The sequence below is a fragment of the Bos mutus genome, chromosome 10 (assembly GCF_027580195.1).
Source record: "Bos mutus isolate GX-2022 chromosome 10, NWIPB_WYAK_1.1, whole genome shotgun sequence".
Lineage (NCBI taxonomy): Eukaryota > Metazoa > Chordata > Mammalia > Artiodactyla > Bovidae > Bos > Bos mutus.
Window position 1 is genome coordinate 20,785,386 of NC_091626.1, and position 68,491 is coordinate 20,853,876.

Sequence of the window (68,491 nt, forward strand, 5' to 3'; positions counted from 1 at the left end):
ATTTAAAGCATACAAACACGTGCTCCTCAGTGTGAGGCACGGTACCTCAGTGTGCACCCAAATCTAAGTCAGCCCTAATGACAGCCTGTTATCCCCTCTCCTTCCCATCCCACCCCGGGAAAAACTTAGGTTCTTTTTCTCAGCTCCACTGGATGATGTTGAAGGCCCAACCCCATAGCATAACCCCCAGGACCACCCCTCTTTCCAACACCAAGCTGCTCCCTTCAAGCCACCATAGGAAACAAATGAGCTTAGGAGGGATGAGGGGTACCAGATGATGCCAGACTTTGCCAAGCATAGATCCCTTCAACAGAATCTGAAGTTCTTGTCCTCTCCCACAGGGGAAAAATGGATATCCAGGCCCCATTTGCCCATGTTCAGAGGATTCACAGTCCCTGAAGGCCCATCCTTGGGTCTTTTAGTCCATAGACTTTGGGTTAAAAATCCCTGCTCTGTAGAGAACCCAACCCCACAGAGAGTGCGGGAAAAGAAACAGAAACAAAGTCTCAAACACCCTTTCCCTTCTGGCAAGCCAAAACCGGGAGCAGGGAGAGGCAGGAGTGGCCACACAGGGAAAGACAGCATATTGAACATTCTAGAATCATGATCTGATGAGCAGGGGAAGCTTTGTGTCCCAACAGCTGTGGCCAGACAGAGGTAATGCAGTGTCTGGACCCTGGCCATTCTTACCCTCTCTCCCACCATGGGGATCTCTGGCCCCATCCTGACCCCTGGTGGCTGCCAATGGGATGAGGCGAGAGAGCTTCCCAAGCTCCCCCCTGCCCCGTGGGGGTTGGAAGGGGAAGCAACATTGGAAGATGAACTTCCAAGCCTACAGGCCCCTGCTGGGGTCCCCAGGAGATATCAGCATGTTTCTCAGGGTGCTTCAGGCGGTTGACTCAACTACAGTGCCTTCTCAGTCTAAGCCTGGCAATCAAACAAATGTACATGAAAAAAAACATTTTTCACCTGTCAAGTTGGCCAAAGGTGTGTGTGTGTGTGTGTGTGAGAGAGAGAGAGAGAGAGAGAGAGAGACTGAAAGAGGAAATAGACAAAACAGGCTCTATCTTGAAAGCAGGACTCCATCTTGGGCCAGACCGTGGACTTTGAGCTATATGCCCAGTATCTATGGAAACAACACACAAACTGGAAAACCAGGCCCCAGGGCTCTTCCCTAGACTCTCCTTAGCCTAAAAAAATATGCTAATTATCTGTGTAACTGATTAGAATCATATATTCTATTATACTTATTGGAGTATAACCACAGGCCTATTGATAATTGCCCACTGTTAACTACCTAGGCTTAAGGCATATGAATCACCGGGTTAACTTTGATTGTATCTTTGTTCAGATTAGTTTCAGGGAATTTGGGGAGGTGGGTTTGGGCACGTACACTTAGGGTATATAAGGTTTTCACAAAAACTGGCTGGGGTCCTTGGCTAAGAGGAGACTCTGCCTTGGGCCCACCGCTGTAATAAACTGCACTCCACTATCTGCACTGTCTTTCTGAGTGAGTTTGTTTCCCGGAACGCGTGGCTACAACATGACAAATACATGAAGGCAATCAGACCAGCATTCTCATGCACAACTGGTGAGAGTACAAATTTGTGCAACCTTTCTAGAAGTGATTCTAGCCAAATAAATCCAAAATCTTACCAAGTGTTTCTATCTTCTGGTCCAGTAATTCTGGGAAATTCAAGAAATCAACAGACTGAAATAACATGATGCCTGGGTTTTGAAATAAATAGAAGAGAAAACAAGATTAGCCAAAAGTGGTAACTGTTGAAGTTGGGGGATGGGCATATAGGAGTTTTCTATTCTATTTTTTGTTTATCTTGGTATAGGCTTGAAATTTTCTGTGATAAAACTTTATATGTATTTTTGGCCACACCATGCAACTTGCAGAATCTTAGTTCCCAGACCAAGGATTGAACCCAAGCCACTGCAGTGAAAGCACCAAGTCCTAACCACTGGACTGCCAGGGAATTCTCAAAACATTTTTTAAGAAAAGCATCAGAAATGCAAGGATTTGTATAAAAGGTGTTAATCTGGGGGAATTGCCTGGTGGGCCAGTGGTTAGGAGTCTGCATTTTCAATGTCAACAGAGTGGGTTCAAATCTTGATTAGGGAGCAAGAATCCCACAAGCCTTGTGGCATGGTCAAAAGAAAAAAAATTGATGTTAATATTTAATAATAAAAACTATAAATAGCATAAATGTGCTATGCTAGAATGGTTCAACAATTTATGTTGCATCCAAACAGTGAAATATTACGCAGTCATTAAAAATTCAAGGATGTTTGAATGATATGAAAAATTGCTCACAGTGTAATGCAAAGCAAATAAGTTGGATACAAAATTGTTTATGCAGTATTTAAATAATTATGTTAAATAAAAAATGCATAGAGGAGAAGACAGTATGAAAACATTAATACACTTGATTGCTAGTCATGCAATGACTATGGGTGATTTTTACTCTTGATACTGTGCTTTTGTATTTCTACATGTTTAACTTTAATAAATAGGCCCCCAAAATTGCATTTGTTAAAATAATACTCTTGAGAGTCTGACAGATATTCAACTCCAACGGCTGCCACATATTAGCTGTGCAACACTGAGCAAGTTAACCTCTGGGTCTCAGATTCCTCACCTATAAAACTGGCATAATGCCACCTATTTTTCAAGCCCCATTTACTGGGCATTTACTATGTACGAGGCACTAGACCAAGTGGTTTTGCCTCGCTGTATAATCACATGTGCTACTCATACATGATCATTTCAATCCTCACAACAAGCTGAAGTGTAGGTTACAGTGTTCCCATTTTAGAAATACACAAACTGCAGCTCGGAAAAGTTAAGGACTGTGCTCCGCTTTACCCAGCTAGCCGGCAGTAGAGTCAGGGTTCAGACGGAGGCCTGTCCGTCTTTGCCAGCCCAGTTCTTGGCCTCCTGTCTGGGCTGCTCAAAGTTAGTTTTGTTATGAGGATTGAATGAAGTAACACAGGTGGAAGACCACCCACAGTGGGGCTCCGAGTCCAGAGCTGCTTCATATACTATTGGTTCCCTTTTCTACGACCCTCCAGGCCTTAGGAAATTGTGGCAGAACAAACCATCGCAACCTCCAAAGGAAAAAAAAAGGCATCTTGACCCTAAAAGGAGGGTTATAGGACCTGTAGAGACAGACCAGAGAGGGGCTGGAAAACTGCCTTTCAGGGCAATATGAGGGGCTAGGACTGTGCGTGCCCCGCAGTTTCCAGGGTAGTCCTGCCAGGGACTTCATCAGAGGATACCTTGATTTGCAGCTAAGAATTCAGTACTGAGTCACCCTGCCAATAAGCATTGCTCCCCACTTTTCACTTACCCTGCCACCATTCCTCCCTAAAACACAGGGCACAAGTATCCCCAGACCCATAGTTTTGTTTTTCTCTTCTTGTTTCCTACCCTTTTTTTTTTTTTTTTTTTTGGAGAAAAGGGGGATCTTAGGGTCTGAATAGTACCGTGTGCTGTGTGGAGAAGGAAGGCCTTGGTATCTAGGGGTGAGTGTTGCAATGCAGTTGAGCCTATTCCACAACTCCTGGATTCATCTTCAATGCTCTTTCCCTAGGGAGCCAGCGAAAGTTAGGCTCTTCTCTATTTCTACCCCTAGTTCATGGTAACATGAACTACTCTAGAACTGCTTGTTCGTTGTCTGTCTTCTCTACTAGATAATAAGCTCCATGAGGGCAGGCACCACACTGTTCACCACTGAATCTGTCTCCCCTGCAACATGCCTGATACATCGTAAACTATGTACATGTCTCTCCATTCAGCAAGAAAGAAAGCGAAGAGAGAGGGGAAGGGAGGGCCTCTCCATCGGCAGCCTTGTCCCAAGTAGACCCACAGTTGCCCCATTCCGTGCTAAGCTCTTAGATGTGGTCCCAACCCTGAAGGCTTAACATGTTTCTCCAACCTCATATCCACCTTTAGAAAAACAACGTGCAAGAGAAATTTCCTTTTATTCCAAACTTCATGCTCTTTTACCTCAGTACTCAAAATGGATCTCCTGAGTTTAAGGGCAGATTCCAAGTACAAGGGATTCCTGGGAGGAATTATTCCTGGGAGGCTCAAAAGGCGTCTCTGTCTGTCCTAATCCTAGTTCTGCCACCTCTGCTGTGTGACCTTGGGTAAGTGATCTCCCCTCAAACCCTGGCTGGGCCTTGTTCTCGTCTCTGTAAAATGATAGGGTAGACCAGAACTTGTATGAAAATGAAAGCACTTGAGAGAATTCCCTGGCAGTCCAGTAGTTAGGACTCAGCGCTCTCGCTGCTGGGGCCCTGGGTTCAATCCCTGGTCCAGGATATAAGATCCTGAAAGCAGCCAAAAAAAAAAGAAGAAAAGCATTCATTTGCAGTTGACTCTCTACCCTGTTGTGGGTAACTGGACAGCATTCTCCTTCCTAATGCTTAGGGGCAGGGTAGATTCAGTGTCTGAGTAAGCTGAGGAGAGGAAAGATGTGCCTACTTCTGTCTGTAAACAGGAAGACCCAGGCTGTGTGGCCCCTCTGGTCAGAGAGCCTCAGGGAGCAGTGGAAGGCTGAAGGGGACCTTGCCACAATAAAGCACCCCCCAAAAAAAACACGTCATTGCCTCTAGGTTTGCAAAAGAGAAGACTCCAAACACCCAGGTTCTTCGTGGCACCACCCAAGCAAGACCCCTGTTCCCTATTTAAAAACAATGCACCCCCTCATGCCTGCCCTTCCCCTCCCTGGGAAGAACCCAGGGAGAAACAGTGGAGGGGGTGGAGGATTGTGCAGCCAGGCCTCCTGGCAGGGCCCCATTTCAAGCTCGCTCAGAAGGCGCAGGTGCAGAGCCTCTCGGTCCACTGCAGCGGTTTCTTAGGGAGGACAGTGGACTTGGTGGACACAGGCGTCCAGGCCCAAAGGCTTCCTGACTTCAGTCCAAGCAGCTGGCAGGTTCATCCTTCTCTCCAGGGCTCCACAAACACCACTTCCGGCCCTCCAGCCCCTGCTTGGGCTCCTCCTGCCTAGATGTCTCCCCAGGCCCGCCCTCCCCGTGCAGAGCTTTCTCCTTCCCTCACAACCCTTATTTCACTCTCTCAGTCTCCATATCTATTTCTTCTCCCTCCTTCTCCTCCTCCCCTGCCTCTCTTCTGCTTGCCATCCCTCACCAGCCCCGGAATGGGTCTCCCTCCCCTTCTCCTTCTCCGACAGAATCTCCCCCCGCCTTAGCTCTCATCCCTGCACCTCTTTCTTTGTATTCTTCTCGCCCTCTCCCGGCCCCGCCAGCATCTCTCCTCCCCCGGCTGGCTTCGGCCTCCCCCAGCCTCCCCATCTTCAGCTCAGTCTCCTCCCCCTGGCTCCTCTCCCCTCCCCTCAGCCTCACCCCACTCCCGGCCTGCACCCCAAGGTTTCTTTTCACCCTGTGGGGCTCGGTGCCTCTCTTCGTCCACTCTACTGGCCTCCTCCCTCAGCGCAGGTAGAGCAGGCACCCATCCTTTCCTGCCCCGCCCCCAACGCTAACACCGCCGCTGCCTCTTCAGCCCGGTCTCCTCCTCTCCCCACCCTCTCCTCTCTTCTCTCTGCCCCTTTAAATCTGCCTGGCCCAGCCTCCCCCGCGATGCTGGGAGGGAGCAAACATTGATTTGTGCTGGGATGGAATCAGAATTTTGATTTTTTTTCCCCTCTCCCAACCATAAGAAGAAAATAATAAAAACACCCCCTCTTGATAGCCCCCTCTTTCTTCCCATCCAGCTCCCAGCTCCTCTTCCTTATCTCCATCCAAGGCAGATTTTTTTTTCCCTACACTGTTCTCATCTCCCCCTACCCCTGCCACTACCTCGCGCCCCCTCCCTCCACCGCCTGCTCCTCCAGCTGGGGAGAGAGGGGACTCTCTCCTGCGGCTCCCCCACCTTGGCTCTTTGGGTTGGAGCAGTCTCTCCGGAAGGGGAGGGGGCTTGGCTTGTCTGGGCGAGGTGGGAGTGGAGGTCTCCGGTCATGGATGCTGTGCCTGGGAGGCAGCCTGAGCCCCAGCCCACATGGTGAGTAACCTGCCTCCTCCCTTCTGCCTGTCTACCATCCCTACCCTTGCCTTTCCCCTGCAGAGCCTCCCCCAGCCCCATCCTCTCCCCCACCAAACCCTCTACCCACCTTGCTCCGATCTCCCCCGTACATTTTCAACCACCCCCACCCTTGCCAGGGAAGCCAAAGAACCGGGGCAGAGAGGTCCTGACAGCAGGCAGGGAAGCGGGTGGCCTACGATTCTGCCCAGCCCCCGTCTAAGGACCCCCGCCTACTGCCATCCACACTCGATACTTTGGGGTTCCAGGTTGGAAAAGTGGGACTCCCGCTAGGGGTGAGGACCCCAAACCCTGGGAGCGGCCCTTTATAAGAAAAGAGGGGTGGGGGAGCGCTGTGCCTCCAAAGCTTAGGAGCTGCTGGAAGATGCTGCCGAAGGGTGGGGGGTTGGGGGGCGGTGCTGGTGCCCCGGAGCCACTGGGCCAGGGAGCGGCGGGCAAAGAGGAGGGGCCTCCCTCGCCACTTCCCCCCCTCTTTCTCCGCAGCCACTCAGGATGAGGGTCCGGCCCTGCCAGCCCGCGCTGGGGCCCCCCCGCCCGGCCCCGGTCTAACTGCCCCCGCCCCCAGGCCTCGCCCGGCTCCCAGGCCCCCAGCCGGCTTCTCCAGCCCCAGGATGCGCTGAGCCACCGGGGGGCTGAGGCCGCGCCAACTACATGCATGTCCCCCGGGGGCAAGTTCGACTTTGACGACGGGGGCTGCTACGTGGGGGGCTGGGAGGCGGGGCGGGCACATGGCTACGGCGTGTGCACGGGGCCCGGCGCCCAGGGCGAATACAGCGGCTGCTGGGCGCACGGCTTCGAGTCACTGGGCGTCTTCACGGGGCCCGGCGGACACAGCTACCAGGGCCACTGGCAGCAGGGCAAGCGCGAAGGGCTGGGCGTGGAGCGCAAGAGCCGCTGGACGTACCGCGGCGAGTGGCTGGGCGGGCTGAAGGGGCGCAGCGGCGTGTGGGAGAGCGTGTCCGGCCTGCGCTACGCCGGGCTCTGGAAGGACGGCTTCCAGGACGGCTACGGCACCGAGACCTACTCCGACGGAGGTGCGGGGCCCTGCCCACTGTCTGTCTGCTCGTCCGCGTGCGCCTCCCCGCTGGCCTGCCCCGCTAATGCTTTCCCCAGCCAGACGCCCCTGTGCTCCACTGTCGTCCTACACTCCTTCCCCATCGATAAGCGCCCCTGCGCCCATATTTCTGCCCTCTCCCCCCATCATCACACACGCCTCATTTGCCTGTTCCCTGCCTGTTTTTTCCTCTCCCCCATCTGCCTGCCCTCTCCCCTTCCTTGTATGCCTGACCCTCACATCCCGCCTCTCTGACCCTCACCACCCCGTCTGCCAGTCCCCCCCATTCCCCCCCTCCACCTGCCTGACCCTTACGCCTCTGCTCTGCCTGTCCCTTCACATCTCCTCGGCCAGCTTGCCCTGAGAGTTCTCTTTGCCTGCCATGTGTCATCTATACAGCCCGTCGCCCTGCCCCTCACGCCTTCTGGACTGCCTGTCCTTCACACACCCCAGCCTGCCTGTCCCTTCCCCTTTCCCCTGTCTACTCTCACGCCCCTAATCCATGCATCTCCTGCTACCTGCAGAGTCTTCACTCGGCTCTTCCACACCTTGTGACCCAACCTGGCCAGTCCCCAGTTCCTAGTGCCCCTCCCCGACCTCCACGCCAACTGCCCCCACCTCTCCCACCCGACTCTGAGGCTTCCAGGGGCGCATGGGGCTGGGGGTGCAAGGAACGGCAGGTCCTGACTCTTTCTCCCGCTCCTACCCCGCCCCCGCAGGCACCTACCAGGGCCAGTGGCAGGCGGGGAAGCGCCACGGCTACGGGGTGCGCCAGAGTGTGCCCTACCATCAGGCGGCGCTGCTGCGCTCGCCCCGCCGCACCTCCCTGGACTCCGGCCACAGTGACCCCCCGACGCCGCCCCCGCCCCTGCCCCTGCCCGGCGACGAAGGAGGCAGCCCGGCCTCTGGCTCCCGGGGAGGCTTCGTGCTGGCCGGGCCCGGGGACGGTGACGGCGCGTCCTCCCGAAAGCGCACCCCCGCGGCCGGCGGGTTCTTCCGCCGCTCGCTACTGCTCAGCGGGCTCCGGGCGGGCGGGCGCCGAAGCTCCTTGGGCAGCAAGCGGGGCTCCCTGCGCAGCGAGGTGAGCAGCGAGGTGGGCAGCACGGGACCCCCGGGCTCCGAGGCCAGCGGGCCCCCGGCCCCAGCGCCGCCTGCCCTCATCGAGGGCTCGGCCACTGAGGTGTATGCGGGTGAATGGCGCGCCGACCGGCGCAGCGGCTACGGCGTGAGCCAGCGCTCCAACGGGCTACGCTACGAGGGCGAGTGGCTGGGCAACCGGCGGCACGGCTACGGGCGCACCACCCGCCCCGACGGCTCCCGCGAGGAGGGCAAGTACAAGCGCAACCGGCTAGTGCACGGGGGGCGCGTGCGCAGCCTCCTCCCTCTGGCCCTTCGCCGGGGCAAAGTCAAGGAGAAGGTGGACAGGGCGGTCGAGGGTGCTCGTCGAGCCGTGAGCGCTGCCCGCCAGCGCCAGGAGATCGCCGCTGCCAGGTGGGCACCCACTGCAGAGCCCGAAGCTGGGTTAAGGGGAGAATGTACGCCGTGGATACGGAAGGGTTGGGGGGGCGGTGGGCGTTGCTTAAAGGGGGACCAAGACCCAAGGCCTAGGACCTGGCAGTTGTAGCCCTGGGAATTTGTTGTGTTTATATCTGAGGCTACAGGTGGACTTAGGTGTAACTGTGGGTGGCTGGGTATTTGAGGGAAGCCCTGTTAGACTATAAGTGTGTCTCAGTGTCTTTTGTAGGGAGTGTGTCATTGTTGTGTGTGGGAGTAGCAATGAGCGCTGCCTTGTGCCGGCCCAGGAAACCTCTTGGAACTCAGACATGTTCCTAGTCTTCCTCATCTTGTAGCTGATCCAGCCTCCAGGACTCTGCTGCTGGGAGCAACAGCCCCAGGCAGAGAGACAAGAGGTGTACATTCCTAACCACATCCAAGCCAGCCCACAGTCTGATAACATTTCAGCCTTAGGCCTGGGGAAGGTCTAGTTTGTACAGCTGATCTGGAAAGTGAAAGTCGCTCAGTTGTGTCCGACTCTTTGTGAGCCCATGACTATACAGTCTATGGAATTCTCCAGGCCAGAATACTGGAGTGGGTAGTCTTTCCCTTCTCCGGGTGATCTTCCCAACCCAGGGATTGAACCCAGGTCTCCCACATTGCTGGCGGATTCTTTACTAGCTGAGCCACAAGGGAAGCCCAAGAACATTGGAGTGGGTAGCTTATCCCTTCTCCAGCGCATCTTCCCGAACCAGGAATCGAACCAGTGTCTCCTGCATTGCAGGCGGATTCTTTACCAACTGAGTTATCACGCAAGCCCACAGCTGATCTACCCACCTGAAAAAATAGTCCCTCTCAGCTCTGACTCCTCCGACTCCCTTAACCCAACTGATAAAGGTTGGAGGGAAGCAGACTTGCCTGTAAATGAAATTTTCTTTCTGTAAATCAGATTACATTTCATGCATCAGGAACCTCATTATCTCAAGCAGTGCAGTCCAGTAGGAATATAATGTAAGCCTAATACATAATTTTGAACCTTCTAGTAGCCATATGAAAAAAATAGGAAGAAAAAGATGAATTTAAATAATATATCTTATTTAAACCAATGTATCCAAAATATTATCATTTCAATCTAAAATAAGTATGAAATAATTAAGGAGAGATTTTTATATCACCCCCTTTTTTTTTCCTAAATCTTTGAAATCTAATATATATTTTGCATTTAGAGTACAACATTTAATTTGGACTAGCCTCATTTTAAGTGCTTAATTTTAAGTGCTTAATGGCTTGTGACTGAAGAAAGCCAAAAAATCTATTTGTAATGAGTTCATAAGCTCCTAATTATACAATTTACACATAGGAATTTTTAGATATTGTTTTTTCTTGAAAGGGGAGGGCACAGTTGAAGGATCTTGTTTGAAATTTGAGAGGGTTTCAGTGGATGAAAGTCAAGATATGTCCAAATATGCTTGGGTGTAAAGTGTGTGTGTGTGTGTGTGTGTGTGTGTGTGTGTGTGTGTGTGTGTGTGTGAGAATAGGTCATATCCAGAGTAGAGGCCTGAACCAGAGAATGTCTATGTCTATGTGTGGATATATGTGAGTTTCTGGATGGTTAGAGTCCAGGGCCTTGAGCCAGGGAAGGGGGAGGGCAGAGCACCAGGGAGCACTTTAGGCTGGATAGGGAGTGGGCATGTGCAGGAAAAACTGGTCTCAGTAGCCAGAAAGATCAGGCAGTAGGAGGAAGCTGGTTGATCTCCCCAGCAACAGGCCTGGAAAACTTGATTGGCTGCTGGTTGCCATGGAAACAGCAGAGCCTCAGCAGCAGGTGCACATAGACTACATCATTCAGGTAGCCTGAGCCTGGCCTGACTCCTGAACACAGACTGGATCTAGTGGCTAGGCTCTGACCAACCAAACCCTCCGAAGTGAAAAGCACAGACCCTTGTCAATGTTGCAGTTTCCTGGCCACCAACAGAACACAATGCAACCCCAAACTGTGATCCTAATCCCCTGTCTTAAACTCTGAGACCAGCTCAGTTTCAGACCAGGGCTAAGCATATAGATCCTGAAAGCTGTAAGACAGAAGAACAGGGAGGGGTATCTGAGATCCCTCCAAGCAGGTTCTAACAGTCCTTGACCGACCAGGTCTGAGGGGAGGAAGCTAACCACATCTCCCACAGTATATAAAAAGGAAGTAGACCTAAGATGATAGGGGACACCTTGACCCTCTCCATACCCTGATACCCAGACCACTTTCCTAGGCCAGATAAAACAAGCCTAGGCCCGAGGGAGTCATAGGTCTTGATACATTCAAGCCCATGGCAAGTATATCTGATTACGTTTACCTCTGGTCCTTCAGTCAAGATTACCTCTGCCTCTGATCCTACACCCCATCTTCAGTCAAGATTACAGAACTAATGCATTAATGAATAAGGCATCTATGAATAACAGCAGAGGGTAAAAGGGAGGGGAAAATTGAGGAAACATCTGACATCAGATGGAAAACTGAGAAATAAAAAAGAGGAAGGGATTGATAGTGCTTCAAGATTACCTGTAACTGAGGAGCAAGGCTGGGCTTCCCTGGTGGCTCAGATAGTAAAGAATCTGCCCGCAGTGCAGGAGACCTGGGTTCGATCCCTGGGTTGGGAAGACTCCCAGGAGGAGGAAATGGCTACCCAACCCAGTATTCTTGCTTGGGAAATCCCATGGACAGAGAAGCCTGGCGGGCCACAGTCCATGGGATCACACAGAGTTGGACACGACTGAACAACTAACACTCAAGGAGCAGGGCAGGGTTGAAGGCTGGTTGTGGAAGGGAGATTAAGCACTCACCCAGAAGGTATAATCACAATGGTGAGAAAGCATGCATGTTAGCAGGGAGAGGGAATAGGTAGTGGCAGAAAGGGGAGACCCACCCAGTTCCAGAGCTCAGAAAGGAGGAGATGGGGTGAGGGACAGTGACAGTGATCAGGGGCAGGGGAGAAGGATGTGATAACAGAAGTAGCTGAAGAAAAGATTTTAAATTCTCATAACACAGGAGGTATCAACACAGCAAAGTGGCATAGCTTCTGAGCACCAAGCAGGTGAGCTGCAGAGAGGTGCTAAGAGAGTGAGGCCTCATTTGTCATTGGGAGGAGCAGGACAGGAATGGAATTACAGGGCTGCAGGCAGCAGGGAGGGCCTGGCCCCTGCAGCTGGGGGAAGGGAAGTGTTACTATTGGGTGAAATGGTGGAGGGGTGCGAGAAGAACGGGAAGGTGTGATGACAGCAAACCCAGCCCAGGTATTGGAGAGGAAAGCAAAGGCCAGCTGCCCTGCCAGGCCGTGGAAGGGGAGCAGCTGGCAGAGTGTGAGCCAGCTTGAGGCTGCCAGAGGTGATCTCAGATCTGGGGGCTGTGACATGGGGGGTGGTGGGTTGGGAGGGAGATGGGTCAAGGGACTGGAGTAGGTCTATTAAGACCCTGTCCCCGGAACCCGACAGGGCAGCAGACGCCCTTCTCAAGGCAGTGGCAGCCAGCAGCGTTGCCGAGAAGGCTGTGGAGGCAGCTCGAATGGCCAAACTGATAGCCCAAGATCTGCAGCCAATGTTGGAAGCCCCAGGTAAGGTGTGGGTAGCCTGAGGCGGGGTCGGGGGTTGGCTTCCTGGGAGCTGGAGGGACCTGGGCTTGGAAAAGGGGGCAGTGAATCCCTGCAGGGGACTGGGGATGGGAAAAGCCAGGGTATGAGAGTCTAAGGGGACAGAGGGTGGGGACCAAGCCCAGTTGTTTGAGAACTAAAGTAGGCATTTGAAAAATAGAGTAATAAGGACTGGGGGTTGGAACCTGGCATTAAGAAGCTGTAAAGTTGGGGTACCAGAGTCCTGGGGGGTGACCAGACAGAGAGATAAAATCGTAGCTTTGGTAGCCCAAGGCTAGTTCAGCACATCTGATTCATAGTTGTCCCTACCCCAGGCCGCAGACCCAGACAGGACTCGGAAGGTTCTGACACCGAGCCCCTGGATGAGGACAGCCCTGGGGTATACGAGAATGGACTGACCCCCTCAGAGGGCTCCCCTGAACTGCCCAGCAGTCCTGCCTCCTCCCACCAACCCTGGCGACCCCCTACCTGCCGGAGCCCACTGCCTTCTGGAGGGGACCGGGGTCCCTTCTCCAGCCCCAAAGCTTGGCCTGAGGAGTGGGGGGGCCCGGGTGAGCAGGCAGAGGAACTAGCTGGCTATGAGGCTGAGGATGAGGCTGGGATGCAAGGGCCAGAGCCCAGAGATGGCTCCCCACTCCTTGGAGGCTGCAGCGACAGTTCTGGAAGTCTTCGAGAGGAGGAAGGGGAGGATGAAGAGCCCTTTCCCCAGCTGAGCACCCCAGGGGGCTCGGAGCCAGAACCTGCAGCTTTGCCAGTCCTGAGGGGCCTGTCCTCGAGGGGTCCTGAAGCCGGGTGCCTGGTGGAAGAGGCTGAGGAGGCTGCTGCAACGGAGAGGCCTGCCCAGCCGGTAAGAAACTCTCCCCCGCCACCAACCTTGTGCCTTCTGAGTCTCCCATCCTTTCTGGCCCTGCTACCCTCAAAGTTTGGCCTATCATCACTTCCAGGCCTCTCTCTGATCCCCTGTGGGGCTTTGATTTGCACTTAGCTTTCTTTTTGCCTACCCAGTCTTGGACTATATCCTGCCTCAAAAAAATAGAAATAGAGAATTTTCAAGCTGGGAGGAACCTCCAAGACCTTCACATTCCAACTCCTTCACTTGACACATGGAGAAACTGAGGCCCAGAGCAGTTACAGTAACTCACCAAGGTTACAAATGAATAATTATCAGTAGAGCCAGAACATCTTCCCGTGCTCTCCTTTCATATCACTTCCACCCCCACCCCCACCTCCACACTTTCTCTCTTTGGTGCCCAGGAATAAAAAAGGAAAAGCTTGTTCCCTCCCTACCCTGACTCTCCCTCCCTCTCCAGGGAAGAAGGGAAATAGGGAAGAAGGCAGAAAACTGGGAGGGTGGAGTTTCCCTAGAACCCTCTACTCTGATTGGACTCCAGGCCTTCTCCTGTTTCCTAGCAACCACATCCTCACCCCTTCATCCCTCTCTGCTTCACTGCAGTAAAGGCGCCTGCTGCCAACGTCTGCTACTAAGGCCAGGCACCTTCTGCCTGGGCCACGTGCTGCAGGGAGGGGAGAGGAGCGGGGGATGGGCTCACTTGAGGGAGCCAGAGGGAAGGCAGGGCTCTGCCTGGGAGTAGAGGGCTGTTTTGCAATCCAAAGCCAAAGTTGGAGATATCCCCGCTCTCCTCTGAGGAAGGGTGTCTGGGACCCTTCTGCTTTGCCACCTCAGCCAAGGCAGGAGGTGGGACTCGTAGTGCCTGGTCCTCAGGCACTGAGACTGCCTTTCCCCCATCTCTCTAGGGAGCTGCCAACCCGCTGGTGGTGGGAGCCGTGGCCCTCCTGGACCTCAGCCTGGCGTTCCTGTTCTCCCAGCTCCTCACCTGAGGCACCTGCCTGGCCTAGTTCCGGCTTTGGTCGCTGCCTCTTCACTCCTCTGACCTGCCTTTTTTCTCTTTCCTTCCCCCTGGTTGTTTTTTTCTCCTGTCTTTCTTTCTCTTCTCCCTTCTCTTTCTTTTCTGTCCCTCTCTGGTTTTATCTCTTGCTTTTTCTTTCCCTCTCTCCTTTTAGATTCTCTCATTCCCTCTGGCTCTGTCTCTGTCTTTCCCGCTCCCTTCCCTACCCAACCCTTCTCTCTCTAGATTGTTTACATACGAAGGGCTTTTCTCGCTCAGAGTCTCTTCTCTGAGACACACAATTCTAAGTCAGACCATTGCCCCCACACCCTCCCTGCCTTTTCTTTAGACCTGAACTTGGATGAGGGTGGGGGTTTGGTGTCCTGAGGAGTCTCCTGGAAGCTAAGTGGAAAGGAAGGAACATGGGGAAGGGGTACACTTGATACTGGAGAAGACCATCGACTGGGCAAGGCGCTGGCCGTGCTGCTAGGACTCCCCGACCCAAGGAGCCAGGTGTCCCTCTGAGGCCTAGTGACAAATCTGGAAGGGGTGCAGCCTCCATCTCTGACCTCGGAGGAGCCTATCTCACCTCCAAGCACTGAGCTAGGTTCTTACCAAACTCCATCCTTCCCTGAAGGAGATAAGGGAAATGAAAAGTAGAACAGCTCCCCAGCATCTTCTCCCTCTTTCTTTCCCCAACAGCCAGCCCCTCACCCAACCCCCTAGGGTGGCATGCCATGTCAAAAGCAATGTGTAAAGGAAAGATAATGCCCCATGCAGCCAAGCCCACCTGCTGACCTCTCCCACCTTTCTCTCTCCCCCTAAAAGTTTATTTGGTTGGTCTGGACTCACGTGTGGCCTTTGATTAAATTCCTAAGGGACCTGAAGAAGACATTTCTACTGCAGAGGGTTAGGGGCACCTGAGCAAGGACCCCACTCCCCAACTCTGGCAGTGGTGGCAGGGGAGGCAGCTCTGGAAAAGGAACCACACAAGAAAATAGGAACTCACAGGGCAGGAGAAGCTGGTCAGTAGTCTCTAAGTGGGTTAGATCCCTTCCTCCATCATATCAGAATCTTGTGAAATGGAAAAAAACAGGAAGGAGGGGATCGAGGAAGCCAATCTCTCACACACTTTCCAGGCAGAGCAGAGAGGTGAGAGCCAAACCCGGGTGAGAGGTGGGTAGAGAGCTCTGTTGGAGGTTGTGGCTGATCCCTGGTACTAGCTTTTCCCCTGGGGACAGGAAGCCCTAGGAAGAGGGGGCTTGAGGGTCCCCAGGGGATCTTTCCTCCCTCCCCTGCATGAGGCAGAGGCAAGCTGCCTGCCAACCCCCTCCCTCAAGGAATGGCCTTGCCTGGGAATGCCCACCACACACAAACTCTTTTTTTTCTAGTCAAACTCTGTTTACTCCTTGGCCTGCCTCCCTCCTTCCTCCCCTCTCAACCTTTACTTCTGATTTCTATTTCATGGAATTTGGGATTGACGTTAAACTACAACAGTGCCGCCAACACCAAGTCTTGCAGGAAAAAAAAAAACAAAGAAATTTAACCAAAAAAAATATATTAATAAAAAAGTTCAAAAAAAGGGGGGGGAATTGTCCTCTCCTTTGGGTGCGATGGATTCAAACCCAAGCTCTCAGAAGCTCTCCAGTGAAGGAGCCCTCTTGGGAAGTCCCAGGCCTGTTAGACAGTCTCGCCGCCTCGAAGTAGTTAAAAAGATCCTTCCCTTAAACTCTAAATCACAAAGGCCTGAGGTCAGAGGATTCAAGATTGCTCTGCAGGGCGGCCCAGGAGGGGCGGGGTCCCACAGTAGGGGCGGGGAGACGGAAGGATCAGACCAAGCCCGGACCTTCCTCGGGGCTTGGACCAGGAAGCGCTGGGGGGAGAGCCGCGGAGTTGAGACTGAAGCCAGGTGAGGCTGGCGTCCTGGTGTGGGGAAGCTGACACCGCCTGAGAAGGGGACCGGGGTCTCTGCGAAAGAAACAGCGCCGGGCTCTAGAAGGAAGGGAATAATTGAACTAGGGATGGGAAGCCAGGTGGAGACCCGCCTTTGGGGGAGAAATAGGCGGGGTTCCAGCGCAGGCTCGGTAGCGACGGGTGCGGGGGTGGGGCGAGGACGCATGCGTAATGGAGGTCTCGGGCGGGATTTGGTGACAGAAATCAGTTTTAGGGTGTCTTGGGACCCGGACCCTCAGGAATCTGGTTTATTGCAAGCCTGTGCAGAAAAGGCCGGATGCTTACTGCCAGAGGGTTAAGGCCCTCTCCGTTTCCGGGCTCTGCCCGCCAGGATGGTGGCGTCCTCGCTGAAGCTTCAGGATCTAATCCAGGAGATTCGTGGGGCCAAGACCCAGGCCCAGGAGCGGGAGGTGATCCAGAAAGAGTGCGCCCACATCCGGGCCTCCTTCCGCGATGGGGACCCTCTGCACAGCCACCGCCAGCTGGCCAAACTGCTCTACGTCCACATGTTAGGCTACCCCGCCCACTTTGGACAGGTACTGGGCGTGGACGCCTCCCGTCCGAGTTTGATGAGAGAAGCTAGTGGGGCACGGTAGCGAACACCCCCCTCACTTGTTTCTCGATTTCTTTATTCTGCGGAGTTGCTGGGCCCTCACAGGGTGTACCGCAGATCTCCTTGCCCTTACAACCCCAACTGGTCATCAGATGGACTGAACCCCTCATTCTCTGGCCAGCGCCATTCAAGGCCCCTGCTCTTCTCTCCCAATCTTCCGTTTCCTTGAAACTAAATCTCCTAAACCTCTATTCTTGTTGAACGGGGTTGGTCCTGGGGTATGCTGCCCCCACAGGTTAATCTGGTGTAAAGGAGAAAGAAAAGCCACGCTAGTGCCTCCGGTTTCACCCCTACCCCTTCCTGGTCTGCCCGCTTCCCTGTAGATGGAGTGCCTGAAACTGATCGCCTCCCCCAGGTTCACAGACAAGAGGGTGGGCTACCTGGGGGCCATGCTTCTACTGGATGAGAGGCAGGATGCCCACCTGCTCATTACCAACAGCATCAAGAAGTGAGAGGGTTCTGGGAAGCACTTGGAATCAGGGAGATGGGAGAGTGGGGAACTGGGAAATCCCAGGGGTTTGCCTGCTGTAGGTACTGGAGGACTGGACTTCTCAGAGGCTTGACTGACTGTCCTCCCCAAACTCTGCAGTGACCTGAGCCAGGGGATTGAGGCTGTCCAAGGCCTAGCCTTGTGCACACTGAGCGCCATGGGTTCTGCTGAGATGTGCCGGGACTTGGCCCCGGAGGTGGAGAAGCTGCTCCTGCAGCCCAGCCCCTATGTGCGCAAGAAGGTGAGACAGCAGGTTCTAGGCTCTTGCTCCTGCACAAACTGTCCTGTCTGCCACATGATAGAGGTGGGGGATTCCATCCTGGCAGACCCCCGCCCTCTCTGAGCCCCCTGACCTCTGCAGGCTGTTCTGACTGCAGTACACATGATCCGGAAGGTCCCTGAACTCTCTGACATCTTCCTCCCACCCTGTGCCCAGCTGCTTCATGAACGCCACCATGGTAAGGCCACGGGGCTCCTCGTCCACTGCCTCAGCTCTGGCTGTGGGCAGCAGGGAGCCCTAGGACAGGAACAGTAGCTCCTAGGTGAAGGGCAGCATGTGCATGCAAACACGCACACAGTAGACTCCCCTGCGCTCTGTCCACCATTCGCTCCCTCACCCTGACCCAGGCATCCTGCTGGGCACTGTCACGCTGATCACCGAGCTCTGCGAACGAAGCCCTGCAGCCCTCCAGCACTTTCGAAAGGTGGGCTGGTGAAGGGGTGGGCCCCGGGCCAGGAGGAGAAGGGCAGTGGGGTTGGAGGGGGCTGAAGGGAGAGAGGATTAAGAAGAATGCCCAGGTCAGGCTCTGCCCTCCCTTCAGGTGGTACCCCAGCTGGTGCACACCCTCCGGACTCTGGTGATGACAGGATGCTCCGCAGAACACAGCGTGTCTGGAGTCAGCGACCCATTCCTGCAGGTGGGCTGATCCTTCCCTGCTGCATCCCTGGAACAAAAAGCTTAGGCAGCCCATGGCCAGTGGTCCCCTCCAAGACAATACTTTGGTTCATCAATAACTTGGGCAGGAGGGTAGCAGGCACCAGCTCATCCCAGGTCCAGTGTGGGGAGGGGGAGTGCCTGAAAACTAGAAAGTCCAACTTGGTAACAATTTTTTTTTTCAAAAGACTGTCCCCAGATCTCCTGGCCTCACTCATCTCTGAACCCTCCCAGGGCCCAAGGGGACAGAGGAGGCTGGGAGGGGGGAGTGCAAGGAGACCGTTGGGAGCCAGCCAGACCCCTCACAGCGCTCTCAACGTTGGATTTCTATCCTCAGCCCCTTACGCCCAACTTTTATTTAACCCAATTTCAGGTCCAGATACTTCGTCTGCTTCGGATTTTGGGCCGGAACCACGAGGAGAGCAGTGAGACCATGAATGACTTGCTGGCCCAGGTTGGGGTGGGGGCCTGGGTTATGGGTATTGCTCTGTGATCCCACTGGCCTGGGCGTCCCTCCCATGACCACTCCCCATGCAGTGGCCAGATGATCGTGTCTCCATTTCTTTCTGGACTGTGATCTCTCCTGAGGTCAGGGACACAGTCTGTTGCAGTGCAGTAGTCCCTGGCACATAGTTGGGGGGAGGTGGGGGTGGAGGGGATGGATAGACTTTTGTAAGCTGTTTGAGGGATGACATGAGGAAAGGATGGAGCCCCTTAGAGCTTCTCTCCCATCCACGCAGGTAGCCACAAACACGGACACCAGCCGAAACGCGGGCAACGCGGTGCTGTTTGAGACAGTGTTGACCATCATGGACATCCGCTCTGCCGCGGGCCTAAGGGTACCGTCCCCGAGGCCCCTCCCCTGGGCCCCTCCCACCCACTCCAGCCAGGGAGACAGGTCCTGTTCTCCAGTTTCTCCTCCCCACCCTGGGCACCCTGTGCCATGCACTCCCCACTGCTGAATGAGCAGGCTGCTCCTTCCCTGACTCCCAACCTCTGCCTTCCATAGGTTCTAGCTGTCAACATTCTTGGCCGCTTCCTACTCAACAGTGACAGGAACATTAGGTAATAGGCCCAGGTGTCTGGCAGGGCTGTGCCACTGAGCCCTTGACCCTCTGCCCTCCTTCTTCCAGAATCTCCGGATTCACCAGCCTCTTATTTCCATACCAGAGCAGGACGGGTGGGGAGAGGGCTGACGGCCAGGGTATGCTAAGGACCCTCGTGCTCTGACCAGATACGTGGCGCTGACGTCCTTGCTGAAGCTGGTGCAGTCTGATCACAGTGCCGTGCAGCGGCACCGGCCCACTGTGGTGGAATGTCTGTGGGAACCTGATGCCTCCCTCAGCCGGTAAGCAGGGCAGAGGAACCATAGCAAAGAGTAGAGGGCCCAGGCACCGGGCCAGCTTAGCAGCTGGAGAAAGGGGACTAAGGAGACAGGTGCTTGGGAAAGGGGAGCACCAAGGAATGTCATGGGGTGACCTGGGAGACCTTGTCTAAACACACGTTTCTTCTCCAGGCGGGCCCTGGAACTGAGCCTGGCCCTGGTGAATAGCTCTAACGTACGAGCCATGACCCAGGAGCTGCAGGGCTTTCTGGAGTCCTGCCCCCCTGATCTACGGGCTGACTGTGCCTCTGGCATCCTACTGGCAGCAGAGAGGTGAGGGGATGGGTGCCCAGGAGGTAGAGAGGGTGGAATCCAGGGAGGGTCATCGCCAGGACTGAAGAGCCATGATGTCCCCTAGGTTCGCCCCAACCAAGCGGTGGCACATAGATACCATCCTCCGTGTGCTGACGACGGTGAGGCAGGGGCTGGGCTGAGAGCTGGGTGGGAGCGGGCAGGGTTCATCACGCTGACCAAGCCACATTCACTCCTCCAGGCAGGCACCTATGTGCGCGATGATGCAGTGGCCAACCTGATCCAGCTGATTGGGGGCGCCCAGGAGCTCCACGCCTACTCTGTGCGCCGCCTCTACAGCGCCCTGGCTGAGGACATCTCCCAGGTACCGCTCCTTCCACCAGGCGCAGGGCTGTCCACCCGCCTCATCCCTTCCTGGGCTACCTGCTCCATACACCAGATTCCCAACTGTTTTTCCCCTAGAGTCACAGCTCTGTCTCACTCTCTTTTTTATCCTCACAGCTTTCTACTTAGTAGAGGAGTCACTGAAGGACAGAGCCCTGCTTATAGTTAGAACACCTGGACTTCTGTCCTGGTTCTGTTACTTACTGTCTGTGCAACCACAGATGACTCATTGAACTTTCTTCATACCAGGTCTACTCAGCATTCTACCCTGCCTACCACCCAGAGCTGTCTTGATCAAACAGGATATAGATAAAAGCTCTTTTTGCATGTATTAGTTCTTATTACTACCTTGAATGCTGAGTGAATTCACAGATGCCAGCCAATAACCAATACGCCAATACCGCTTTCCATATTACTTTAGTAGTCTAGCAGAAACCACCTACCCCTTCCTCAAGGGAGGACCCCGTCACTTCATCCTCATTGCACCCCTTGTGGTTAGGCCATGGGAGGGGGGCGGGGTTGTTTTGTTTTTGGTATTTCTTTCTGAATTTTATCCTACAGTACTTTTAAAAACTGAAACAATTGATTTACAATACTGTGTTAGTTTCAGGCGTACAACAAAGGGATCCAGTTATAAGATGATTATTTTTCTCATGTGGATCATTTTTTAAAAATCTTTATTGAATTTGTTGCAATATTGCTTCTGTTTTATATATATATATATTTTTTTTTGGCCCTGAGGTATGTGGGATCTGAGCTCCCCAACCAGGAATCAAACACATACCCTCTGCATTGGAAGGCAAAGTCTTAATGACTGAACTGACAGGGAAGTCCCAAGATTATTTTCCATTATAGATTATAACAAGATATTGAATGTAGTTCCCCGTGCTATACAGTAAACCCTTGCATATTTATTTTATATATAGTAGTTTGTATCAGTTTATCTCCATACTCCTAATTTATCCTTCCCATCCCTTGCCCCATTGGTAACAATGTTTGTTTTCTATTTCTGTGAGTGTTTCTGTTTTGTGTTTGGATTCATTTGTAATATCTTTTAGATTCCTCACAGATATCATACCGTTTGTCTTTCTCTGGCTTATTTCACTTAGTATAATCATGAGATCTGTTGTACGCCATGTTGTTCTTATACTTGGCCACTAGAGAGCAGAGGAAGCCCAGGAGCCAGGACAGAGCCCGGAACTAACACAACTGCTCATAACTGCTCCCTGTGCCAAGGGCCTTCCCTTTCCCCACCCCTGCAAACTCCACTATCTCTGCACTGCCTAAAGGGATGTCACGGGGTCTGGAAGTGAGGAAGGGACCCATGTTTCTCATGGGTCAGCATGGCCCAGCATGTTTCTCATCCCCCACAGCAACCACTGGTGCAGGTGGCAGCCTGGTGCATCGGGGAATACGGAGACCTCCTGCTGGAGGGGACCTGTGAGGAAACTGAGCCCCTGCAGGTGGGTCCTGCGTTGGGGGTACACTGAGGAGGGACGTGTGAGGGGAGTCAAAGCCAGCCCCAGGATTACTCTCTGTGTGCCCCCTGGAAGGTGGAGAAAGAGGAGGTGTTGGCACTACTGGAAAGGGTGCTGCAGTCCCAGATGTCCCTGCCAGCCACCAGGGGATATGCCCTCACGGCCCTCATGAAGCTCAGCACCCGGCTCCATGGGGACAACAAGTAAGACTGGGTCCCGGCCCCTCCCACAGAGCCTTTTCTTGGTACCTCCAGCGAGAGATGTCCCTTCACTATGGCCCCCAGTTTCTGAGTTTCCTGCATCTCCATCCCAAGCCCCTTGTCCTTGGGTCCTTTTGAGCCAAGTATCGTGGGTCTCTCCCTGCTCTGTGGGGGCCTCTTCCTTCCCTGCTGCATCCTAGAGGTGAAGGGCAGGGCAGATGGCCAGTCCCAGTCACAGACCATCCTGTGGCCCAGCCGCATCTGCCAGGTGATGTCCATCTACGGGAGCTGCCAGAACGTGGAGCTGCAGCAGCGGGCAGTGGAGTACAACGCCCTCTTCCGGAAGTACGACCACTTGAGGTGCGCCGCTGACGGTGTGGGACCCAACCCCCAGCTCGCTCCCTATGTCCATTTCTGGGTGCAGGGGTCGCAGCCTTACCTGTGCCCGCCCACAGTTCATGGACGCTAAATGGGCTTCCCACCCTCCTTGTTCATCTGAAAGCCAGTAAAACTGTTCCGTCTTAGGAAATCACAGGGGTACGTCTGACCCGCCATGAGCCCAGGTCTCTCATATTCTTACCCCTCCTCCCACATATCTCTTGTGAAAACCCCAGGGTCTACCCAGAGGGGTACACCTGCGTTCTTCCTCTCAGGGCTGCCGTCCTGGAAAAGATGCCTCTTGTGGAGCGGGGTGGCCCTCAGGTTGATGAGGAAGCAAAGGAAAGCAAAGAAGTAGCCCAGCTTTCGGAAGCAGCCCCTCTCCCCACAGAGACCCAGGTGAGAAGCCAGGGGAGCCCTGGGGGAAGAGCATGGTCCAGCTTCCATACCGAGCCCTGACCCTTCTGCCCTCTCTCCAGGCCTCAAAGCTCTTGGATCTGTTAGATCTCCTGGATGGCCCTTCTGAGAATGCCCAGCACCCTCCCCCTCTGGATCCCACCCCAGGAGACACTTTGATACACCTCCTTGACCTTCCGTGCGCTCCCCGACCCCCTGGTAAGCCTCAGCAAAGGGGAGATGTCTTAAAGAAGGGGCGGTGGAAATAGGTGCTTCCCCTTCTAAGCTGAGGACCGAGATTCTGATTCCCTTGTCCCTGCTGTGTGCTCCCATCACATCCCCATCTTAGTAAAAGGATTCATTAGATCATACAGTCCCCTCCTGGATACCCTCCAATGTCTTTGGCCCGGGGTCCTGCTTCCTCCCTGCCCACCTCACAGGCTTTCCCACTGCCCGCTCCACTGGCCCCTCTCAACTCAAGCCCTTGGTGTTCATATTCTTTTCACATGGAATGTTCTTTCCCCAGCACATTAAAATAACTGGCTCATTCTCCATCTTCAGCCTCAGCTAAAGTGTCAGATGCTTCCCCTCCCTCTCCTGCTTAAGTTAGTTCCCCCCACAGGTTATTTCCTTGAGAGCACCAGTTACAGAGTGTGATTGTTTCCTTGTTTATTGTTTTTCTCTCCTAAGCTGTGAGCTCCACTGGGGACCTCATCTTCTTGTCCACTCGATCATTAGCATCTGGAGCAGTTCCCTGCACCCAGTGGGTGCTCATTTAATTTTTCTTGCATGAATGAATGAACTGTTATCTTCAGCCCATATACAGAGTCACTTCTCTCTCCCTACTGTAGCTCCCATCCCAAATCTCAAAGTATTTGAGCGTGAAGGACTTCAGCTGAATCTTTCTTTTGTTCGACCCCCTGGAACCCCTACTTTGCTGTTAATCACTGTCACTGCCACCAACACCTCAGGGGGTGACGTCACCCACTTCATCTGCCAGGCGGCTGTGCCTAAGGTTTGTAGAAGACCAGGACTCAGAGGTAGCCTGGATACTCCAGGAGAAAAAGCCACTAAGTAGAGGAGGCACTGGGGGTGGAGGGAGGGTGAGATGAGAAGGGAGCGACTGCAGAGACAGGCACTTGGGGAGTCGCGGGAAGAGGGTGTAAAACTACTGGGTGTGGAGTGGTTGCCTGAGCCAGCCAGCTGCCTTACTGTGTGCTCTGTCCAACCTCCTGTGTTCAGAGTTTCCAGCTGCAGCTACAGGCCCCCAGTGGAGACACTGTTCCAGCCCAAGGTGGCCCTCCCATGACCCAGCTGCTCAGAATCCTCAATCCTAACAAGGTGAGCTCCAGGAGCCTCTCGAGGCTAAGACCTAGGGCAGGGAGGAGTCATCTGTGCTTACCCTGGTCTTCGCTCTCCTATTCCTAGGCCCCCTTGCGGCTGAAGTTGCGCCTCACCTACGACCACTTTGGCCAGTCGGTACAGGAAATCTTTGAGGTGAACAACTTGCCCGTGGAGACATGGCAATAACTCAGCCTCCACTCAAAGCCTGAACTCCTCCTGTGCCCCCAAATCAGGAGCTACTTGGATCCATATCTGAGGGTGACCAGCAGGTGGCACTCTGGTCCTGTCCTTGCTGCTGCAGAAACTGGGGTGGGGGGAACCCCACAAATGATGAAAGCCAATAAAGCCCTAGGGGGCAAAGCCATATTTGAGGTAGAAAATGTATGGGAATAACAGGGAAGAGCCTTCTTGCACAGAAAGTAGGTATCTTGCCCTAAGCTTTTGGAACTGGTTTCAACAAAGGAAGGTTTTCCTTCTACCCCCTTTCTGGCTGGGGAGCAGATGTGCCCCTAAACCTCCACAGGAGGCACTCTACTCTCTAGGCCAGGGCAGGGCATAGGGGCAACGTCAAACCAGAAGTTTTAGATCTCTAACAGGAATCCTCACCAGCTTCCCCAAGCTGCTGCTGTTCCCTGTAGCCCCGGGCAGGGAAATCCCTGCTGCCTCCCCTCCTCTCTAACTCAGCTGTAAGGCAGTTTAGGAGCCGCTGGCAGAATCAATGGCATCGACCAAGGGAGGGGGGTGGCAAGGGATTTTCCTGTGCTTAACTACTGATCACGGCTAAGTGGAAATCCTATAAACACGAGCGGAAATCAATGGAGGCTGCTTAGCGGCCAGGGGAGAGGGGCGGCCCACAGATTGCATCTGACGGATGAGGGAGAGGAGGCAGCCAGGAAGGCTCCAGGAAGGATAGCGGAGGGTAGGGTGAAGGAACAGGCAGAGCTGGAGCGAGAGGAGTCACTGTGAGAAGGGGAGCCAGAAGGGAAGAGGCACGGTGAGCCCAGGAATGAAGCTTCTCAGCCCCGTGTCACATCCAGATCTCCAGTCCCCTAAGGCTTCTCTTTGGAGCCGTACACTTCTAGCAGGCGCTGGTAGTCCTGGGGCCGGAAGCGCTGCAGGTACACAATCAGCTTGGCAGGTGCCCTCCCCTGCTCCAGCACACCTACAGGCAAAAGGAGAATGAGGAGAGAACCAGACAGCCACAAATACTGTGCCTCTCCCTGCCCACGCAGCTGGACCCCAAGTTGTTTCCAAGGCAGCACTGGGATTCCGAACGCCAGCCAGCCAGCCTATCTAACCCACCAGCCTACTCCCTGATTGGCCTGGGGAAGCGGGGCCGAAGAGGGCCACTTGAGGCAGAAGTGGGCCTAGGAAGCCAAGCACGAGCCTCTCCTCTGGCAAGGAGAAGTGGCGAAGGGCACTCAGGCGCTAGGAAGACAGAGGGTGCCTCAATAGCAACTCATTTCAGTTACTGCTCCTGCCCCCCAATCAAGATTAAAGCCTCTCCAGGCATGCCAAAGCTCATTAGCTTGGTAATGAAGCACATGCAGAGATGCACACACACAGAGAAACCAAGGGGTGTAGAAAGGAGAAGCAGCTACGACCATGAATGAGGTGGGATTTGCAGAGAATTCCAGCCTCTGTGGTGTGGAGCCACAATTAGCCAGTGTCTGATTGTTAGTGCCTGGCAGCATGCTGGGCCGATAGCAGGGAACTCAGTGTAGGTTTGCTGAGGAGGCAAGAGCAACATCCCAGGGCTGTAAGGCCCCGTGGGAGGCACAACCCTGTACTTGCATGGATGAACTGTGTACAGGGGAGCTAAGCCTGGGAACAGAACCAACCTGCTAATGTTTGCCCCCTTTCTGTCGCATAGGAACAACATTCTTGACTTTTACTCAAGCCAGTAGGACCAATGAGGATTTCATTATAAAAATCAGAGGACAGGAGTTGAGGGGAGAAAGGATGGATGGAAAGATTGAAGAGAACTGACAAATGGAATCGAAGGATACCTAGAGGGGCTGGAGGTATGAGAATGACATGAGCCAATGGCTGGGGAGGATTAGAGACACACGGAAGGATTCAGTGCAGGTTAGACAGCTACTGCAAAAGATGAACCAGATTTGATAGAGCCCTGAGCAAACTGGGTCCTCTAGAAAACTGCTAAAATAATTCCTCTTAAAGAAATAGCCTCGAGACATCCCCGACAATTGGCCCAGTGGGTACACTCAGAAGAACAAGGGAAGGACAGAAGAGCCTGTCTCCCTCACCAAGCAGGCTGCTGAGGTGGTGGATCTTCTCCAGGGCAGCTGGGACTTCAGCCTCCTTGTGCACCAGCGCCTCTACCTCACCCACAGCGTAGCCAAAGTCAGCTGTATCCAGGTCCACCCTGAGCAGCCGCTCCTCTCCGTCAGCTCCGGACAGCACCAGTTTCCAGGCACTGCGCTTCGTCACAAAACTAGCTACTAACTGCAGCCCCAGGGGGCCCAACACAGCAGCCACGCCCCCAGCCCCCGGGACCTCAGCCCCCAGCACCTCACACAGCTGGACCACAATTGAAGGCTCAGCTGTGAGTTCCGTGTACTCAGTGTGGGGTCCTGAGACACCTGCCGCTCCGGGACATTTGAGCTCCCATCCACTGCCTTCTCGCTGTCGCAGCCAGTAATCAGCTCGCATGAGGCTCAGCTCAGGGGTGTCATAGTAGCTGTCTCGGAAAGTGACTCGGTGCTCCAGGGTACCCCCCAACTCCTGCAGCCGCTCCTCTGTGCTGGGCCCGGGAACGAACTTTCGCTCCACTTCAATCAGGCCCTGAGCCATGCTACCTGCAATCAGTCAATCAACAAACACTGATGAGCTCCCGAAGATCCCTCCCCCCGGAAGAACTTGTAAGGGGCACACACCGTCGCAGGGCTGTCTGTCGGGGGTCCTTCCTCCTTCTGTGATGGATGGCCCTGTCTGTCTCTGATGTTTTTTAAGTCTCAGCAACAGGCACAGATCTCCAGTTGGATCCCTTCTGCTGCTGATGTCCTATTCCAAAGGATTCCCTGGAAAATCCAAGGGGCTCTCTAGAAAGCAAGCCGTGTAGCGGGTATCCTTTCAATGCCCCTCGTTCGACATACTCTACCTCGGGAGTACGGCTACTCACAGCGGGAGATGACCCCGCCCGATCCCCCCAGAGCACCGACCCGCGGAGCCTCGGGTCTCACCTGAAAGCCCTACGGTCTTCCTCTCGCGGGACCTGGAGTAAGGGGAAGGAAGCCCACGCCACGCCCGCGAGGAATGCCGGAAGCAGTTCCTGGCTCCGGACCTCGGCCCGGTTCTCTGCGCACGGGGGAGGTCCCAGCACAAGCGGCCATATTAGGCCCGATGTAGCGATGCCGAGGGCAGGCTTGGGCCGAGAAGCCTGCTAAGTTATGAGGGGCCGCAACCTCCGCGGTGGGCCAAGACCAAGGATAGCCCCCTCCGTTCTGCTCCTCATTCCAGACCTCTCCCAGCTCCCGAGGGGCGGCCCGGGTCTCAGGCCGCAGGCTGAGCCTGACACCCTGGAGCCCGGGTGCATGATGGGAGGTGTAGTTCCGAAGGGAAACTTTGCTTTCTTGCCCACTCGTCGCTATGGTGACAAGAAAGCTTCGATTGACGCCTGTGGGAGTCTATCTGAAGTTAAGTCGGATGGAAAAGGAACTCAGACCCCATTCCCGCCTTCAACCCTCTCACTTCGTTGGCAGATGGGCCTGGAATACAAACCACTCACTCAGACCCTGTCCAGCAGATACTTTATTGACTATTGTGGTGGCCCATTAAATGCAGGCCAATGGCAATGAGCTGGGGGAAGAAGAAAGATAGCTAAGACCAATCTAGTTACTCTAGACTCTGGAGTTTTAAAAGAGAGTTGAAACATCCCCAAGAATGTTCAGGATAACGGTGGATAGGAGAGTTGTTTTTGTGTGTGTGCAGCTTGAGGGATCTCAGTTCCTGGCCAGGAATTGAACACCAGCCTCCCACAGTGAAAGCCAGAATTCTAACTACTAGGTCACCAGGGAAGCCCCCTCCCCCAACGACTTTCTGTAAGAGGAGGAAATGATATTTTGGATGAAAACTAAATACATGATGGGATTTCAACGACTGGAGACAGAAACAGCATGAGCAAAGACCCAGAAGCTGGAGAGCACCTGGCCAGTGTTTAAGGGAAAAGAGACGAAGCTGGAAATACCGCTGAGCAGACTGGAAAAGGCTTTGCATGCCAAACTGAGCAGTTTGTCTGTTTCCTGTGGCCCCTGTGCAGGCTTTGTCAGGAATAGGAGAAATACTTGTGTTCATTTAAAATATAGGAAGACATGAGAATGGCCCTCTGACTGCTTTGGGAGACAAAATAGAGAATGCTGCTTCTCCTTACTCCCTCCCAGGGTTATGATTACCTGGAGGCATCTACTGTATGTCTGGTTTTTTGGGTAAGGTAGCTTACTGAGAAACAGTGGTTCTTGTCAACTCCTGGCTTCCCTCCTATGATGGGTGAGAAGGGCTAGGTTCTTTACACTTATCCTTTCCCCAGTATGTTTTTGGAAACACATGACTCATGGGAGGTACCGTGGAGAGGACACTGGTTTACAGACATGGCATCTTGAACCTGGCATGTTTTGAATGTTTATCTGCAACCGCCCACCCCCCCCCACCCAATGACAGGAACCAGTGTGCAGGGAAGAGAGGGATCCCAGCCCCTAACTCCTTTCATTGGTCTGCTTTTCATCTGTCCTTTGCTTTTAAGTTTTGTTGCTCAAAGTAAGAAGACTTAATTTCTTCCTTGAGTTATAGGGTTCAAATCCAGTAGGGCAGAGGCAGCAGTTTAAAGAGAAAGAAAGATTAGACTCCGAAGTCAGTCAGACCTGGAGTCAACTCCGGTCTTCACTTTCTTGGTGTTTGGTGTTGGGAAAGATACTCTACCTCCTGAAATCTCTGTTTTGTCTTTAGTAAAATGTGGACTCCCTCACAGATAAGTGTGAGGATTCAATGACATGCTGTCACATCATAGAGATTCAAAATATTAGTTTCTTTCTCCTTCCTTTTTTCCTGTGAACCCTAGGACCTTTTTTTTTTTTTTTTTCTTCTATTAATAGAAGTAGGCTGTAGCAGCTAGTATGGGCTCTGGAGTCTGAGCATCAGGATTTGGATCCTGGCTGGGTCATTTACTGGCCATGTGACCTTGGGCCAGTGAATTGTTTGTGCCCTGGTTTCTGGTGCCAGGGGAAAGAATCTGCCTGCTGATGCAGGAGACACAAGAGACACAGGTTCAATCCCTGGGTTGGAAAGATCTCGTGAAGGAGGAAATGGCAACCCACTCCAGTATTCTTGCCTGGAAAATTCCATGGACAGAGGAGCCTGGTGGGCTATAGTCCATGGAGTCTCTAAGAATCAGACAGGGCTGAGCATACATGCAGGCCTTCCTAACTGTAAAACGAGACTAGTTGTGGAGATTAAATAAGTTAATATATGTTAAAGTGCTTGGTACTGTCCCTAAGCACTCGTTAAGTTTCAGCAGTTATTAGAATACAACGGAGTTTATGTGAGCTGATAAACTGAAAATAAGGATGGGGAACCAGGCCCTCTCCCCACCCCACCTGCACCCAACTCTGGGGACTATGTGACCGAGTGAAGGAGACAGAAGCTCCGGTGACTCAGAGTAATTGCTGCGGCGGACAAGGTTCTATAGTGCCCAACTGGAAGGGAGGGGAATTAATAAGGCAAAAAGAAGGGAGTTAAAGTGAAAAAAAAAAAAACGAGGTCTCTGGTGGTTCTGGAAAGCTCATAGAAGCCATGGCTTGCTCTAGAGCTGATTAAAAAAAAAATAATAGTAATAATAACAAAACACATGTATATTTCTGTAGACAGAAGAAAGAGGAGGAGAACTCGGGAAAGTGTTTAAAATGCTCTTTGCAGGCACCGGCTTGGACCTGGAGCCACAGTCAAGCAGGTGGCCAGCACCGCAGTCCGCCTGTCATAGGTTCCGCCTACAGTCTGGTGAAGCAGACACCAAGCTCTAGGGCCGGCGGACTACAACTCCCGGCTTACTCCGCGACGGGCGGGCCGCTGCACCTGCTCAGTGGGGCCGCCCCGGGCGCCTGGGTATTGATTATTCCATTGTGTGGGACGCCTCGGCTCCAGCCACTGAATGAGGCGGAGGAGTGAGGGCGAGGAGGAGGAGGAGGAGGAGGAGGAGGAGGGCGAGGAGGAGGAGGAGGAGGCAGGGAGCGAGCGAGTGCCCAGGGTGAATCAATGGAAACCCCCTCACGAAGCCGGGAAAACACTTCAGCCGCAGCCAAATAGCATTGATTATTTTCCTTCACTTCCCTCACCGCCGTGAATTTATTTATTTATTTTTTCCATCTCCGTCCCCGACGCCCCGGAGTGAGCGCTGGAGGGAGGGAGGAGGAGGGGAAAAAAAGGAATCAACACATCGGAGAAGTCCCTTCCAAGAGCCACCCCCTCCCCTCCCCGCCTCGCGCTGCTCGGCGGCCGCGGTTCGACTCCCGTCCCTGCTTCCAGCTGAGGTGTAAGTGCATCGATTTCCGATGCTGCTGGGTTGGTTGGTTTTTTTTTTTTTCTTCTCCTCTCCCTCTCTTCTTCCCTTCCTTGCTCTTTGGAAGCTTGAGACGGAGGGGAGAGGAGGCGCTCGGAGACTGCCGTTGGAGGGCACGGAGAGGGACCGAAAGGGACTGGGGGAGGGGACCCAGACCGACAGACGGACAGACCGAGAGCCTGAGAAGGAGAGACAGGGTTGTGGGAGGGAAGGAGAGGGCCTGCGAGAGTGCGAAGAGAAAGATGCCGGGGTGGAGGCAGAGGCGGGGAACGGAAAGGCATCAAAGCTGGACTAGAAGCCAGCCGGACGGGTGGAGGGTAACGAGAGGCTAGACGGGTCGCGCCGAGCAGTACGGGGAGCGGGGATCCTGGAGGGAAGAGGAGGCCGGGTGACTATGGGGGCTCGGAGCTGTCAGTCTGGAGGGGCCTGAGACTCGGCGGCCCCCCGCCGGCCTCAGGATGGGTGAGGAACGGCGGCTAGCAGGCGGGCTGATGGATGGGCAAGCTCACCACGGGTGGGAGGATGGGAGGGGAGGTGGGTACCCTTAATCTTTGATTTTTAGGTTTTGCCTGAAGTTGGGTTGTTTGTTGCTTTTTGGTTTTTGAAAGGTGCTACTAGTAGGTGAGGGGAGGCCACCGCTCCTGTTCAAGGTGAAGTGTGCCTCTCCTAGCCCCCCAACTCTCCATCCGCTCTTGTCTGTCCCTCTCTCTGAATAGCTCTATCATTGAGCACTGGACCACGCTGCGCCTGTTGCCCTGCCGATCGCTGTCCATGTCCCTACCTCTGGATCTTGCCATTCTCATTCATTCTCCCCACCCCTCCGTCTCTGGGTCCGGGTCCGTCTGTGTGTCACTGTCTCCGGATGTGACTTCCTATCCGGGCGATCCTCTCGCTGTGTGTTCTTGTCACTGTGTGTCACACCTTGGCTGCCTAACTGGTCTACCCATCTAGGACTCCGTGCCCTTTCCTTCAGGGTCTGAATGGATCTCTCTGGCCTTTTCAGGCTGCCTTGGAGTTTGCTTATCAGTCATGATTGATGATTGTGGTAGTCACTGGTCAGGGGCCTGGAAGAGTGGAGGGATAGGTGTATCTCCCTCAAGGATTCAAGTGCCCTTTCCGCATAGCCAGGCCGGCCTCGTCTTTGGTCTTCACCCAGGGAACTTTGGAACTTCCTAGCATTGTTAACTGTCCCCTTTGCCATGTGCTTGTGTCCCCCATCAGGACCTCACCGCTGGTCTCCTGCGTGTCACCTGCCTCTCCAGGCACTTCCCACCACATAGTTCTTCATCACTGACTCGATTTTCCTCCCTTCCCTAACTTTACCATTATATATTTTTTTCATTTCCCCGTTTTGTTTCACCCCCTTTTTTCCCCATCCCCATCTCCCATGATCTCCTTTGCCTATTCTTCACCTTTGTTCCTGTAATCTGTCCTCTTCCTCCCTTTTCTCTTTGGTCACCCTAAGTTTCTTGTATTTCTTACCCTCTCACTCAGCATTTTAACTGCAGCAGCCAAAAATACCAGGGAGCAAAGGGGCTGGGAGAGTTGGGGAGTATGGTTAGTGAAGGCACATAAACAGGCCAAGAAATCAATTTAATGGGCTTCCAGGGGCATATAACCCCTTCATCAGTCAGAGCCATTATGTTTCATTTACTGTCAACTTTGATTTTGTAAGGGGACATTCTCTGGGACTCAGAGCTCCACCCTGCTTGGTTGCCCCTTGTCCTTCAGTTCATTCTAGACCCTGGTGGCTTTTTCTCTACTTTCTAATTTGTCTTCTTCCTGGGTCCTTGATCTTATCATATTTGGATTCAGTGTGCTTCAGGAGGCAGTTTTCATCCATGTGACAGAAGCTATCTTATGCAAAGGGCCAGGTTCATTCAGGCCTAAAGAATGGGAAAGGTGGATAAAGAGTGGGAGAGTTTACCTTGTTTTAAGCTCATTGTTTTTCCAGACTTCAGGGGCTTGAAGGATAAAAGGAGGTAGATATGGGCAGAAGATGGAAGATTTCAGCGGTGAACAGGGACAGAAAGGAAGAGGAGAGAAATGCACAGGGTAGAGAAATGCATGATGTGAGGAACACGCAAAGGAAGAGAAAATTCATGCAGGATGGGGGCAGGGGAGGAATCGGGGTGATTCATGAAAAATTGGGAGAATGAAACAAAGTATGAGTTAATAAATAATGATACAGAAGGAGAAAGGGAGAGAAAGGATAGACTATTTCTCAAGAGGAAGGTCAACAGAAAAAGCAATATGAAATGAATAAATACAGTGTTAAGATGGGGGAAGGGAGGAACTAAAGAATAAGATGAGGTGGGAAAACATGGTACAAAGAAGGGGAATGGAAGGCAAAAAGAGGACTGCTGAAGCAGATCAGAGCTGCACGGAGCTTGGTAGGGAAGAGGAGAGGATGAGGTATCAAAGGAAACAAATGCCTCTGGAGTGAGAAGGACACAGCATGATGGATGCAAAGAGAGCGCCGCAGGAGGGGCAATTTGGAAAAAAGGCAGAGCAGAAATACCATTGGGTGAATCCCCAAAAGAGAGGGATGCCAGAGGAGAGGAGAGGAAATGCAAAGATATCTGGTGAAGAGGAGAGATTTGGCTCATTCTGTTGGCCAAATTCTTCACTAAGCTACTGCAGGCCTTTGCATTTCATTCCCAAGCCAGGGCAACAGTGAGCACAGAGATTAAAAAAAACACTAGAAATTCCCATTTACTTTAACTGATAGGAACTGGAATCTTTCTAGCCCCTGAGCACCAAAGACCTACAGCCTCTGATGTCATAAATTGCTGGTGTTGCCTTGGCAACCTGACAGGGTTCCTCCCTCCATGATGTCAGAGCAGCGGGTGTTACCTTAAAACCCACAGAGGAACAACTTGCTGCTTTGCTGGGGATCTGTACACATATTGGCGAGGGCCATAGTCAAATCTGTAGGATTCCTAGGTTGGTAGCTTGACCTTGCCTCCCTGCAGCTATTCTTAGCTCTAAATGAAGTCTTGTTTGTGGGCACCTGAGGTTCACTAGAGCCTGCAGGAGCAAAAGGAAAGGATCTCAGGAGACCGGGGCATTGAGGATAGGATGGTAGGACTGAAAGACAGGCAAAGAAGGAAGAGAGTGGAAATGGGCAGTTACAGAATGTGAAAGGAGAAGGGCTTTGTGAGCAGGAAGGAGAGTTACTAAAAATTTAAGATGTAGCTCGCTTTGGGCTTTGGGTTTAGGAATAGACACGAAGCTGGAAATGCAGATTAGAGGGGATAGGAGCCATGTGAGAGCCGTGTGAAGCAGAGATACAGAAAAGGAAGGATCTTGAATGGAACTTGGCTGTGAAGGTAAAAGTGGGGGTGGGGTGGGGGGACTCTGAGAGAAGCTGTCAGTGAGAGACCCAGGGTTAGTCCTGATGGCCATATGAGCCGGCACTGCCTGTGTCTAGTTTCTGATTGTTTTCTAGCACCTAGCACAATGTCTGTCACACAGGGGATGCTTAATATCTATTGATCAAGATGGTGAATAAATAAGAGGAGGCTAAGGAAGAGGTGCCCGCCTTCCTTTCACCCCAGCTCTCAGGCCTAAGTCTGCATAAATGGGCAAGTTGAGGAAGCAGACACTGGAGGAAAGGACTGGAGGGCAGTTACCAGAAGTGCCTGTGAAACCTGAGGCGGAGAGAAGAGACACTGGGTTAGGGGCACACTCAGAGGCATCCAGGGCTGATTCTAGGGGCTGATCTGGGGAGTCTGCAGAGATCCTGGGAGAAAACATGAATGAACAGTCTTAGAAGCCCAGGAGGAAGATATGGAGGAGTGTTCTTGCCTGGAGAATCCTATGGACGGGGGAGCCTGGTGGGCTGCCGTCTATGGGGTCACACAGAGTCGGACACGACTGAAGCAACTTAGCAGCAGCAGCAGCAGCAGCAGAGAAAGGAGGTGATTTCCAGAAAAGGTTAAGAGTTGTTTCTAAAGACAGATTTGGAGATTTGAATTGGAAGTAGCATCCTTAAAAAAAAAAAAGGAAGTAGCATCCTTAACCCACCCCATTCCCAGTCATGAAACCACAATGGAATCTGCCATATGTAAATACGTAAATACACACACATGCATGCGCACAGACATGCTAGCCACAGAGTTCATAAATCAATACAGACCCCAAATCTTGCCCAAATCTAGGCAATTACGAGGAAGTCAGTGTTGGCCAAGTGGGCCAAAAGGCAGAAAGAGGCACAGACTTAGATGCAAGAAGCCCTAAGAGGGAGGGCCTTGACCTCTGACTATGCATTGCGTTGTTGGAGTCTAGAGGTATAGAGTAAAACAGGAGATGGCAAGAGATGCACAGCTCATCACAACTCTGAGATCTGTGAGCAGGCTGCTAAACACAGAAGCCGTAGAGGAAAAGGATGCACCCAATCAGGAATTATAACTTAACCTGTGCCTGTGGTGAAGAGTCAAAAATGCCCTGAAAAAAAAAAAAATGCCCTGAATGGATCAAAGGAGTGTAGGAAAGAAGCCCTGGAAGAGAGGTCGCAAAGCCCTGAGGGAGAGCCTGTCTATAATAAGAATGGCCAGGGCAGCTGGAGAAGGGTCTGGCGGGCGGGGGCCTCCAGCGAGGACGGTGGCGGTGGATGCACTGTCAGCCGCTGCCATGGACTTGGGCAGCTCATATTTTGCAGCAGGCGACAGGCTGTCGACACAGCGGTCCTTTACCTCACCGTTAGAAACTCATTTCATTGATTTTTCCATCTTTCTTCTCTGGCTTCTCAGTCATCCCACCACTCACTTTTCCAGAGCCCCTTGCCTCTCTGTGGAAAGCTCCAGGGGACTGCCTGCCCACCCCTCCTCCACCCTAGGCCAGTGAGATAGGGTGAAGGATTTAGAGGTGCCTTTCAGCACCCTGAGGTAATCCCATTGGCTCTCACTGCCCCCCTCTTACAGGCACACGTGCAGACCAGGGCCTCTGTGTCCACTTGTCTAGGGTACCCAGCTAAGGGGCTGACAGAGCCGAGATCCACCTGTTCTCCTGTCACCAAGCTGTACATACTTGGAAAAAGACACCTTTTCCTAATCCCTCCCAAGACAGCATAGCACCCCCTCAAAATATCTCTTTCAAAGTCAAATGAGAGAATAGGAGCTGCCTCTGCACTGGGGCAGGAATACAAGGTTCCAGGACGGGAATCACAGCAGGACCATCCACTGGAACAGTGATGGCACTGGGGCCTGAGCAATTAGAAGGCATAAGTAGCGCTCGGTTTTTGCGGAGAGAAGAGGGCATTCATATGCAATGTGGTCCTGTGTAGCGTGTGGAAGTGCACAGTTGGAAGGGCAGGGGTGGGTGAAGAAATGTTTACTTCCTGTGTAGACATTTCTGCGGTGCCTCCTCCAGTCACAGCCAGCTACCTTCAGTTTCTCCCTTTGGGGCTGGGATTGGGCTAAAGGTCAAGAGTCAATTGTCAGTCATTTGGCTTCTCAGTGGAGGAGGGCAGAGGGTGGGAGGGGAGTGTTAGTCTGTGTTTCCCTGGGGAACTGATGGGGTGAGCACCATTTCCATCCTCAGATTTCTCATTCCCTGTCTTGTCGGTAACACCCTCCCACCCCCCACCGCAAGGCCCTCTGGCCCATCTTTCTCTGGTCTTGGTAAGGTGGTTTCTCTGGAACCCAGTGTGTCTTGAGTCTCTGAGTCTGGATTCTGCTGCTTGCCTTGACTCAGGTGCCTGTCATCCCTTATCACAGTTGTCTTCCTTTCAATCCAGCCATTTCCACCTTCTGTATTACTTTTCTTGCTTGTACCACAGACTCCTTCCTCCCATTCCCTGCTTCAAACCTAGAGATAAATCCTAGTGCTTTAGGGACAGGAGTGTGCTTGAGGTTAGGAAAAGGGAAGACTGAGGAAGGCCAAGACAGGGAGTCAGGGAGGCAGGGCAGGGAAGAGTGGGAAAAGGGGAAACCGGGAGAATAGAACAAGAAAGGTATAAACCTTTGGAGCCAGGAGAGCCGGAGGGAAGGCCAAATAATTTAAATGAAAAAGGAGGGCGGTAGGCTGAGGCTGCGAGGACTGCGAAACGGAAGAGAAAAACCCGGAGCCTGACCCCCTGCAGAGAAATGAAGGCCGGGAGGAGGAGGGGAGGCCGAGTGGCTGTGGGAGAGGCTTAAGGCGGAAAAGGCAGGCGGCCGGCTCGGCCTCCGCCTCAGTCCTGAGTTCAAGCCGTGCCGGCTCTGACCCTTGTGGGAGGAACTGAAGTGGCAAATTAACGACGATAATGAAGTCACTGCTCCTTGTTTGTCTTTGCAGGTTTCCCCTTGAGATTTGTCCTTTGGCCAGACGGGGCACCGTGGGGGAGGGGAGGGCCCGCAGCAGGGAAGGGCGGGGGAGGGGAGCGGAGAAGGGGACGGGGGGATGGAGACGCAGCGGACAGACAGACCGGGGGTAGGCAGAGGGAGGGGTAAAGGAAGCCAGGAATGGAGGAGAGGAGGGCAGGGGAGGGAAGCGCGGAAAGATGGGAAGGGAAAGAACAATGGGGAAGGGGAGAGGGAAGCCTGGAAGGAGGAGCAGAGGCCCGGGAGGGAGAGGAGCGGTGGCAAGGGGAAATGGCGAGCCGGAGGGGAAGAACGTGGCCGGGGCTGTGGGAGCTGCAGCTGGCGGGGCTGGGGGCGGGGCCTCATCTCCATCTCTAATGGCTGTGAAATGAGGTTAGCTCCATTAGAGGCGGTGAGAGTGTAACGAGATCACACTCATTAGGGCTGGGCCATCCCAGTAATTACCACCACCCCAAACACGCCCGCGCCAGCCGGGCCACCGCGCACAAACAAGCACGCGGCAGCACACCCGCACAGGACACCCCTACCTTTGAACGGGAAACCCAGGGCCCCAGGGGGTGTAACCGAGAGCCTGGGGGGCCCCTTCGCTAACGCCGAAGAGGTGCCCGGACAAGGCTATAGCCAGGCCCTCGGCCACACATAAGAGCAGAAAGCAGTAAACACACACACACCCCAACTCAGGGAGTTAGGTAGGTGGATGAACAATTATCGTTCCCATTTATTGATCACATACAAAGTGCCAGTCTCAATAATGATCATCTCAATGGGCACAACTCTATAAGGAACTATTCCCCATTCTATTTATGAAGAAACAAGCTTTAAGCAACCCACCCTGAGGACATTTACATCATAGGGAACAGAACTAGAATTTGATTCCAGACAATACCATACCGTTTTTTTTTTTTTTTTTTCTTAAGTTCATATTACTATTGAGACTTCCCTGGTGGCTCAGACAGTAAAAGCGTCTGCCTACAATGCGGGAGACCCAGGTTCGATCCCTGGTTCAGGAAGATCCCCTGGAGAAGGAAATGGCACCCCACTCCAGTACTCTTGCCTGGAAAATCCCATGGACGGAGAAGCCTGGTAGGCTACAATCCATGGGGTTGCAAAGAGTGGGACACGACTGAGTGACTTCACTTTCACTTTTCATATACTATTATGAATACACATGTGTAGACTTTCAGAATTTATCACAAATCTGTGGTAGCTATCTCCATTTCACCTCCAGTAGCCAGACAGACACAGACATGCACCCAGAATGGCCAGGGCCCCTGCACAGACAGCAGTGGCCCATCTTACTGTAACAACTGGGAGAAGGCCCTGACAAGCTCAAAGAGCGCGACAGCACGTACGCTCAAGGCAACACACACAAGGGCAGAGGAGCACACTCAGACTCAAAGATCTCATTCAAATACCTACCAGCCCAAGCTTAAAGGCTTACAAATTAACTTGAGAGCAGAGTGCTGGAGTCAGGCTACCTGAGGCCAATCTCGACTCTATTTTCCAAGTAAGAGACCTTGAAAATTACATAACCCATCTAAGTCTGCTGCCATGTTTGTAAATGGGAATGACTAGCTGTATCTATTTTATCAGATTGTAGTGGCAGATTAGGTGACGTGATGCTTCCAGAGGGCTCAGCACACTACCTGACACATGATAAACATTTAAAGATATTATTTGTTGTTGTTGTTGTTTTAATAGTATTTAAATAATCATTACCATCACGAGGGTTCATGAGAATCAAAGAACGAGAAGGATTTTATATACACAGCCATTTACAATGGTACCCTTCCAAATAATTCTAGAAGAATTGCATGTAATTGTTTTCAAGCTCAGGGAGATCAAAGATCTTCCACAGAGGTCCCCCGTGCCAGGATCAGACAGGGTCCGGAATCTGAATTCAAGGGTGCAGCCCCCTGTTCTCACTGTGGAGTGCTGATACAGAAGAAGAGTTCGGCGCTGACTTGGTGCGGTTATCTAAACCTGGGTCTCTCCAGTGCGCCTGAAGACCACACAGCTCCGCACACTGCTGTCCTAACACTTCAGCATCATTGAGGGAGACACATTGGCAAGAGGCTCCTGTTCTCTCTGGGACATCCTCAACTCCAGCAGCCGGCATGCTGCGGCACATCTCAGCAAAGTGACGCAAGTGTGCACGGATGTCCCTCTCTGCTTGTGGTTTTAATCTGTAGCTTCCCTTTTAGCCCCGTCTCCTCCCTCCCTCCCCCATCTTCTTCTTCTCAGCCTCTCCTTTCTCCTCACACCCCACCTATTTCCCTTCTGCCTACCTTCAGCATCTTGCAAAGTGTAAGAGATAACCTCCTTGCTCCATCCTTCTCAATGGGGACAGGCCCCTGCCCAATATGATGCCACAGCTGGGAGGTCTTGAGGAGACTCTGATTGCAGTATTTACCTGTGCAGATCAAGACCCAACTCCCTGCCCCTTCCCTACCTCTCCCTCCCTTTTCCCTCCCTCCTCTTATCTGCCTTGGCTGTCCCTTTCTTCACTCTCTCTGATACTCCTTTCCCTGCCTGCCTCAATCCCTGCCATTCTTATTTTCTCTCTTTTGGACAAAACTTCTCTTGCACAAAGTACGCACTCCCTAAATGTTGGGGTGCTGGGGAGAGATCTAAAAGACATAGGTAGAATTAAAATGGAGGAATAGGAATACCTTTTTTGTTGTTTTCTTTTTAAATATAGAAGGTGAGCTTTAGAGACAGAGGCAGTGATCATTTTAATGCAGGGAGAAGACATAATAGTTTTGATCCAAGTGTGAACCTGGGCAGAGCTTCCAGTCTCTGGTTTGGGATAATGGGGTGTATCTAGACCCAGCCATCAAGAGGGCCTGTGAGAAATGAACACTGCTGCTGGGCAGACTAGATTGAAATCCTACTCAACAAAGAATTGCCCTCAGTTAAAGGGCAGAGATGAGAGGAAGAGGCCAGGTCAAGAAGGGGTAAGACCGAAAGAAAGCATTGGCCTAGCTGTACACATCTTGCCCAGCTCTTCGGGGAGAGGTGGGGTGGGATGAGGTGCAGTGCAGGGAAAGCCAGAGAGAAGGAAAGGAACTGACCTGATGGACACCAGTATGGGCACTTTTCACATGTTACCTGCACGTCTTCACAAAAGCCGGGTGAGGACAGCTGTGTGATCCTGCAGATGCACTGGAGAGACCCAGGCTCAGCAAAGGACACGAAGCCAGCTCTGAACCCTTCTGTGTGAGCACTCTAGAGGGCCAGGGAGTTTCCAGGTGAGGAAACAGACTGGATAAGTAACTTACCAAGGTTGCACGGCTGGTGAGTGGGGACAGCCAGGACTGAACCTGGGTCTGCATGAATCCTTAGCCCATGTTCTTCCACTGCCTTAGAAAAGAAATCTCATCTGGTTAGAATTTATTTGCTGTTGGTACCAACTGATCCCCCTAATGTGGGCTCACAGACTCCCATCTTCCCCTTCCCTCTGTGGCTGCCTCTTGAAAGCAACAGGTTGAAACCAAAAGGAGAGAAAGGCGGGACAAAGTGAATGTGGAGGGGGCAGCTTGGAGTCAGGGGTTTCAGAGAAGGAAAGGAAAGTTCCCCAAAACGGGCTCTAAGGAAGGAGAATAGATGGAACAATTGAAAAGTTGGCAAACAAGTCTAGAGGGCTCTGACTGGAAATCACTGTATGCAAATTGTAAGCAAATATGTCTGGTGCCCTCTGGCTGACTTTGCTGGGAAGGACTTTGCCCTGCCAGTGGGTTTGAAGAAAAGTGAGGAGAGGCTTTGTTTTTAAAAGGAGGGGAGCTGGGAGGAGAAAGCCACTGTTTCACCAGGCAGGCCTGTCCCCTCCTCAGTGATGTTCCCTTTGTAGCCACTAGGGAGCATTCCTGTCGCTTTCCCGCTCCAGCTCTGCCCGAGATGGGAGGGGCTCCAGCTCCAGAGCGAGCGCCCCTGGCCAGCCTGGCCCCTTGGTGAGGGGCACATTCCTTCCTCAGGCCTCACTTCTTTGGTCCTTCCTTTGCCCTTGTCCCTTTGGCTCCTTAATTCTCAAGATTGTGAGGTCTGTTCTGCCAAGTGTGGTCTCAGAGACCCCCCTTTGCGGTTTTCCGCTTCACATCCAAGCCTTTCTGTCACTCTCATAACATCTTCAGTAGCTCTCAGGCCCTACAGGCTGTACTGAAGGTTCCTGGAAGTTCCCTGGCTTCTTCCTGTTCTAAGTACAGTGTATCTGCCCCCCTGAACAGTGAGGGCATATCAAGAAGTAGGAATTCTTGTCCAGCTCTTTACAGGGTGCTTCTCGGCCCTCCTCCCGTTGAGGAATATCTGTTCAGAGACTCTCATGATGGGGCAGCTAGCAGCGCCATCCCCCGACCTGGCCACGAAATTTGAAAGCAGCACTCCATCCTTTCCTGCTCACCTTGAGGAACAGCCAGGGAGTGGGGTCTGCACCGAGGAAGAGAGAGGCAATACCAAAACCAATCTCTTCTGTCTCCCACAGCTTCCTCTCCATCTTCCCCTCTCTCCCCACCCTGTGAGGGAAGGAAGCGTTAGGGAAGGAGATGGAATGGAGGGGCACCGAGGGAGCTCTGGAGACTGAGGGCCATTTTGGAGCTGGAAGATTCATCTCCGGGGATGACTACACCCTCAGAACTCTCCACCCTCCCTTGGCTCCAGGCCTGCCTCCTCCCATCCCCCTCGGTGGCAGCAGCCTTGTAATTTAAAGCTCTCTCTGTCGCCTCTAATGTGATCCTCTCGTTTTATTGACTCTCTCTGCCGTCTGTGGCGCCCCTTCACATCAATCTCTGCTCTAATCACACCGCCACCACCGCCTGCTCTGTCTCCCCTAACCCCTCTCCTTAGGGCCCCCGGCCCTCGCCTCTACCCAGGTCCTTCCTTTTGACTGCCCCCACTTACACCCTGCACCTGATTTGCCCTCTTCCTCCTTCCGTCCTCCACACACAGGAATGCCAAGACCTTTGAGGACTTGCCTTCTCCCTAGCCCCACAGCTAAGATGTACCCTGAGGGAGAGGAGAGGCCCTTAAGGAAAGCCTGGAACCACAGCAGGGATGTCCGTGGTCTGAGGGAGAACAGGACTCTGGTCCTGGGGGTGGTGAGTGGGGACCTGTTATCTGGTTCCATGCTACGGTCCATGGGCTCGCAAAGAGTCGGACACGACTTAGAGACTGAACATCTCCAGAAGGAGGTGAAAACTGAGGTCAAGATAGGAAGGGCAAAGAAAGGGTCACAGAGCGGGGCAGAAGAAAGGATTGAGGCGGAGGAAAATGGAAGGAGGGGAAAAAGTGAAAAAAAATAATTGCTGCAGTTAAAGGTTTGTAATAAATAGTGGGTGATGGGAGAAGCACAGAGAAGAAAGGGGGAGAGGGGAGTGGGGGGGCGGAGATGCACTGAGGCAGAGATAAATTTGCAATTGAAATTCTTTCCTGTTGAGGAGGAGGGGGGAGGTGGGGAAGAGATTTGCAATTTTAAACAGCTGCAGACCTACCCTCCCTCCACTGATCCAGGTCTCACCCACTAGCTAGCCCAAAGCTAAGCTCCTTTGGTTTCTAGCTAGGAATGAGCTGTGTCTTTCTTCTGTCCTGGGAAGTAGAAGCTTGGAGAGAGGATTTGGGGCTTAGGCCCTCGTAGCCCTCCTCTGCAGTGTGATATAGAGTTGTGAGTCTGGGGCTAGGGAGAATTTGCTGATGGACGTGAGGTGGGCCAGCAGGGACACAGCACCCACCATGTTCAGCCCTCAGCGTCTTTTGCCAAGCCTCAGCTCTTCCTAGCAGGTGAGCCCCCATTATGGGGGTGACAGTGGAATATCAGGCCCTCCAGTCCAGCACATGTATCCCCCACTTCCCCCTGCTCCCCAACGATTCCATAGGAGGAATGCCTGTATCCCACAAATTCAGGGCTTCTGCTTTCTAGTTATCTAAGATAACACCCCCCACCACCTTCCAATTCCTTTACTTCCCTGTTAGTTCTCCAGCCCCCCCAACCCCCCACCCTTGGCCCAGGTGCTGATTTGAATTTTCATTAGCATGCGGAGCCAGCCCCACGCGGAGCTCCTTAATGGCTCCTACTCTGACTTCACGCCTGGCTGGTCCCCCAGGAGGAGGAAAGTGGGAATGGAGGCTTCCAGGCTGACTGGGGCCAGATGGAGGACCCATTCCAAATCAAGGAATCTGAAGGTGAGGGTAAGACGTGGTCCAAGCAGGGAGAAGCCCCACCAGCCCCACCACTTTCTGGAAACACTCTGGCCTGAGCACTAAAGGTTTAATCATTAGGGACCTGCTGATACTACAAACTGAAGAGGAGTTAGGACACGTGGGACACTGAGAGGTATGGGGAGGTGAGGCGTGGGAAACTGCTGAGTTAGGCGGGGAACCAAGATTAAAAAGTTTGGGAGCAGCATGCAGAGCTGGGTAGTTTTAATCAGCTGGAGGGAGCTCAGGAATCCTGGTTTCTAGACTTGGAGGCTCATTTTGCCCGTACTCTGTCTGAGGGCCAGTCCCAGTAGAGGGTGGAGCCCAGGCCACAGCTTTGGGGTCTAGCTCTGCGCCCCACCAGTCCTTTTCTAGTTTCACTTTGGAACTTCGTGACAGTCAGCAGCTCATTCAGCCTCTCTTTCTTGGTCACCCATTAAATAAGGTTGCAGTGCGGGGACCATAGTATATGTACCTTGACAGCTTAATATTACTGTTACTTTTTTTGTTTTAATCTCTGGGGAGGAGGATTATCTCATATAAGCGTTTGTCTTTCAACTGGCCAAGAAGCTCCCACCTGTGACCAGAGATGGATCTGGAAGGCATCTGAGAGTAGCATGGGGTCTGCGGGCCAGAGGAAATTCACTGTGGCCTCTCTGGCAAGAGGATCTTGACTTAGGGAAATTACCTCTTCAGGGTGTAGAAAATCTGAGGGTGTTTTCCAAAGTTCATCTACTCAACAGATACATATGGATATGTGGCAGGCATCTTTCTTGGTACCCATGATGGAACAATCAATAAACCAGAGTTTCTGCTCTCATGGAATTTAGTTTCTAGAAGGGAAAAATAAGGAAACCAGGAAATATCAGGTAGTGATAGATCTCTGGAGAAAACATACCCCCCAGGCTGTGTTAGCTTCTGTAGAGAGGGGAGGCCTATTGGAAGAGGTGCTGTTTAAGCAGACATGACAAGGAGCCGCTGGGCAGAGACTGGGGGAAGAGCACTGCAGGCAGAGTCAACAGCTCTGGCCAGCCGCTAAGGTGGGGATGAACTTGCTGTGTTTGAGGAACGAAGAACGTCAGTGGGCTGGCGCTGGCCAGCCAGGTGGGGTGGAGAGTATTAAAGATATGCTGGAAGTAGGCAGGTGCCGGATCAAATAGGCCTTTTTGTAGATCAGGGAGTGGAGTTTGGGTTTTATTCACAGTGCAGTGAGAAATCACTGATGGGTTGTAAGAATATAGTATGGTTTACATTTTGAAAGGTGATTATAATGTCTGAATTTTGCTTTTAAACAATACAGGGAAAGGGGAAGTGCCTGATGATACAGATGAAACAAGACTGGCCCCGAGTTAACAAGCTCCTAATGTATAGCACAGGGAACTATATTCAGTATCCTGTGATAAACCATAAAGGAAGAGAATATAAAAAAAGAATGTATATATGTATATAGCTGGGTAACTTTGCTGTATATCAGAGATTGACTCAACATTATAAATCAATTATATTTCAGTTAAAAAACAAAAACAAAACAGGGACTTCCCTGGGGGTCCAGTGGCTAAGACTGTGCACTCCCAATGCAGGGGGCCCAGCTTCAATCCCTGGTCAGGGAACTAGATCCTGCATGCAGCAGCTAAGAGCTGGTGCAGCCAAATAAATTAATTAATTTTTAAAAACCCACATTGGCCCAAGTTTGAAGAGTGTTGAAGCTGGGTGATCAGTAAAAACAAAGGGATCCTTATATTTGGTCTATCTTTATGTTTGGCATTTGTCATAATTAAGAATTAAATAATTAAGTGAAAGGTCATTCTGAGTGGAAGGAGGGGCTGTAGTGGAAATGGAGGCCAACGTGGAGTCTCTTGCACTAGTTTAGGAAAGAGACAGCTGTGGCTTTGGCCAAGGTGGTGCTCGTGGGGAGGATGAATGGAGGACTGAGCTCACTTGAGAGGTTACTGTCGAATGGCCTGCCTGTGGGCGGGGGTGAGAGGAAACTTTGGGTTTTTAGCATAAGCAACCAGATAAATGTGCTACCAATTTTTGAGATAGGAGAGATGGAGAGGAACAAGTTCTGGGCAGAAGTAGAGTTCTGACTTTGGACATGTTGAGTCTGAAGTCTCTTAGACACTAATGAAGCTTCAGGTTGGCAAATGGGTACTTGAATGGTGCCGAGGGAAGAGGGTGGGCCTGGAGAATCAGCTGCCTGGCTGAGTGTCTCTCCTGCCACCTCACTGCTCCGCTCTCTCCATGTCTCCCCCACAGGGTCCTGGCTGTCACGCTGAAATGAACCCCCAGCTCTCCTCCGTCTGCCATGGCCACCCTTAACCTGTCCTCTGACACTGGCACCACCCCCTCCCCTGGACATGATGCCCCGTCCCTGCCTCTGGACACCTCCTCCCCCAGCACCCCTTCTGATCCTGTCACCAAAGATCCCCCTGATGCCCCCTCCCCCTCTGAGAGCATGAGGTCCTCGGAGGCAGGGGGGCAGCCCCTGGAGTCAGGCTGTGGCCTCGTCCCACCAAAGGAGATAGGGGAGCCCCAGGAGGAGCCTGGCTGTGGTGGCTTCCCACCAAAGGACCTGGGGGTGGATGAGGACAAGGAGCAGGAGGAGGAGGAGGAGGGAGAGCTCCCTCCTGTGGATCTGAGTGACCACTTATTCTTCACAACTGGAGGTGAGGCCTGCCTAGTGGCCAAGCTGTTCCCGGCAGGTGACAGTGAGCTCCCATTACCAAAGGGCTTCCCCCGGGGTGAGGCAGGCGTCAAGCAAGAGTCCAGCCTGCCCCTCCTTGCCCACCTGCCCCCTGTACACCTCACTGCCCTTCACGTCCAACATGGCTTTGACCCAATCCAAGGCTTTAGCTCTTCTGACCAAATTCTGTCCCATGATACCTCAGCGCCATCTCCGGCCACCTGTGAGGGAAGGGACGGAGCCTTCTGGAGCTACCAGCTGGCTCCAAACCCACCCGGAGATCCCAAAGATGGCCCCACGGGGAGCAGGGGAGGAGACCCCAGGGCACTCTTCTGGCTCTGCCTCCTGTGCCGCCTGGGGTTCAGCAGGCACCAGGCCTTTGTGGGTCACACACGGTCTCACGGGGTGAAGCTAACCACTGCTCAACACCAGGGCCTGCTGGGCAACCCAGCCGTGCTCCAGGAGGGGGACGAGGCCTGCATGGCCCTGCTGAGCTTCCTGGAACCAAATCTGCCTGCTCGCCCTTTAGAGAGACCCCTTGACAACAGCAGCACCGTGAACGCGGAAGCCAATGCAGCCCAGACCAAGAACGGGCCCCCTGTGGCAGAAGCCCAGGCCCCTGTCCCGCCCATGGAAGAAGTCATGGCCCTTAGCCCACCCTCTCCCGAGACCACTCCAGCCACCTGGGACCCCAGCCCAACCCAAGCCAAAGAATCACCAACACTGGCAGGCGAGGCAGGGCCAGACTGGTTCCCTGAGGGGCATGAGGAAGATGGCGGGCTCTGCCCCCCACTCAACCAAAGCTCACCCGCCTCCAAGGAGGGGGGCACTCTCCCTGCCCTGGGGGGCTCTCCTGAAGACCCTGGCGACCCGGCCCAGCCCTATCGCCTGGCCGATGACTACAGCCTGGCCCCGTCAGCCTTCCAGGGCCTCAGCCTGTCCAGCCACATGTCTCTGCTGCACTCACGCAACTCTTGCAAGACGCTCAAGTGTCCCAAGTGCAACTGGCACTACAAGTACCAGCAGACCCTGGACGTGCACATGCGGGAGAAGCACCCTGAGAGCAACAGCCACTGCAGCTACTGTACTGCAGGGGGCGCACACCCCCGCCTCGCCCGGGGAGAGAGCTACAACTGCGGCTACAAGCCCTACCGCTGCGAGGTCTGCAACTACTCCACCACCACCAAGGGCAACCTCAGCATCCACATGCAGTCTGACAAGCACCTGGCCAACCTGCAGGGCTTCCAGGCTGGGCCCGGGGGCCAGGGGAGCCCCCAGGAAGCCGTGGTCCCGCCCCCTGCAGGGGACAAGGAGCCCAAGACCAAGTCATCGTGGCAGTGCAAGGTGTGCAGCTACGAGACCAACATCTCCCGCAACCTGCGCATCCACATGACCTCTGAGAAGCACCTGCAGAACGTCCTCATGCTCCACCAGGGGCTGCCGCTGGGCCTGCCGCCCGGGCTGGTGGGGCCCAGCCCCCCTCCCCAGGCGGGGGCTGCCCCTGCCACCCCCCCTGACCTCTTTCAGTACTTTGGACCGCAGGCCCTAGGGCAGCCTCAGGCTCCCTTGCCTGGCCCCGGGCTGAGGCCAGACAAGCCCCTGGAAGCCCAGCTGCTTCTCAATGGCTTCCACCACCTTGGAGCGCCTGCCCGCAAGTTCCCTGCACCTGGTAAGCTCCCTGGGTGCTCTCCTCTTTTCCCTTCCCCAGGGCCAAACTTGGTTCCCTGCTTTCTCCTGAGGGCCAGCACCCCCACCCTTAGTTAATGCCAACTCCCTCAGCACCTACCCCTCCATTGCCACACAGCAAGCTAATCCTGCCCCATTCCTTCCCAGGGTCACTAACCTGTCTCTGTTCCCTAGCCCCTGGAAGCCCTTCCCCAGACACCCACCTGCCTCAAAGTCAGCTCCTGGGAGCCTTGTCTGACGGGCTGCCCACCTCGCCGCCCCCAGACGACAGCCCGTCCCTGAAGGTGTTCCGCTGCCTGGTGTGCCAGGCCTTCAGCACAGACAGCCTGGAGCTGCTGCTCTACCACTGCAGCATGGGCCGGAGCCTCCCGGAGGCCGAGTGGAAGGAGGTGGCCGGTGACACCCACCGCTGCAAGCTCTGCTGCTATGGCACCCAGCTCAAGGCCAACTTCCAACTCCACCTCAAGACCGACAAACATGCTCAGAAGTACCAGCTGGCAGCCCACCTGAGGGAGGGGGGTGGGGCCATGGGCACGCCCTCTCCAGTGCCTCTGGGAGATGGGGCTCCTTATGGCTCTGTCCCCACCTTGCACCTGCGCTGCAACATCTGTGACTTTGAGTCCAACAGCAAGGAGAAGATGCAGCTGCATGCCCGGGGGGCAGCCCACGAAGAGAACAGCCAGATCTATAAGGTGAGAGTGGGGCAGGAAGGTCTGGAATCCAAAGGACACTGCGCAGAGCCTGGGGGAGAGAGAGGAAGAAAAGGGGACTGGGATGGAGTGAGGAGATGCAGAGTGAGAAAGTGATAAAAACCCAGGGGAGCGGAATTGGAGAAGGCCCGGGCACCAGGGTGAAAGCTATTTGGAGTCAGATGTGGAGAAAGAGAACAAGGATGGTGGATTCTGACCAGGTGACTCCAGTACTTTATTCGGCTTTTCTGATGTTTGGGACTAGGGGGGAGGGTTCTCACGTCTGCTCAGTCCATCTCGTCACCAGAAGTTCAAGAAGACAGAACCGATTCTATTTGTACAACTAGGAGGAAATCCAGGATTGGTGGGAGGAAGAAAGGGAGGCGAGGGAGCAAAAGCAGTCACACTAAGGTGGCCAAAGGAAAGAAAAGGGCTCAAAAGGGAGGAAGGGACGTGGGGGTGCTGCCGCTGGTCAGGCTCCCCTGGGGGAAGCAGAGGAGCCCCCTGGACTCGGGGGCATCCGTCCTTCTGGGCCTGAGCAGCCTCTTTCCGTGCTTTCAGTTTCTGCTGGAGATGGAGGGGACCGCGACCGTGGGGCCGGAACTGGGGCTGTTCCGCTGCCTGCTGTGTGCCTGGGAGACGCCCTCCCGCCTCGCGGTGCTGCAGCACCTGCGGGCACCTGCCCACCGCGACGCCCAGGCCCAGCGGCGCCTGCAGCTACTACAGAGCGGCCCCTCGACTGACGAGGGGCTCCCGGCTCTTCAGAGCATCCTGAGCTTCAGCCATGGGCAGCTCCGGCCTCGCGGTGAGGAAGAGGGGACAGGAGAGGAAGGGAAGGGCAGCCCGGGCGGGAGTGGGGGGCCCAGGAGAGAGTGGCACAGGGATGAGAAACGGGTCTGTGCGCAGTCCAGAGCAAGTGGAAAGGTGCCGTGAAGGGTGCTAAAACTGGCTTTCAGGAACGCTGGGGCAGCCGGGGGGAGTGGGGAAGAGAGGCTATTGGAGGAGAAGGAAGAGAAGAGCAGAGATTTTGCGGGGTGGAGAAGTAGAGCAGGGAGGGAGGTGAGAAGGAACCACCCAGTGACTCTGAGTAGTGACCTGTGTGCTTACAGTGCTGGCGGGGTTGAGGGTTGGGGGGTGGCAGGAGCTGGTTGGAAAGGAGGAAGGAGAAGAACTGAAAAACAATAGACAGCTTTGGGCTGGGCCAGGACTCCTCTGAAGGAGGTGGGAGCCAGGGGCATGGCCCAAAGGCAGCAGGATGGGATGCTCTTGATGAGCTCCCCAGCCTCTTCCTGTCTCCGAGGAGCTCTTCAGCCCCAAGGCTGGGCTTAAGGGTCCCCCTTAGGCAGCTGAGGTTGTACTAGAGAGACTGGGAATAGCCTGCCGGGTACCACTGATCCAGGCAGTGCAGAAGAGCCTGAAAGGGACTCTGAGATGTGGGCACAGGCGTCTGGGCTTTGCAGGGGCCGGTGGTGGGTGAGGGTGAGGGCACAGGCAGCAAGAACCAGGAACAGGCAGCATTGACTGGTGCTAATTGAATTGCCAATACGCTGGCTGGAGTTAAGTGCCGGAGGGGCCCAGATCAATAGCTAACGATTCTGGCGCAGGGCTGAATGGAGTTAAGGAACTTTAACACTTTAATTAGGCCGCCACCGAAAATAAATTCCTACACATCTGTCAATTCTTGCTTGAGTGGTAATCTCCTTTCCCAGCCAGACCTGCCGCCTCCTACTCACCACAGCTGCTTCCCTTCAACCTCACCTCCCCACTTTGGTGCCTCTCACTACATTTCTGGGCTCCCTTGCTTCCAGGATCAGTCAAGACAGGGAGCTGAGTTTGGTCTTGTTCCTGTCTACTGCTGGGCTTGTTCCCTCGTCTTTAAGTTTCCAGGCTAGACTCACAAAGATTTCTTGGGCCCTGCAGAAGGAAATGGCAATCCACTCCAGTATTCTTGCCTGGGAAATCCCATGGACAGGAGTCTGGCAGGCTACAGTTCAAGGGGTCACAAAAGAATAGGCTACAACTTAGCGACTAAAACAACAGTAACAGTCCTAACACTGTTATTTTGCCCCTCATTCTCTGTATTTCTTTTCGGCAGCTTTTTGTCTTCTCCTGCCTACTGATTCATCTACCCATTTTCTCCTTCATTGCCTGGCCACTTGTCCTGCTTCTTCTGCCCTTTTTCTTTCCTTCTGTAGTGCTTCATCCTTTTAAATTGACTCTCCCTTCATCCTACACAGGGAAGACTCCTGTCACCCTCTTAGCTGGGCCACCCACCCCTGAGAAAGATGCCCAGAGTAAGACAGAACAGTTGGGTGAGTTGCTCATCTGGTCCATTTTTCCCTCCATCCCTTGTCCTCCTCACCACTCCCCAACACCTGCCCCACAATTCTCATACATTCTGAGGTGCTCATGGAACCTCTTGGTAATCCAGACACCCAGCAAGGCCTCCTGTCTAGAAGGAGCTACCATGATCAAAAGAAATGGCTCATCAGAGGGAAGGGAGGTGGAGCCACAGAGAGCTGGGTGCTTCCACCCTCTGGCCATCCCGCCAGCCTGGGGTCAGCCCTGCCAAGCCCTGCTCCCTGCATGAGTGCAGTTCTGTAGTTTTCTGTTCTTTCTCCCTTTCTCCAGGGCCCACCCTCTACCTTGCAAGCCCTGCACTACAAATCAGACCATCTTAAGGGCCCGGGGTCTGTGAAAGGAAGAGGGAGGGCTGTCACAGTCTCTGAATCTCTCTTTTCATCTTCAGTTTCTGAAGAGGCAGAGAACAAGACTGGCCCTCTTGGAGACAGTGCCAACCAGACCACGGTCAGAACTGGGGTAACGGGGAAGAGCTGGGGGGGCTCTGATTTTACTGAGATCTGCTCACACTCTAAAGGCTAAACTGTAGATCTTTACAGACAAGGGATTTCAGACCAAAGGTAGACTTAATTTTGTCATGCTTGTGACTCATGTCACTCTGAATACAATTCTGCACCTAGGTCTGGTTGCAGATGTGAGCACAGCTGACCCTGAGGGGTGGAGCACAAGGGGGATAACAAACAGGAAGCGATGGTGGGAATTTGAGGGAAAGGTGACGAAAGAAACTGTACTGAGGGGAGGAAAGACTGGAAGTAGATGGAGGGAGGGAAGAAAGAAATGAAAAGAGAAAGGCAAAAATAAAACATTAGCTGCTGCCCAGTTCTTTATTTCTGTTGGGAGCAGAAAGATGAGACATGAAGTTCACCTCCTTGAGAGCCCTGGGTGGCGCTGCCCTGGCACCTCCTTCCTTGGGCAGAGGAACTAACCCATTGACCCAGGTGATCCAGACAGCAAGCTCTGCCAGTCTGGATGCCTACCTAGGCAGGACCCAAGGGTAATTTAGGTTGACCCTGGGGGGATCCCCAGCCTCTGGTCCTGAGGTGCCACCCCTGCCTCCCATCTCTCCAATCTGGACCGCACACCCCGTGTGTGTTACGACTGCAGACACTGCAGTAGCGGCATATGTCCTCAGCTGCCTTGCATCCTGACTTCAAGATGTCCGCTCCCAGGCCTGAGTGCATTAAGCTGAGCATCTGGATACCCTTCCATTCTGGCCATTCCCTCCCTGATGTGCAGTCCTGGACCAATGGCACTGGCATCGGGAGGAAGTGAGCTGGGAAGACAGAAATGCAGGCTGGAGGTCAGGCAGTCAGGTGACGAAGGCGGAAGCAGAGGGGCCTCCCCGCCCCACCCTCTGGAGGTGTGGGCAGGAATGTGCCAGCCAAGCCAGGCCAGAATTCTCCTGGGCCACTGGGGGAGCTGTCGTGTTTGTTTACATTAAAAAGGAAAGGGGAGAAAAAGGCAGGCAGAGAATGTGGGAGCTGCTGAGTCTCTGAGGGAGAATGAGGCGGCTTCTGAGCAGACAGGTAGGGAGCGCCCGCTCCTCAGAGAGGCAGAGCGGGCAGGGAGCCTGTGGGGTCCAGGAAGTGCCAGAGGGGAGGGGGGCCATTTCACGGAGGAGATACAGGCAGGGCAGGGGCAGGTAAGAAAAGAAAACTAAACCAGAGGGGTAGGGACAGGGCCCTGTGTCGGCTGGAGACCTGAGCAGGCAGCAGAGACGGAGCAAGAGGAACCGGGATGAAGGAGACCGGAGCAGAGGGCAGGCTGAGGAAGGCAGGCTAGGGCAATTCAGCCTGGGCCTTTGGTCCCGTGGGAGAGAAGTGAGGGCGGAGTCAGCTTTCAGGACTGGGGCTCCTCCTCCATCAGGAGTGGGGGGACCCAGCCATGTCCACAAACCCCAGGGCCCAGAGGTGGTGGGGCCCTCCCATCCCTGACACCCCGCCTGTGTGCCCCCAGGCATTCTGCTGCCCATTCTGCAGCTTCCTGAGCCCGGAGTCCGAGCAGGTGAGGGCTCACGCGCTCTCCCAGCACGCGGTGCAGCCCACGTTCCGGTGCCCGCTATGCCAGGAGCAGCTGGTAGGCCGGCCTGCCCTGCACTTCCACCTCAGCCACCTCCACAACGTGGTGCCCGAGTGTGTGGAGAGGCTGCTGCTCGTGGTGAGTCCAGGGGGCGGGGGCCAGCAGCTGTGTGGCTGGGAGTGTGTGCTGAAGGAAGTGGCTCTGTGGGGATCTGACAGGAGTTGAGAGCTAGAGGCAACCTGGGGGCTGAACCTGTCCAGCAGCCTCTGCTCGCTGGTGAGGAAGCACCACTGAGGCGTGCCAGGAGCTGGTTTCCACTGCAGGCACGGCTGAGGCTGTAGGACAGCAGAGGCCGCAGCCAGGGGTTAGGTGGGAAATTAGAGGAGCCTGGAGCTAGGCTGGGCACGACCAGGTGTGCTGCCGGGGGGTCTGGAGTAGAGGGCCAGTGGGGGGAAGTCACTGACCTGTCTTCCATCTCAGGCCACAACTGTAGAGATGACCCTGACGACCAAAGTGCTGCCCGGGCCTGCTCTAAGCCCTCTGGGGGATGGCCCAGAGCCCCCCTCTCCCGCACCTGAGCCTGTGCCCAGCAGAGCCCAAGCCGCAGGTAAGGATTGGATGGCAGACCTCCCAAGGTGGCAGGAAAGGGGACCTGGGGTCCTTGAACAAAGTAGATCTGAAGACAACCGAGGCAAGGACCATGTGTGCTAAGCCCCTTCAGTCGTGTCCAACTCTCTGTGACCCCATGGACTGTAGCCCGCTGGGCTCCTCTGTCCATGGGGATTCCCAGGCAAGACTACTGGAGTGGGTTGCCATGCCCTCCTCCAGAGGATCTTCCCAACCCAGGGATTGAACCCACGTCTCTTATGTTTCCTGCACCAGCAGGTGGGTTCTTTACCACTAGCGCCACCTGGGAAGCCCGAAGCCAGGAGGAGTTACCCTAGATGTTAAGTGGGTGGGGTCTGACTCAGAAATGGTTCCCTTCTCACTGCACCCCCTTCTCTCTCCCCTAGAAGGCCCTCACCTGACCCCAGAAGCCAGTCCCGATCCTCTTCCCGAGCCTCCCCCACCCTCAGTCGAGGCCCCAGACAAGCCCACGGGAAGCCCTGATCAGCCCCCATCTCCAGCCCAGTCTCCAGCCCCTCGTCCTGATGCCCAAGCTGAGGAAGTAGCGCCTCCACCCGCCATGGCTGAGGAGGAAGAGGGGGCTGGTGGGGAGCCCCGCCCTGCAGAGCCCGCTCCGGCTGACTCTCGGCATCCTCTGACCTATCGGAAGACCACCAACTTTGCCCTGGACAAGTTCCTCGACCCTGCTCGGCCCTACAAGTGCACTGTGTGTAAGGAGTCCTTTACGCAGAAGAACATTCTCCTGGTCCATTATAACTCGGTCTCCCACCTGCACAAGATGAAGAAGGCCGCCATTGACCCCTCTGGCCCAGCACGAGAAGCTGGCACCACGCCTGCCACTGCTGCCGCCACAGACAAGCCCTTCAAGTGCACGGTCTGCCGGGTCTCCTACAACCAGAGCTCCACCCTGGAGATCCACATGCGCTCCGTCCTGCACCAAACTCGCTCCAGGGGAGCCAAGACCGACGCCAAGGCCGAGGGGCCAGAGCGAGGCCCAGAAGAGCCCAAGGAAGGCGAGACTGAGGGGGAGGCAGGCCCTGAGAAGAAAGGCCCTGAGCCTGGTGGCTTCCTATCTGGACTGCCCTTCCTGTCCCCTCCCCCACCTCCCTTGGACCTGCACCGATTCCCAGCCCCGCTCTTCACGCCCCCAGTCCTGCCCCCTTTCCCTCTCATGCCTGAGTCACTGCTTAAGCTCCAGCAGCAGCAGCTGCTCCTGCCCTTCTACCTCCACGACCTCAAGGTAGGGCCCAAGCTAGCACTGGCTGGGCCTGCACCCCTGCTGTCCCTGCCAGCGGCCGCCCCCCCTCCCCCACCGCCGCCTCCGAAGGCTGAGCTGGCTGAGCAAGAGTGGGAGCGGCCCCCTACAACAGAAGAGGGGGCTGAGGCAGGGCCCCCCTCACCCCTGCACCCAACGCCCAACGAGGCAGCCCGCACCGCAGCCAAAGCCCTTCTAGAAAACTTCGGGTTTGAGCTGGTGATCCAGTACAACGAAGGAAAGCAGACTGTGCCCCCACCCCCGACCCCGCCCCCCCCAGAGGCCCTGGGGGGCGGGGACAAGTTGGCCTGCAGGGCCTGTGGGAAACTCTTCTCCAATATGCTTATCCTCAAGACACATGAGGAGCACGTGCACCGCCGCTTTCTGCCCTTCGAGGCCCTGAGCCGATACGCTGCTCAGTTTCGAAAGAGCTATGATAGCCTCTACCCGCCCCCTGCAGAATCCCCCAAACCGCCCGACGGGCCCCTGGATTCCCCTGCTCCCCAACTGGGCCCACCTTTCCTGGTCCCAGAGCCTGAGGTAGGGGGGGCCCGTCCCCCTGAGGAGCGAGGTCGGGCTGGAGGACGCTGGCCCCCAGAGGAGGATGAAAGCGCCAGAGGGAATCTTCCTCCCCTGGTGCCTGCAGGCCGCCGCTTCTCCAGAACCAAGTTCACAGAGTTTCAGACCCAAGCCCTGCAGTCTTTCTTTGAGACCAGCGCCTACCCCAAGGACGGCGAGGTGGAGCGGCTCGCAAGTCTCTTGGGCCTGGCTAGCCGCGTGGTGGTGGTATGGTTCCAGAACGCCCGCCAGAAAGCTCGTAAAAATGCCAGCGATGGTGGGCCTGCGCCCAGTGGAGGAGGTACCGGGGGAGCCTCCGGCTGCAGGCGCTGCCATGCCACCTTCTCCTGTGTTTTTGACTTGGTACGGCACCTCAAGAAATGCTATGACGACCAGCCTGCTGACGACGAGGAGGAAGAGGCAGAGAGAGGGGAAGAAGAGGAAGAGGCAGAGGATGACGCAGAGGAGGAACAGGGCCCGGAGCCCCCAGCAGGGCCTGAGGGCCCACCACCAGAACCCTCAGACAGGGAGGACCTGGGCCAGGCGGAGGCCACAAAGCCAGAGGGCAAAGAGCCCGAAGGCAGGGCCCCTCCCTCGCCTTCCCCAGTCCATACCTGTGACCAGTGCGCCCTGTCTTTCCCCAACCAGGACCTCCTGGCCAACCACCGCCGGCTCCACTTCCTGCCACCTGTGCAGCCCAGTGCTGCCCCCCACCTCCTAGACCTGCCCATGCTTGTGTTTGGGGAGCGAAACCCCCTGGTGGCAGGCACTCCGCCAGTGCCACCCCTCAAACGGAAGCACGAGGACGGTAGCCTGTCCCCAACGGGCAGTGAAGTGGGGGTGGGTGGGGAGGGCGAGCCCCCAGGGATAAGCGCCTGCGTACCACCATCCTGCCCGAGCAGCTGGAGATCCTATACCGCTGGTACATGCAGGACTCCAATCCCACACGCAAGATGCTCGACTGCATCTCCGAGGAGGTGGGGCTCAAGAAGCGAGTGGTGCAGGTCTGGTTCCAGAACACCAGGGCCCGGGAGCGGAAGGGCCAGTTTCGAAGCACCCCTGGAGGAGTGCCCAATCCAGCAGTCAAGCCCCCCATTACACCCAGCCCTGCACCCTTCCCCAAGTTCAACCTCTTGCTGGGCAAGGCAGATGATGGGGCTGGGAGGGAGGCCCCTAAGAGGGATGCACCTGCTCTTCCCTACCCCACAGTCACCCCGGCTGCCGGGCCCCTGCCTTTCCTGCCACCTGGGAAAGAGCCCCCCACTCTGACACCAGAGCCACTTCTACCTCTCCCAGCTCCCCCTCCACCCTGTGAGGACGAGGGCCCGGAGGAGCCATCAAAAGCTTCTCCAGAGAGTGAGGCCTGCAGTCCATCAGCAGGGGATTTAAGTGATTCGTCAGCTTCCAGTCTGGCCGAACCAGAGTCCCCTGGGGTTGGAGGGGCCAGTGGGGGCCCAGGAGGTGGAGGTGGAGTTCCAGATGGGATGGGGCAGCGGCGCTATAGGACCCAGATGAGCAGCCTGCAGCTGAAGATCATGAAAGCCTGCTATGAAGCCTACCGCACCCCAACCATGCAGGAGTGCGAGGTGCTGGGCGAGGAGATCGGGCTGCCCAAGAGAGTCATCCAGGTCTGGTTCCAGAATGCTCGCGCCAAGGAGAAGAAGGCCAAGCTCCAAGGGGCAGCAGTTGGTGGGGCTGGGGGCAGCAGTGAGAGCCCCTTGGCAGCCCAGCGCACTGACTGCCCCTACTGTGACGTCAAATATGACTTCTATGTCTCCTGCCGAGGCCATCTCTTTTCCCGCCAGCACCTGGCCAAGCTTAAGGAGGCAGTCCGAGCCCAGCTGAAGAGTGAAAGCAAGTGTTACGACTTGGCACCAGCACCTGAGGCAGCCCCGGCTCCCAAGGCTCCGCCCGCCACTGCACCTGCCTCTGTGCCCCTCGGGGCTGCCCCGGCCCTGCCTCGCCTGGCCCCCGTCCTCTTGTCTGGCCCAGCTCTGGCCCAGCCCCCACTGGGCAGCCTAGCTCCTTTCAGTTCAGGTGAGTGAGAGCTTGGGAGGAGCTGGGCTTCAGAGGGCATCTCCCTCTAATGGGGTGTCCTTCCTTTTCCTTCCTGACTCTTCTGCCTCCAGTCTCCTCCTGGGCCTCCCTGTGTTTCCTACTGGTGCGGGAGGGAAGGGAGCATGGAGGCTAGGTGGTGGAAGGCGTGAGTGTGCAGGAGGTCATCTCCAGCAGGCAGGATGGTGGTGCTGGGAGGTGGCTGATCGTCACTCTTCATCTTCCTAGGCCCTGCAGCCTCCTCAGGCCTCCTTGGCCTTGCCACTTCGGTCCTACCTGCTACCACAGTGGTCCAGACTGCTGGCCCAGGCTGCCCTTTACCTCAGAGACAAGTTCCTGACCAAACCAAGCCCTCTCCAGCAGGCACCACTGACTCTGCCCCGGGCCCACCCCCCGAACCCTCTGGGGACAAGGTTTCTGGTGAGCGAAAGCCAGTTGCAGCCCCCACCAACTCCTCCGCTGACGCCCTCAAGAACCTCAAAGCATTGAAGGCTACTGTCCCAGCCCTGTTGGGGGGCCAGTTCCTGCCCTTCCCATTGCCTCCTGCAGGGGGTGCCACACCGCCAGCGGTCTTTGGCCCCCAGCTGCCGGGGGCCTACTTCCAACAGCTCTATGGCATGAAGAAGGGGCTGTTCCCCATGAACCCGGTGATACCTCAGACCCTCATCGGACTGCTCCCCAACGCCCTTCTCCAGCCACCGCCCCAGGCCCCTGAGCCCACAGCCACAGCGCCTCCGAAGCCACCCGAACTGCCTGCTCCCAGGGAGGGGGAGGCTGGGGAGGCCGATGAGCTGCTGACGGGCAGCCCTGGCATCTCCACCGTGGATGTGACCCACCGCTACCTGTGCCGCCAGTGCAAGATGGCGTTTGATGGGGAGGCCCCGGCCACTGCTCACCAGAGATCCTTCTGCTTCTTTGGGCGGGGCTCTGGGGGCTCCGTGCCTGCCCCGCTGCGGGTGCCCGTCTGTACCTACCACTGCCTGGCATGTGAGGTGCTGCTGAGTGGGCGAGAGGCCCTAGCCTCGCACCTGCGCTCCTCGGCCCACAGGCGCAAGGCGGCCCCGCCCCCAGGGGGCCCACCTGGCACGGCCACCAACGCTGCCACTGCCGCCACGGCTGCGGTGGCTTTTGCCAAAGAGGAAGCAAGATTACCTCACACGGACTCCAACCCCAAAACGACTACTACCTCTACACTTCTAGCTTTATAAACAGATAAACCAAGATGTGGGGGAAGGGTGGGCCTTAGGTCTCCTCTTCCTCCAAGGGGTGTGTGGGGAGCGCAAATCCTTCACCCCCCCGGCCCCGCCCACCTCACGGGAATCTCCGTTCCCACCCCCAGTGGGCTTCACACCTCACCTCCAGCAGAATCCTGCCTCCTCCCCCACCCCCACTGACACGCCAACCCTTCGCAAATTCTTGCCCCTTGGTCTCCATGGGCGCACACACCCATCTTCCCATCTTGATTATCCATTAACGTCTGCCTGCCCACCAGGCACAAAATCTCCTTGGTTTCATCTTCCTACAGCCTCTTTCCTACTGAATTCCCAGTCACCCCTTAACGCCTATAACCATGCAAATACATGTTATCTCATGCTGTTCCACTGACTGAGAAAACACCAAAAGAAAGAAAAGAAAGGAAAACAAGAAAACCCAAGACAAAGAAGGGGAAAGGAAAATAAACTTTGCCACTTCCCCTTCTTCCTACCCTCCTCGGCTAGAGTACCATACGGCTCACAAACTCTTCCCAAATACTCAGCTGGCTCCCAAGGCTGAAGCCTGAGATGGGCAGGGAGCCCACGAAACTCTAACCAAACTGGAGGTGAGCAGGGGGAAGTGCTCCGGCTTACTCTCCTCACAGCCCTCCCTCCTCACCTGACAGGGGAGCCCCTGTGGCCTGGACTCTAGAGAAGCCAGCACCAGGAACCCCTCTGCCAACCCCCACCCTGCACCCTGGGAACTGCAGTTAACTTATTCTCAAAGGCTTTAAACACAGAGATCCTCTCAGAAGCCGTGGGCCTGCCCCTTGTCCCAGCCCTGCCACATGGGGATCCAGCCTCCGGGACCGGCACTGCCCACCAACGGCAAATCCAAAGTTCTTTTGAAAAAAACTGAAACACACACAACCAAAAAAAAGAGAGAGCACGAACTCTCGTGTGGGAGAGATGGAGAGACCAGACCAGAGGAATGAACTAATGACAAACTTGGAAAACAGAAAAAAAAAAAAAAAAAGCCTGAAAACTCTCCCATCAAACAAGTGTTTTTTTTTTCCCTGTTTGTGTCACTCCCCACCCCATTCCATTTTAAGGGTTTCTTTGAACCACCTTGTCTCTGGAAGATCAATGACTTTAGTCCTTGCTTGGGTACAGCGGTCCTGGAGACTGCCAGCAGTACAGCCCTGTCCCATACTGTGCCCAGCCACAAGCTGGTAATGGGGAAAAGGTTAAAGGTTTAACCTTTAACCACCTTTAACCTGGACGCTGGGAGGGACCCATCTTTGCCCCCTGAACTGAGTATTTTCTCAGGACAGGTAACATCCCCTCATTCTCAGCTGTGGGTTAGAAAAGTCAGTGTCACTGAAAGTGGCTTGGCCATCTCAGGAGGAAAGGGTGGACTGGACTGGGCAGTTAGGCATGTAATTGCCTCCATCTGCTCTCATTCACTTCTTTCACAAAACTCTTCTGTTCCCTTCCTGGTGCCCCCTTCACATTTCTGGCACTTCTTGAACTTTTTTGTTTGTGGGGAGCCTTCCTCCCCATCTGTGTTCTTCCCCTCCTCCCAACCCTATCCTCTGCCCTGGCTTCCAGCTTCCTCCAGCCACATCTACCTCCTCCAGGAACCAGAAGCTTCTGGAGGTACCTCCCCAAAGGAGGTGCTCCCTATGAGGCTCATAGGGCATAGAGCCGATGACATCCAAGGGGCTGGGTGGGCAAGGAGATGACTGAAGCCCAAGGTCAATCTTTGATAGGGAGAGATCCCCCAGGGAACCAACAGATGAGGAATCAGCTAGAAGAAGGGTTTAACCTTTAACCATCTTTAACCTTGTTTTTCTGTAAGAATCAAGTGGTAACTGTGGCAACCCCAAAGCCTACCTGCAGTGGCACTGGGTAGAGAAGCAGGTATTTAGCAGAAGCCTCCAGAAACTTTCCAGTCCTCCAGATGGCTTCTCCTCCAACCCTTGCCCCTAAGACCTCCTCTTTCTAGGTGGTTTCCTTCTACATGTTCCCTTCAGGCTGCTCTGCTACCATTATCAATTTCATACATACACACCGCTCATCCAGCCAGCCCTGGGACTGAGATTTTGTGGTCTGTCGGTCACTCCTCGAACATATTCATGCTGAAGCAGTGCAGAAAAGACAGGAGGGGAGGGAAAACTGCTCGGTCTCTAGTCCCCATATGTTCTGTGAATCTCACTTCCGGGCCCATTCATTTCTGAAATTAAAAGCTCCAACTCTAGCAAATCAGGGGTTGGGTGGATTAGTTATCCTGATGATGCTAAATACGCCAGTTACAAATGCAGGCAAGAGGAATGAAACTGCCCAACCATGGGCTCGCTCTTGTGGCCCCCACCTTTCTCCACCCCAGCATCTCTCGTGCACACCGCCTATCCTTTGCTCTCTCCTGTTGAAATTCTGTGTATAAAATTATTTTCTTAGCAGCATGTATATGAGGAAAAAAGCTTTTTCACTCTGCTTTCTGGGAATGTGATTTGTGTATAAAAGTTACAAACAAAAATTAGAAGAAAAAAAAAGGAGGAGAAGAGGAAATATTTTATAAAACACACTGGCAAACAGCTGGTGTGGCATGATTAGAGGTGTGGTATCATGCGTTTTAGGGATTTACAGCCAGGGTAGGTTGGCTTTAGTTTGAACTATGAATATTTTTCCAGGAGTTAATATAGCCACAGATTCATCCTCCTCTTGCTCTTCAACACAATCTCTTACACCCAGATTCCCTGGTGCGGGACACCATGTCCATTCACAGTTGTGAACTGAAGCTGACTACGGAGCTGTCCTCACCAGGAATCCTGTAATCTGGGGACACAAGAGTCTGGCCAACTGCTGACTAAAGTCAGTCAACATGCTTCTTTCTGGAAGGTGCCATTCCACATTCCCAGTGGCGTGAAGCATTCCTCCCCAACCCCTTCCCAAGACAAGTCCTCCACTTATGCTCTGGAGATTACATGAGTGGGTAGTTCTGTGGAGAGAGGCTGAGTCGGCATGGCCCCGTGAAGAATGCTACAGGTGAATGCCAAGTTGCCCAGATTAAAACGTGTAGCTTCTGTGAAGCAGTAAACCAACTTGCGTGTGCAGTACCTCCACTCCTGTGGTGGACACAATACCTCCACCGCATCCTGTAGGACCCGCCCCCGCCCCTCCCCCCAGCTCTAAAGTGAGCCTGAATCATGGCTCCCAAGATTGGTCTTCCACGGCTTGGGGCAAAGGCCTAGGGTTTCTGACATACGTAAATCCTAAAGCACCCAAATTCTGGTCCATCCTACTTATTGTGATCTTAGCTGTCTTTGCTCTAAGCCAAAGCCTATGTGCGGATAGCTTAAGGTACCCAATTCTCAACTAGGAGCAAAAATCAAAATCTATAGAAGAACATGAGAAAATGTGAAGACTTGTTGGGCAAATGGGTCAGAGTCTGCCAGAGGACCACAGAAAGAGAGCTGTTCTTCCCTGACCCTCTGGCCCCTGGCACAGACTTACAGAAGCATGCACAAGAACCAAGAAAGCCAGTTACTCCTGGCACAGTGGCACCCACCTGTTTAATTCCTTCTATTGTTCCTTCCCCATATTCAGGGCTTTTAGACCACATCACTGATCCCCAAATCTTGGCCACTCTGATCACTCGATCATCTAATCATTCACCCCTGTATAGATACATACACCTGAAATACAGCACGCTGCAAATGCAACTGCACCAACAGAACAAGCAAGCACACCTTCAGAAACAGCACCAGAACCACGCAGAAAGCTGCATGGATACACACGGATGCCAGCAAGGAGAGGCTGCACGGCTTACAGGCACAAGGGCCATGAATCCCCAGCGGCCCTCCCGTTGAGTAGAAACACCCTCCAATACAGTCATTTTCTTCATACAACACTAACTCAGAAAAGCTTATAAACAGAGAAATGTAACCAGTATCAGGAGGAGTGACCAAATGTTGACCACTAATCCATGGAGAGGACCTTAAACTCCTCTGCTGTGTGATGCTGGGAAGAGGGAGGTAGAAGAGAAACCAGAGAGAAACTCCGGGGAAAACACAGGGATCAACTAGGCTGGGAGCCTGTGTTACAGGAAGGGCCAGGTATTGGGGAGCAACTAATAAGAAACTTGTAAGCCCTCAGGATGTCATTCCTAGAGGATTGAGTAAGGAAGAAATGCCCTGATTCTAACGAAGCTCTGGCTCCGATAAGAAAGTCTAGTGGCCCCGCCTCAAGGGGTTACAGCATTATAGCGTGGCTACACTGTGAAAAGATCAAATGAAAGAAAACCCAGAGAGGATGTCTGCAGAAGACCTAGACCACCACTCATTAAATTTAGAGCAAGATGGGAAGTGATCCTCAGGGGAAGCCTCCCAGGGAAAGACGTAAAGTCTGAGAAGAACATAAAATTGAGTGAGGACCCACCCCACCATTCTCCTTCGTGTAGAGAATCCCCACAGCCTCAGACAAAGGAGAAACAAGGGGTCAATGGCATTATTCCCTGTCAGCAGTCTGAGCCTCATGCTTCCTGCAGCTCCCAGCCATGGAGAGGTGTCTGATAGAGGCTAGCAGGGAAGCAGGTGAATCATCAGTGGACCAGAAAGACAGTGAGGCGGGGAAAGGTGACCAGCATTGACTCATACCCACCCTGGCCATACACAGACTCTTACACAGACAGTGGGCTAAAAGCCTGGAACAAATCAGCAGCAGGAGCTCAGCACTGCCCACATCTATAGGCCCTCCCTGATATCCCAGCCCGCAGCATATTCTCTCTGCCAGCTTGCCCTCACTGTGCTCGAACCAGGACCGCCCCGCTAAGTGCTCAAACAGCAGCACTGGCTGCAGCTCACTGAGCACTGGCCTCTGCCAAGCCCTGCTTCCACTTCCAGGGACCTTCACCTGCTTCCAGAAAGAAGCGTAACTAGGACCCAGCCCATACTGAGCTGCACGGTCCACACCCAACTGCCTGTGCCGCAGACAGCCATCTCCTGACAACACTCCTAACCTAAGGGGTTCTCACTGGTGAGGTTTCAGAAACAGGGCAGCCAACCATCAAACCTGGGGGTTGAAAGCGTCCCATGAGGGATTCTTCTGCAATAATGCCTGTCAGTGAGAAACCTAGTTCTCACAAGTTAAATCTACCTGATTTGACCTCATAATCTCTCCTTTTCCTCCTGCTGCCCACACCTAAAACACACATTCCCCACAACCCACAATACGTATATCCCACCACAATGACCACATAAGGGCACAAATACGGTTGGGGAGGATGAAGGAAGATGCAAAAGACATGGGAAATCCAGACCTGATTAACTGTCCTCTAAGGCGACTGCCATCTCTTAGGACAGTGTTGTCAAGAGTTTTGTCCCTCTGCATCACAGTCACCTGAGAGCTTGTCTTAAATGCACATTTCTAGACCACACTGCGGACCAACTAAATCAGCCTGCAGCATAACCTCTCTGCAGGCTTGAAGTGACTCTGTGCTTTCTGAAGTCTGAGAATGACGGATGTGTATTGCTCAGCCCCACAGACATCTGTGACCTGTCACCACTTTCCAGCATCCAAGGCTCAACCCTGCTACACCCAGGGCTGCCACAGGGTCTAGCATCACCTCAGACTGTCTTCCTCATCACTCTGACATTTGGAAGTCTGACTGTGTCTTTTGCTCATGGTGGCTGTTCTTGAACAGGAAAAAAGTTACAGGCATCACTCACTCACCCCCTTGGCTGAGTCCTCCCTGTTTTCTCCTCTGCTGTGGAAACCACCTTCTAGAGCTGCGTCCACTTCCAGAGGTGTTGAAATCAGAATACCCCCAGCCCAGGCAATGGCTTTACTGGCCTCTGGGCAGGTCCTGCCCTCATCAGAGCCACCCAAGCTCCCATGACATCATTCAGAGCCGCCAGTTCTTCTACTTGAAGACTTTCCTAGTCACTGACTACCCAGGAAGCAAGGAAAGCCCAACCTGCTACATGGAGGCCCATAGTCCAATTTAGCAGGACTGCTAATGGCACTGCATCTGGAGGTGTAGGGACAGTCTCTGTTACCACAGATGCTTGGGTTCTGCTCCTAAGAGCTTCCGTTCTACCCCGGAGGGCTCACTGCTGATCTGTTGTCTCTCTTCCAAGAGTGGACTTCAAAAATAGAAAAATCTGTCCACCTTGAACTGGGAAGCCAAGGAGAAATTTGTAAACACAAAATCTCCCAGAGTGGTCTTTCTGGAAGGATAAGTTCAAGGTGCCTTTGTCTTCCCTACGCCTTTCCACCACTCTAGGCCTTGATCACCTCTCCATCTTTCTAGGACTGCTATTGAATATGGGCCTTATCGCAAGGGAAAAAGAACCGGTTCAACTCAACCACAGATGAGCCAATCACACACAGAGGGCAGAACGAAATCCACATAGGCACCAGCCACCCCACGATCCAACAGCAAGGCCTGAGGGCCCCTCCCTCCTTCTCGTCTTTCCCTTCAAGTCTCTTCTGGCACCATCTTTGTGACAACAGAGCTGGCTGACCTCTCTCTAGGATCTCATTTTGCCCTCTTAGGATTTTTTTTCTTCTGTCCTTGCTCCCCAGACAGGAGTGGAGTCCACCAGCCTGGCGCCTTGGCTGTGACTCTTGAACATGCCCTGATCCCTCCATGCTCTAGCTTCCCTTGGAATTCTGCTCAGATATGGATAGTGGCACCATCTCAACCCCTTTCTTGGAGGTGGTGGGGGTAGAAGGCAGGGGGTCTGGCTGGGAGGAGGGCGGAGTCGGAGCTGACTAGAGGGCGCAGATTCAGCCCTGCTGTGGAGAACACCCTCGTGCTGCCCCACAGCAGGGCTCCGCCCAGTGCCTGGCACGCCCGTGTGCACCCCTCTCCCTGCCGCCAAGTGGCGGTCGTGAGCATGTTCAGCAGCTTTGGGTTTGCTGCAGTGCCAGGGTCTGGGATGCCGTTCACGTGCCAGTGCAGCGCTGCCAAGCGTGGCGGCATCTAGTTGGTTGGGTGCCAAGCGGTAGGACCCAGGTGGTGATGGAGATGAAACGGGGCTGGGGTGGAAGGAGGGGGGAGGGGCGGAGGGCACTAGGGAGAAGACCAGACATCTCACTTGTTAGAGTGGAGCGTCCAAATGGGATCCACAGCAAGGTGCCCTTCTCATTCCAGACCCCGGCTAGCAAGCAAGCCCTTCCCTCCCCCGCCACGCCCGCAGAGTAACATATACAGACCAGGCGAGAGGATCTGGCCATCTTTAGCAGGAAGCTGGCTGGGGGCCAGGCAGGACTGCCAGCCTCTCCATCCTCCTTCCTTGGGGTCTTGGCAATGGCGTGCTTTCTCCTTTGTGTCCTCACGCCTCTCTCCGTCTGTCGCTCTACTCCCCATGCCTAAGAGGGAACGGGAAGGAGGTCCTGGCAGAAAAAAGTCTGTGTTCCCAAACAACTCTCTCTCTCTCTCACACACACACACACACACACACACACTCTCAACTCTCACACCCAACATCTTGCCTCTTCCCTTCTCACTCCTGGCACAACAAGCCTCTCAACCAGATTGGCAAGAGGCACTGCCACCCTCCCCCGCTCCACACAACACCAGAGCCCGTGCCAGGCTCCCTGGGCATTGCCAGCACCTGCCCGCCTCCTGCTGGGTCCCCTTGCCTCTCAAAGGCCGGCCTGCCAGCTCAAAGAGTCTCCCTGGGGAGCAGTGGCACAACCTCTACTCTTGGCTCTTAGAAGCTCTCTGGGCACTTGCCTGGCCTCTCCCTCCACCACTTCACGTTCCCAGGCTGGAAGAGAACTAACCACCTCACAGTCCGACCAGTTCCCAGAGCTGAGCTCTAGATGGACAGCGACATCAGAAACATCCCTGCCCCTCCTCTCTGCCTCTTGGGGCCCGTTCCCGCGGCACCCGCTTGGAGCGCCAGCCTGACGGATGTGATGCCAATGGCTCCTGGGTACCGAGCCTTCCTCCCAGAGCACCAGGACTCCCGCCACTGCCCCCTCCCCATTTGCCTCCTTCCATCTCCACAGGCACAAGGGTGGCAGCTGCAGGGCCATGCCTGTAAGCAGGCAGCATGAAGCAACTCAGGCACCTGCTTCTGCTCGCCCAGGCCCCAAACCTCTCCCCTCCTTCCACCCCATCCCTCTGTCCTTCGGGTGGGACACTAGACTGGCGACCGCAGTGCCAACCCCCACCCATGCCCAGGAGGCTCACATATAACACTCACTTCTGCGTACACATACGCACGCGCGCGCACACACACACACACACGGCCCCTTGAGTGCCAGGCAGCGGTGGCAGACACACAGCAATGCATAGTGACTGGTATACCCGAGGAGGCAGCCAGATTCGGCACCTGATCCAGCACCCATTTGGGATTGGGTGGGTAGGCAGGCAGGCGGGCGGGCGGAGGGGTGATGGAGGCAGGCGATGGCCCTAGGTTGGCAGCCGATGGAGCTGGGAGAATGGAGGGAACAGATGCTCTTTGCCCAGCCTCCCTCCCTCTCTCTCCGAGATCAGTGCCAAGCTGGGGGGATGGGGATAGGGAGGATGGGGGAAGGGTGGCATTTGGAGGCTGGCAGAGGGGGGAGCTGGGTCCGCCCAGGCTGGGCAGTGCCGGCACTGGCTGCTGCCTCTCCACTCTGCCATCTGTCTCGCTTCTCCCCCCACCCCCTTTCTCTCTCTTTCTCTCTCTCCTTCATCTACAGCAAAACGAAGAGAGGAAAACAGGGTCCTCATTCCGCCCACCCCCAACCTCTGCCGGACCCCTCTCATCCTCCCACAACTCACCACACTACACCACCACCAAGCCATCTGTGCTGTCTCCTTCTGGCTCGGTCACCTTCTTTCCTTCGCTTTCGCCCTCACACCAAGACGGGTGCAATGTTTTTAAAAAACAGATACATGTATATTTTACAAAGCAACTTAAAAGGAAAACTATTTTCTTTGGGAATGTTGTGTCCTTCTGAGTCTGGGTCCTCAGTGCCAATGTTTATGGCAGGCAAAGGGAGGGCACCCTGTCCTCAGCTGGTGCCCATGAATCCCATGCCAGGGAGGAGGGGTGGCTGGGGTGGGGTGGGGGCGGGGTGGGGTACCGGGAGAGCTCTCTTCTCTCTGCGCCTGTGGTGGTTTCTTTTTTTTCCTCCTTTTCCACTTCCGGAGCAGATTCAAATAGATCTAGAGCCTTCCCCACCACCAGTTCCCAGGGCCCCTGTGCCCTTCTCTCCCTGCTTTTGATTTTATTCCTCGATCACCCTTTCCTTTTTGTGTATGAGTGTGTGCGTGTGCGTGCGCGTGAGTGTTTGCATCCATGGCGGTGGGCACCGTGCCAGCCACCGCACAGCCATCTGCGATGCCTTCTGCAGCCTCCGCTTTTCCTCCCTGCCACCTCCAGCCCCCAACTCCCCTGCACCCAAGCTCTCCACTCCCAGCCCCCAATCATTAATTAGCTACTGAATTAATTAAACCATGAATGCTAATTAACATTCCTAAAGGGCAGGCTGCCAGGCTGGGGGGACAGAAGGGGTGTGAAGAAGAGACTGGGATCGGGGAGGAGGAAAGAGAGCTTGTCTGCTTAGGAGCACCGTGGGGGCAGATGGAGAGAACCCAAAAGAAGAGGAAAGAGAAGGAGAACAGAATGATGAGACAGGGGCGTGGAAAATGGCATGGAAAACTGAGTCCAAGTGAGAGTGACCCAGGCTTTCCTGCCCGAATGAGACACAGCTTATTGCTCGTCCCCATCCAGCCTGGAGAAGGATCAGTATATATTCCTAGGGTGGGAGACTCTGGCTGCTTTTTTCCTGTCTCTTAGAGAAAACCAACTCCAAACCAGTCAACAGCTACTACCTGTCCATCCAACCACAATGACCCTCAGATTAGGTCACCAAGACCAGACTCCGGGCTCACAGGAGCCCTCTTGACTTGGCCTTCCCTACCCCTTGTCAAGGTGGGGGGCACCCTGTGAGCCTCTGCTGCTGGGAGACATGCAGCTGTGTATGGGGACCCATGAGGGGTGTCAGTTTCACAGGAGTCAATGGCAGTTTGCTGAAGATAAATGACACTGCGTGCAGGAAGACTGTGACAAGGATTCCAGAGGAGGAAAAGTGGACACTCCTACCCACCTTGAAGACCAAGAATTTGGGGAAAAGACAGTAAGAATAATTTTGAGTTGTTGTTTTTAAAGAAAAAGAGATGCCAGTATAGCAAAACTCCTGAGGGTGCTCTATGACATGAGAATCTGATGCGATGCGCCTCAGAAAAATGGATCTTATGATCAAATTATTTGGGAAATACTCTATATTCTCCATCTTAAGAGATTCAAAATGTAGAGTGGTGTGTTAAAGGCGCTGAGAAATTCTGTTAAAAAAAAAAAAGTGTTGAATGCTTTTAACCCCGACCTGGAACT

At 54.3% G+C, this 68,491-nt stretch overlaps 4 protein-coding genes across 7 annotated transcripts; 3 read left to right on the forward strand and 1 right to left on the reverse strand.

Annotated features, from left to right (window-relative positions):
- Positions 1-5,098: 5,098 nt before the first annotated feature.
- On the forward strand, positions 5,099-15,683 carry JPH4 (junctophilin 4). Its single transcript, XM_070377452.1, is given in 7 exon segments — positions 5,099-6,034; positions 6,557-6,735; positions 6,737-7,107; positions 7,847-8,618; positions 12,102-12,220; positions 12,571-13,103; positions 14,012-15,683. Coding segments are annotated over 6 exon segments (1,890 nt in total). The 5' UTR covers positions 5,099-6,034; positions 6,557-6,724; the 3' UTR covers positions 14,096-15,683.
- Positions 15,684-15,897: 214 nt separating this feature from the next.
- Positions 15,898-24,132, forward strand: AP1G2 (adaptor related protein complex 1 subunit gamma 2). 3 transcript variants are annotated; one of them, XM_070377450.1, is made up of 22 exons: positions 15,898-16,012; positions 16,388-16,592; positions 16,993-17,117; positions 17,259-17,400; positions 17,521-17,617; positions 17,787-17,863; positions 17,981-18,076; positions 18,467-18,547; positions 18,834-18,932; positions 19,103-19,158; positions 19,328-19,441; positions 19,610-19,750; positions 19,836-19,890; positions 19,971-20,093; positions 21,487-21,576; positions 21,667-21,794; positions 22,047-22,151; positions 22,406-22,568; positions 22,649-22,784; positions 23,417-23,580; positions 23,808-23,906; positions 23,994-24,132. In XM_070377450.1, exons 2-22 carry the CDS (start codon positions 16,389-16,391, stop codon positions 24,093-24,095), a joined length of 2,397 nt encoding a protein of 798 aa, XP_070233551.1. In that variant the 5' UTR covers positions 15,898-16,012; position 16,388; the 3' UTR covers positions 24,096-24,132. The 3 variants fall into 3 exon arrangements, with proteins under 3 accessions (XP_070233551.1, XP_005909868.1, XP_070233552.1); XM_005909806.3 differs by having other exon boundaries at positions 22,445-22,568; XM_070377451.1 differs by lacking the exons at positions 23,417-23,580; positions 23,808-23,906; positions 23,994-24,132 and adding an exon at positions 23,256-23,395.
- THTPA (thiamine triphosphatase) lies at positions 23,210-27,450 on the reverse strand. 2 transcript variants are annotated; one of them, XM_014482952.2, is made up of 4 exons: positions 27,113-27,450; positions 26,807-26,950; positions 26,177-26,728; positions 23,210-25,071 (listed from the first exon to the last, which is right to left on the reverse strand). In XM_014482952.2, exons 3-4 carry the CDS (start codon positions 26,721-26,723, stop codon positions 24,959-24,961), a joined length of 660 nt encoding a protein of 219 aa, XP_014338438.1. In that variant the 5' UTR covers positions 26,724-26,728; positions 26,807-26,950; positions 27,113-27,450; the 3' UTR covers positions 23,210-24,958. The 2 variants fall into 2 exon arrangements, with proteins under 2 accessions (XP_014338438.1, XP_005909870.1); XM_005909808.3 differs by lacking the exon at positions 26,807-26,950.
- Positions 27,451-41,891: 14,441 nt separating this feature from the next.
- ZFHX2 (zinc finger homeobox 2) lies at positions 41,892-60,320 on the forward strand. Its single transcript, XM_070377453.1, is given in 11 exon segments — positions 41,892-42,953; positions 45,225-47,320; positions 47,512-48,029; positions 48,588-48,831; positions 50,264-50,338; positions 50,776-50,834; positions 52,344-52,544; positions 52,887-53,013; positions 53,420-55,708; positions 55,711-56,883; positions 57,130-60,320. Coding segments are annotated over 10 exon segments (7,713 nt in total). The 5' UTR covers positions 41,892-42,953; positions 45,225-45,273; the 3' UTR covers positions 58,110-60,320.
- The last annotated feature ends 8,171 nt before the right edge of the window (positions 60,321-68,491 follow it).

What these genes read in the sequence shown, in the direction of transcription:
- AP1G2 (XM_070377450.1), top strand. Translation starts at nt 16,389, where the DNA reads ATGGTGGCGTCCTCGCTGAAGCTTCAGGATCTAATCCAGGAGATTCGT. An exon ending in ATTACCAACAGCATCAAGAA is followed by an intron (nt 17,118 to 17,258) that starts GTGAGAGGGTTC and finishes CAAACTCTGCAG; the next exon opens with TGACCTGAGCCAGGGGATTG. An exon ending in GCTCTGCCGCGGGCCTAAGG is followed by an intron (nt 18,933 to 19,102) that starts GTACCGTCCCCG and finishes TGCCTTCCATAG; the next exon opens with GTTCTAGCTGTCAACATTCT.
- THTPA (XM_005909808.3), bottom strand. Translation starts at nt 26,723, where the DNA reads ATGGCTCAGGGCCTGATTGAAGTGGAGCGAAAGTTCGTTCCCGGGCCC. An exon ending in CCACCTCAGCAGCCTGCTTG is followed by an intron (nt 25,072 to 26,176) that starts GTGAGGGAGACA and finishes TTTTGCCTGTAG; the next exon opens with GTGTGCTGGAGCAGGGGAGG.